Source organism: Sparus aurata, chromosome 7 (assembly GCF_900880675.1).
Source record: "Sparus aurata chromosome 7, fSpaAur1.1, whole genome shotgun sequence".
In the NCBI taxonomy this organism is placed as follows: domain Eukaryota; kingdom Metazoa; phylum Chordata; class Actinopteri; order Spariformes; family Sparidae; genus Sparus; species Sparus aurata.
Window position 1 is genome coordinate 2,808,297 of NC_044193.1, and position 60,948 is coordinate 2,869,244.

At 44.4% G+C, this 60,948-nt stretch overlaps 1 protein-coding gene across 1 annotated transcript; it reads left to right on the top strand.

Moving 5' to 3' along the window:
* Positions 1-34,117: 34,117 nt before the first annotated feature.
* Positions 34,118-58,386, top strand: LOC115585731 (nucleolar protein 4-like). Its single transcript, XM_030424345.1, has 8 exons — positions 34,118-34,123; positions 34,266-34,335; positions 46,192-46,673; positions 49,370-49,561; positions 50,538-50,726; positions 54,708-54,821; positions 55,852-56,083; positions 57,890-58,386. The coding sequence occupies exons 1-8, from the start codon at positions 34,118-34,120 to the stop codon at positions 58,144-58,146; spliced, it is 1,542 nt and encodes a 513-aa protein (XP_030280205.1). The 3' UTR covers positions 58,147-58,386.
* Positions 58,387-60,948: the final 2,562 nt, after the last annotated feature.

Sequence of the window (60,948 nt, forward strand, 5' to 3'; positions counted from 1 at the left end):
AGGGTCTGAACTGCAGGATGGATGGTAGAGATGGAGGTCAGACATTCAGCTGAATTAGAAAGAGAGGAGGGAGCGCTGGATTAAATCATCCTCGCTCTGTGTGGAGACGTGATGGGTGTGACTGCAGGCTGAATGAATGTTGTTGTTGTGTTTGAACCGTAACCACAGTGTTTACGCTGCCCGACACTACATTTGTATTTCACTTAGTTTGTCTCAAACACAGTCGTTCCGTTGTCTCGACTCAACTGCAGTTACCACGAATAAAGATTGTAAAAGTTTAACAATAAAAGGTGTTTATACATCTGTAGAGGAGAATCCAGCACAGCGACTTAATGCTGAGTTAGATGACAAGAACAGCAGTGACGAGTGACGACACTGTGTGAGATGAGACTGTTATTGATCTCTGGACTCACCTGACTGACAAATACAAGCTGCTTTGGTTAAATGAATTAATTTCACACCTCGTCTGCACATTAATTAATCTCTCAGTGGAATCTGATTGTTCTCGTCACTCGCAGCGTTTCGCGCTTGTTAAGCGACGACTCGTCTCACGATCAAATCCGTTACGATCGGGTCTCATGTGAGTTTTTCCTAAAATCACGTCGAGCAGAAAGTGACTCTCTGCTGCAGCAGCGCTCCGGATAAAAGCATCTGCACGGCAATTTCCTTTAAATTACAGCAGTGTGTCTTATGAATATTTCTCTTGTAAATGCCGTCAGCGTTGTTTCTCTGTCACACACACACACACACACACACACACACACACACACACACACACACACACACTGCTGGAGGACCGGCGACCAACTTAATGGAAATAGCATTAAAAATGCACACAGAGACATTAACATGTGACATTTCTTTGTGATTTTTGGCTTTTTTTCTGTGTGTACATGCTGTGTGTGTGTGTGTGTGTGTGTGTGTGTGTGTGTGTGTGTGATGCCGCTCGTTGTGTGTGTGTTGATATTTATTATGCACATTCATTATATTCTGTATGTTTGCCTGTGTGGAATTACAGTGTGTTTTTGCATCAGGCTGCATCTCATCTAGCTGCATATAATATAATGTCCATTGTGTGTTTATACTGTGTGTGTGTGTGTGTGTGTGTGTGTGTGTGTGTGTGTGTGTCAGGGATGCTCTCCACTAAGCGGGGTACAGTAGCCGCTCAATTATTAACAGCCCCCCTCCAACTCAAATAAGAAGCTATGCAATTAGTAATACAAAACATCTATACTGCTCCTCAGCAGCCACACACACAGCCACACACAGCCACACACACACGCACACACACACACACACACACACACACACACAGGGATGCTGGTAACTAGCCTAACAATTTGTTTTGCTTACAGGAGTGAGCACCAGCTGTGATCGTGCACAACCTGTTGACATATTTATATTGTTTGTAGCACAGTGTGTGTGTGTGTGTGTGTGTGTGTGTGTGTGTGGCTGTGTGTGTGTGTCTGTGTGTGTGTGTGTACGTGTAAACACCTCTGCTGTTGTGTCCTGGTATGTTTGTGTGGCGGTGCTTGTTTGTTCTCCTGTGTGCTTGTTTATCTGCAGCATCATGTGCAGTATAGTTGTGTATCTTTCACACTGTAAGTGTGTGTGTGTGTGTGTGTGTGTGTGTGTGTGTGTGTGTGTGTGTGTGTGTGCGTTCCCCTGGTAAGTGCAATTAGCCGGTTGACTCAGAGCGCGGTGCAGTAGCCTCCTGCCTGGCTGTAATGAGGTCTGGAGCTGTGAGAGACTGAAATCTTCGACAACCTTTACACACAAAGTGTCTGACTGAACTTAATAATAAGTCCTTAAATCAGCACGGACTCCACGTACTAGTAAAAGAAATAGTACACCAGAATAAATCAGCAATTGGCCGCGTCACCGCGTCCATTTTGTAGTGTGATGTACAGAATCGTGTGGAGATTACCTGATGCTGCTTTAGAGCTTTCTGTCTCTCAGTTATTATCAGATTCACTCTGCAGATTCTGGGAAAAGAAGAGATTTTAATATCAAAGAATACAGAGATGGTTGATGGTACATGAGTTAGATATCAGTCAGATAATTGATTCCGTTGATACATCACTGTGACGAGTCGGTGGTGCTTATTTTAAAGCTAGCATTGAGTCTGAAGGTGGATGAGATCGTTCAGTCGGCCTCTCTTGTGTGCCGACATGAATCTCCAGAATTTCTGACGTTTGTTGTTTTAAGTGAAACGTCTCAACAACAATTTAGTTAATTGAAGCGACTTTCACGTCCCGACTTCAGCTCCGAAGTTTAATTCGACCAATACGATGGTTTTAGTTTTCACTACTCGATTATCGGGGCAAACGAATTCCCCGATAATCATATTATCACGATATTGATCGAACATTTTTCAAGCAATTTGTGTTTTCCTCTCTCTTTTTCCACCAGAACTGTTAATAAGGCATCAAAAGAACATTTACAATTAATATTAACAGGCCAGCAAGATGAACTTAAGAATGAAAATTGATAAGCCTACTCAAACAATAGTATCATATATCAATATTTCTTTATTTTTATATCGCGGTTATCGTCGATATCGTGATATTGCGACTGCCCTCCTGTGGTTCGTGTCCAACTCTGTCATTCAGACTCAGCTGTACGTTGTGTTTGCTGTTATTTATTTAAAAACACACTAAATGCACATATTGACGATTATATCTCTGACATCAGCGTGTTCACATCGTCACCTTGAGCACGCTGACGTTAACATTCAACATTCATTAAAGCAGAACTTTAACCCTCTGAATCCCAAGCGGGCTCGAAATACCACTTAAATTTAAATGACTGGCATTTACAAACCATTTGTCCATCCAAAAACCGAAAGAACTGGCGTAATCGTCAGATTCTCAGTTTCCGAGGGTACCTGAATGTATCACAAGCGACAAGCGCAACATGTCTAAACAGGCCGGAGATAACGGGAGAATTTCATGAAATGTCATCAACCTCGCTTTGATTGCCGTGTCTTCTTTGAAAATGTGCAGAAAATAACCCGTTTAGTCTATCTAAATTCTGTAAAAAACAAATAATTCTACGCTTCTTACTGCTTTTGGAAGACCCTGAATGACGGACATACGCCGAGTATGAGCGCTTCAAGAATTCTTTGAAATTTACCTCCCATGGCATTGTCTCGCAGGCGAAACATTTCTGCTCAGAGCCGCTCAGCACCAACGAGCAGGCTCTATATGCTTCTATATGCCTTGTTTCAGCTCAAATTTAACAACTTATTTTTCCTATGTTCCTTCGGCCTGGGGGTACCTGAAAATGTGGTGTATACACTAATTCCTTATTTTTTCAATTTTTAAGAAAGATAAAATCACAGAAATTCAATTTCCGTTTTTCTTTTTTCTAATGATTTATAGCTTTTACATGTTGGTACACTGCATGAAGACATGATTGGGTTACATCAGCCTATAGCCACTGTTGTCCTGAATCTATAGAGGTGCAGCACTTCACTTTGCAGGGAAAAATGAGACCACAGTGAGTAAAAATGTGACAGAAGCAAAAAAACGGCCAGAAACTGCCTAGGATTCTGAGGGTGGTTCTGGTGGTTCTGCTGGTCCCTGTGGATAAAAATGTTGTGGAGAGTACTGGGTTTGAGTGATCTCATGGCTGCCTGAATAAAAGAACAGGTGATGGCATCAACGTAGAAATAAGGGTCAGTTTTTTTATTTCAGAGCTGAGCTGAAAGATGCGGCCGACTTCTCATTCCTTGTTTTTCCCTTCAGACTGTCACACATCTTTCACTCCCCACCCTCGTCCTCCCAACCACCCCCACCAGCTCAGCAAACCCTGGAAGGTTCAAGGTGCCTCTGTGTGTGTGTGTGTGTGTGTGTGTGTGTGTGTGTGTGTGTGTGTGGTGGGGGGTGTTTTTTAAGACCTTGGGAGTGTCACTGTTCTCTTATGGTTTTATGGCGCGGAGGGTTCGACGATGGCCAAAGGTTGGCTCCATAAAATGTGTCCCAATCTGAAATTTGTACCCGTCGTTATCAGCTGGCCCCCTTCTCCAGAACATAAAGCACCACACAGACACACACACACACACACACACACACAGCACATGTGCCTTTTTAGTCGGTGCAATAAAACAAAGAGACAGACACACACACACCTGAGGGACCACCACGCTGTCTAACCAGCTGATAACATGAGGAACAGAGAGGGATCAATGTTTCTGCTGTCAGGGGGAGAAAACTAACTTAATAAGAGAGGAAGTCAGGAACTCAAACATGTGTACAGAACAACACACACACACACACACACACACACACACACGTTGTTGACTAAAGAAATAACCAGAATAAACTCAGACTCGTTCAGCTGTCACGCGCTCACGTCAGTGAACAACTCAAGACTGTTTCATGATACATAATTGTTTTGTAGTGCCGTGACAGTGGATCGACAGTGAAACACAAAATCCATTCAAGCTGGATTTAATTGCATTAATTGACTTGTTTTCTCGACACTTCAGATGTTGACATGAACGTTATTTATTCAGCAACTCGTACCGACGATAACTCCAACGTGACACGAATGTGTTCCCGAGACGTTTTCGTTTGTTGTCGTCTGAAGTTCATTGAAGAGAATCTTGTCCCACACGTCCTGAGATGTACGACTGTATTCGTGCAAAGAGTGGTGTGCAGTCGACATTACCCATAATGCATCTGAGCCACCGAGTGACGACACTGGAGACGATTTACACGCAGCTTCCGCTTTAGTCACAAAAGGCTTTATACCACTTTTTTACTGTAAACTCACTTTAATGTGTAAAATTTGTGGAAAGTTGTTAGTTGATAAAAGAAGTCGACTCGTGTTTCACTCACGATCACCGTCGCTCGTACAGCAGATCACTCAGATTCAAACCACCCAGATGTTCAAGCTTCAACTTGCTGTGGCCATCCATCCCTCCATCCCTCCATCCCTCCTTCTGTCTTCCTCCTCCTCCATCCATCGCTCCATCCTTTCCTCCATACGAGGCGGAAGTGTTAAACACACGTATAAACACAAACCGTAAACCCCTCCAGCTCTGAAAATCATCATCGTCACCCTCCCCCCCTTCACACATACACACACACTCTCACACACACACACACACACACGCACACACACACACACACACACACACACACACACACACACACACACTCGTGCAGATCTAGGAATAGATTTGCGCTTCATCCTCAACACATATTGACCTACAACACAAACACAACTTTTACACACACGCACAGATTTGTGAAGGATTATCATCTGCACACACACACACACACACACACACACACACACACACACACACACACACTCCTCCTCATCTGTTGTTTTCCGCAGCGTGAGCAGATAAATCCCGTCCTGACAATATTAGCCGTGTAGATCCAGACTCAAACACGAGTAACGCTGAAGTTCTCGTCCTCCTGAACGTTAACTTCATCATCATCATCATTTTCTTTCTTTCCCTCTCGTCACCTCTGGTCAGTTTTGACCTTTTTGCGGCTCATCATCCACAGGAAAGCTTCGGCCTCGGGGGGTCAGGACTCACTTTCCACAGGACGCTGAGAATGTCAGCTGTCAATCACGGTGGAAATAATCAGCCGAGCTCAGACGAAGACGAGCAGCTCGATGTGATGCTGCAGTGATCCCGAGCTGAGGCGCCGTCACGTCTGTAACAAAGACACAAACTCTTTAAATCTTCAGATCTTTTTACTCTCTAATGAGATTCGTCCTCTGATTTGAAAGCAGTTCGTTGTTGCCCTTAAAATGTTTACATTAATAAACAGATGATTATTTTTTAATGAGTCTCCAGTTGTGGCTCTTCACCCTGATTAAATCAGAGCTGTGGGGAATTTCACTTTCTCCTATTAGTGTGTTTTTATTCCCTCCCTGCTCACAGCTTCCTCTCCCTTCCTTCCTCCCTTCCTTCCTTCCTTTCCTTTCTCCAGCTCGGCCTCATTTTTCTCTCCTCCCTTTTTTTTCTGATTTATTGTCACTGATGACTGAGACGAAGCTGCTGGATGTTTGCAGGCCCTCTCTAACAGAAGCACACAGTCTCATCTCTCTCTTCCTCCCTCTATCACATCACATATCTCTTTGTCCCGCTCGTCCTTTTTCTCCCTCTTCCTATTCAGCTCTCCGTCTGAAAGAGGAGAGAATAGAGGCGAGCGGTGTCAAGGACAGGCCGCCGTCCTGCACAGAGCTGCAGTGTCGGTTTCTGAGCACACAAGACAGAAAACGTACGCTCGTCTCACCGGCAGCGACTCGACTATCTTTATTTCTATGTCCAGCGAGCTCCCTTAGCTTTTGTTGTCTAATGATCGAGCAAACGTAACCTGATCTTTAGCTTAAATACCTTATTACCTCATCAAATCATCAAAACCTAAAAGAAACGAGGCCAGTTTGTATCTTCTGCACCTTTGAGCGGATGCTTCGGAGTCAAAAGTCGATATTATCCAGAAAACATTTAATTCTTGTGTTTGAGAAGATGCACAAATGTTTGGCCTTGTTGTGTTTTCTAGAGAACAAGATGTTGTCTCTGGGTTTATGACCAAAACAAGTCTGATATTCTGTCAGCGTGTTTCCTTTTTACCCCCTCGGATTCCCTTGTAATTTGTTTTTAGTCACAATTACAACAACTCGTGTAACTGAAAGTGTTTCAGGTTTAACATATATTTTCTAAAGCAGTTAGAAATGTTTGTACGCTCCTGATTCGTTACTGAACGCTCGATCCACTTTTCATTAAATCATTTCTTACTTTGAATAAGCACCAGAAAGAGTCCCATGAAAGTCTGAAAACAAAGCAGCAACATTGTTAGTTGCTGTTTAACCTTGACCTAGTCACACACACACACACACATGCACACACACACACACACACACACACACACACACACACACACACACACACACACAGAAAGAGGGTGGGCACTGCCTTTATATACGACGGGCCTTGGCCTTGTCTGTCGAAGACTGATAGGAAGGAGGTACCAGCACCCCTTAACCTTGGCCCTGTGTGTGTGTGTGTGTGTGTGTGTGTGTGTGTGTGTGCGTGTGTGTGTGTGTGTGTGTGTGTCAGCAACACACATGAGCAGTAACGATCAGACACAATGAAGTTTAAAGTTGTAAACGACGCGCAGTAAAAGATAAACGGCAGCGTGTCGACCTGCAGAAGCTAAACTCGTATTTTTTATTTTACGTGCGAGCTGCCGACGCTGAATTAGTCTCTGCTGTTTTTAAAATAATATACATATTTAAATCCCAGCACCTCAGCAGGTAGAAATCACCTCATCAGACGGCTGCATTCGTTAACACAAACGGCTGTTATCATGTCAAGAGGGTTTGTCAGTCCGCTTAGTTCAGAGCGCGTCGTGAATATCATGAATGCTTGATTTTACGTATATTTAGAGAATCTTGTGGAGAGAAAAATGGCTTTTAAATCCATCAATGTTTGGGGGTTATTAATATTTCATGTGATCGTGTCACGTCTTTAAAAAAAAAAAAGGGGGGGAAGCAGACGAGGAGACGTGAAGGACTTTAACTAGTTTGTGAAGACCTGAGGTGAGCTGTGATAGTCGGCCGGGTTTTTACAGCGAGGTCGTAAAGTTTCACCAAATATGGTTCTAGACGGCAGATGGAGAAGTGTGTGTGTGTCTGTTAGTGTGTGTGTGTGTGTGTGTGTGTGTGTGTGTGTGTGGGTGGATGTAAATGGAGTGTCTCCACATCCTGCCCATTGAGCTCTCAGACCGCTGATCTAACACAGTCTGCCGATTTTAAAACACATCGGAGGAAGCTGAAAGAAACACTTCCACGTCGCTGTCGAAACACTTTGCGACTCACTGACGATGATGGTGATGAATAATGTGTTAACCGACGAGCAGAGACACAAAATACCGGCGTGAGAATATGTATTTAATTAAAATACAGGTACTTTGTAATGTAAAAAAAGTCTGATATCACATTTAAGACGTTATTCGCCTCAGTGTTGGTGGAGTTTTGTTCCCAGTTGTTGAATATTCACAGACAGAAGCTCTGTGATATAAAACAAAGTCAATATTTTGTGTCATTTCAGTTAAAAATCAGTCATTTTATATTTATTTTATCTGTTCTTTTAGCTCCTAATGTAGACGACTGACACAGATCACGTCTGTGGTTAAAACTGTTTCCTAAAGCAAAAAATGTTCATATATCATTAATGATTTCATCGATGATCGGTTGAATATCGATTAAAGAAATTGCTGCACATTTAATCGTGACTCTCGATGAGTTCCTGCACATAAATAAAATAAAGTATTCAACTCCAGGCGTTTCTGATCATCACCGGAGCCGTCGACCGTCACCGCTCCTGTCTCTTTAAGCATTTCTGTTTCTTTTTTTTTTCCTGAAGCCAAAAATATACAGTATATAATGTCTTATATTATTCTGTACGATGGACTCTGTAACCTCTGCATGGTTGTCAAGGAAACCTCTCCTTCACTCTCCACTGAGTGACTCCATTAGGTGAGAACGGTGTGATCGTCTGCAGGTATTCAGATTCACATAATGTGTCTGTTTGCTGAAGCCGACATTAACATGTTGCGTTCTTCTGATTTCACGCGCTCGACAGTTTTTTTATTTTTAATTTTTTTATTTAGCTTCTTGAAGCAGCATTTAAAAATCGTCACGTTATAACAATGACAATGAAACATTTATAGATTCTTTGCAGGAAATCCGATAAAAGCTTGAGGGGCTTCACGCTGCGTCGGGTATCGATCTGGTAAATATGTAATCAACCTGCACCGTAATCATTATAATGGAGGCGGACAACAGCCACTGAAACCTATTGGATTTGTATTAAAAGTAAATCATCTGACTCGTATAAGTCTGATAGAATACCAACACATCACATGCAGTGACAGACTCAGTGTGATTTAATGTTTTGAAATTTGTAAAAAAAAACAGAGATTGTGTCTTTTTATTCAGTCTGTCACGTGCAGAGAACACAACACAACCTGTGTGTCTTCATCATCATGGACCTGCAACTGACCCTTATTAATATTATTGATTAATCAGACAACAAAATGGGTATATATGTAAGAGATGATGCCCGACGAGGTGTCCATAAACAGGAATTAATGGACAACACGGAGGCCTAAGAACCGTCCGACTGCAATATAATATTCAGATTTGATACGTCAGCTAGCGCATTAATTTACAGCGGTGAACAGTCAATTTGACTGGAACTACTTAGTAGGTGTCCATATATCAGGGGTTAATGGACACCCTGCAGCCAATCAGAATCGAGTATTCCCCCAGACCATGATATAAATCTTTTTTTTTGTCTAAAACGTGAAAAATTTAAATGTCTGTTTCCCACCGCTGCTCTGACATCGATCTCCAACTGAAACTATCTCCCGTTACCTCCGACCACATGTCTGCTTCTTTGCTTCATTCAGCCTCATGTGCGTAAAACAACGTTGTTCGACTAGCCGAGGAAGCTACGCTAACAGAACCGTGTGTGAAAACATTCACGACGGTGGGAGAAGAAACGCTGCTGAAACTACTGAACAGGACGTGAAGTCATGATGTTGTTGCACACAGCAGCAACACACTGCTCTTCTTTTCCTCACATATCAGGAACAACAACAACAACTCTCGCCCTACGGCAACTCAGAGGGGACACACAGCACTAGATTGTGCTCTCTGGTGGGAAACCTTTTAAATCACGATGGTCATGGATTAGTAGTCGATGGTCAATAATCAATCCAATCAGTTTCTGGGCTGTTTTTGCTCTCTGAAAGTCCTCAGAGCGATCCATGTAACAGTGCGATGAATCATAAAAACAAAACGAGGCAAGCTGAATTTCTTTGATTAATTATTATTTAAAAACTGACGTAAATGGATTTGATACCAACACGGAAAACAAAGGGACCAGTTTGGTGTCCGCATGATGCTTGTAGAACTATTTACAGGTTAGTCGTTAAGTTTCCCTGAGTTTTATCAACGAGGCGTTTCTTTCAGCAGAACAGCACTGGGATGAGACGCGGCCCGTTGGTTTGGGTCGAGAGCTGATGCGACTCCACGGTAACGGAGAGCTGATCACTGAGATAATAACAAGCCGACAACACGCAGGCTGATAAAAGCACAACGCTCACCTGCAGCAACAGCGTCCAGACAGTCTGCTCTCACAAACACTCGTTTCTGTCTCTGATATGAACGTTTTCTGTCTGATAAAGTTCAGGATGGACGGACGCGGTCAGAACAAGCAGCGACCCGACTGATCTAACGTATGAATGGTTGGTTGACGCCACCAGCGCCTTTCTGAGAAGTTCAGAGACGTTGACGTTGACAAAAAAGACGTTGGCTTCCCAGATGCTCCAAGAAGAACAGGATTTAGGATCCTGTTCGTGTAATTGGTTAATTTTCTGCACATTTTTAAATGAGACATGTAGAATAAACAGAGTTTGATGAAATATCACTTTTTTATTAGCTCAGATTCGTTTGTTTTCTTCTGATCGTCATCTCTTTCTTGTTTTTACAGTTTCTGGTTATATTGAACAATGTGGTTTTTGGCTTTAGGGTGCAGATTGATTGACGTTTCGGTAAAATACAGCACTGATAGTGAAAATATAAAGTTTGATTGATTATAAGGAGAATTTCTCTGGATGTGGAGATGCTGGAGGGTGTTGGGGTCAGAGCTGTGTGGGGTCGTCGGGGACAGATATTAAACTGTGGTGAAGTTCGTGGATGAGTTAATGTGTTCCTGGGGGAGAGCGGGGCTAATCTGGAGCTGTGGAGGCCAGGTGGAGGTAGATATCAGGCTCTGGGCGGCCGTCAGGGGCAGATACAGAACAACAAGGAAACATTAGAGCTGATTTATAGCTGCTCAGGAGATACGGAGGGAGAATCAGGAGATACAGGACTCCTGGAGGAGGGAGGAACCTGGGGAGGTGCAAGTGATGCACAGACAGTTATTGCATCAATAAGTTGGAGTGTGTGTGTGTGTGTGTGTGTGTGTGTGTGTGTGTGTGTGTGTGTGTGTGTTTATGTTGCAGATATTGTGGGAATGTGTGTGTGTGTGGGAGTGGTGCAGAGAGCGAGGTCGAGGAAGAGAGCAGCTCTATAGTCTGGGTCTTTGTTTTCCTGATGGTGTGTGTGTGTGTGTGTGTGTGTGTGTGTGTGTGTGTGTGTGTGTGTGTGTGTGTGTGTGTGTGTGTGTGTGTGTGTGTGTGCGTGTGTGTGTGTGTGTGGGAGGCAGGGAGCGGCTCCCAGCATTGTCTTTCACCTCTCAAGGCCACAGACACAGCCGCAAGCTGCAGAACACACTCTCACACACACACACACACACACACACACACACACTGCAGCAAGTGACTGAAATGGATGGGCTGGAGATAAGTGAGCGATGTAGAGGAAAGATTGAGTGGATGTGAAGAGGGAGGAGATGGAGGAGAAGAAGAAGGTGTGAGATGAAGTGACGGACGGAGGAAACATGAGTGATCTGATTTTAGAGGAGAAGACTCAAACAAGTATGTCGAGTCATGAGAGGGAAGAAAAGAAGTGAATTTTGTCAAGGAAAAAATACACGATGGGGGGGTTTTAGAAATTAACATGCTGGACGAGCTGAAACTGAGCGAAAGGGAAATAAAATACACAGCAAATTAGTTGCCACGTATTTAGATAATCGATTAATTGGTTTGAGTCGTTGTTTTTCTGGTTTCTTTCCTCTGTGACAGCAAACTGAATGTATTTGAGTCGTAGACGGAACCAGTGGCGTGCACAGACTTTTTCAGGGGCAGGGGCGAAAGGAAGGGCACTTTAGCGCATTTTGGCTCCCAAGAGGGCACTTTGTGATGCTTTTTTGGCTCCGAAGAGGGCACTTTAGCATGTGTTTTGGCTCCCAAGAGGGCACTTTAGCGCGTTTTGGCTCCCAAGAGGGCACTTTAGCGCGTTTTCGCTCCCAAGAGGGCACTTTAGCGCGTGTTTTGGCTCCCAAGAGGGCAGTTTATCATGTTTTGACCAGCCAAGGAGGCAGTTCAGTGTGTTTTGCCAACCAAGAGGGCACTTTGTGATGCTTTTTTGGCTCCGAAGAGGGCACTTTAGTGCACGTTTTTGCTCCCAGGACGGCACTTTAGCGAGTTTTGGCTCCCAAGAGGGCACTTTAGCGCGTTTTGGCTCCCAAGAGGGCACTTTAGCGCGTTTTGGCCCCCAAGAGGACAGTTTATCATGTTTTAACCAGCCAAGGAGGCAGTTCAGTGTGTTTTGCCAACCAAGAGGGCACTTTGTGATGCTTTTTTGGCTCAGAAGAGGGCACTTTAGCGCACGTTTTGGTCCGAAGAGGGCACTTTAGCGCGCGTTTTTCAACAATTGCCCCCCCTTGTGCACATCACTGGACAGAACACAACTTTTTCTTCTTCGGCTTTTGGAAACACTGATCAACATTTTCCACCAGACAAGTGATAAATGAATCGGTGTTTCGGGTTATTATTGGCTCTGCAGAACATTTTCATACGATGGATCCTTGTAGTTTCAAAAAGACTCATCCAGTCGTCACAATCTGCTGTCGTCTGTCGGGAAGGTTGTTGTTTGTTCATCTGAATCTAAGCTCATAAATACATGCAAACATCATCGTTTGTTGAATCTTTTATGCAGTTTTTATTTACTTGAATACAAACAAACAGACGTTATTATTGTAAGACAGCAGAACATCCAAAGTCTCATGATAAGTACACACACTTCCATCCATTTTCTGAAATCTGGAGCGGTTATACTTTTACTGCAAAGTCATATTTTAATTTAGTCCGCTGATCTCTTTGGTCCCCGTTTGGCGTAATCTCTGTGATTCAGGTGCCGTCATTAAACAAGTTTAAATTCCCAGATTGCATCTTAAACAGGACGTCACTTCGATCGTCTCTTCTGCAGCTCTGACACCACAAAGAAAACTAACCTGTGACATAAACGAAAACGTGCTGAGGCTGAAACACCTTCAGTTAGATGTTCCAGGACGTGGATACACACAAGAAACTGTGTGGCTCTCACAAGAAACTAACAATGACGGCCTCTACTTCAATATTTATTTATGTCCTGTGAGTCAGTGCCGGGTCGATGATCGTCACAGAGCGATGACGAAGAACGTGGTGGAAGCCCGACGCTGAGGGCAGCAGCAGACTCTGTGGTTCAGATTTGACGCTGAAGAGAAATAAAGACAGAACATTGTTTTATAAATACGATGTCCTCGTTCTCCACCGAGGAAACTACCAGAGAAGATTCAATAAAGGAGCTGGATTCAGACGTGATGAAACACTAACGGACCCGTCTTAGTCATCTGTCAGCTGTGCTTTATCGTGAATCGGAATCGTACCTCGGCTCACGTCGTCTCGTGCAACATGGAGGAAAGAACAGGGTATGAAATAGATCCTCCCTTCGTCAGGAAGATGAGAGGAAGAAAGTGTGATTGTGGGAGGGAGAACGCAGCAGAGGCGGAGAATAGAAACACAAACAGAATGATGATGAGAGACGACGAGCGAGGTGGAGAAGAGGCAGAGATGTCAAAGGGAATCCAGCGACCGCTGACTGATAAACCTTTTGATTTACATGCTGATGCAGGATCAGAAGCAGCAGCAGTGTTTTATGATGCGATGTGTAGCGTGGTGTGTGTTCTGTTAGAGGATAATACAGAGGAAGCCTGTACTGTACACCGAAGACCGAGCGTGTGCCGTCAGACGTCAGCCTGAGTCCTGGACGTCTGCTGCATCACACTGTATGAAGCTGCGTGTTGTTTCTTTACATTCACTCGTTAAATTCAGCATTTTTGTTTCCTAACAAAGATTTGATTTGAAGCATTGGAACAAACTTGCAGGCTGCAAGAACGAAAGGTTTAAGTTGGAGATGTGTTGTGCTGAAACAGTTACAACGACTCATTTTATAAGTCAGAACACACAAAATAAACTGAGAGTGCGTAAATCAGCAGTTCGCTGGTTTCTTCTCCTTAAACGTAACAATTTGATGCATTTCCACTGACAAAAAGGATTCAAAGACATTCTGTTTAATTTACTTTTAACGCAGCGTCCCAACACATGTGGTCTTTGGATTACTTCCCACATTAGGCCATCATTTCAGGGATGTACGTGCACAATTTCTTGTAAAAGAGAGGAAAGAGGAAATGACCCACTCGCACAAGGTTTAAAGTATGAGGAGGGTAGGTACTGATATGATATTAGTTTGCACTGTAAATCCAAAGAAAGCGTCTGTCGGAGATGAAGAAGCTGCAGACGACCACAGTAAAGATGGAGGCTGCCGCAGGAGAACAGAGGGGCTTCTTGTTTTGGTCGGACTCATGCAGTCGTGCTTAATTATATATAAATGACCCACTCACCCATACGTGTGTGCGCGACTTTATGCACCGTACAGTGGGGTTGTGTGTGTTCATGCGTGTCCGTCTGTATCGACTGTGCGTCTCGGCGCTCTCACATGTTGGAACACGTGTGTGAACTCGGGCTGAGATGATGATGATGATGATGATGATGGCGGTGATGATGGATGCGGACCTTCAGAGGGACGTTAACCCGCTCTCTCTCTCTCTCTCTCTCTCTCAGCAGGTTAATTAAATTAGATAAAGTTCAGTAAAACAATCATCGGGACGGTTGAACCCATCGCTGTGTTTACGTCTCCGGGGTCAGAGCTTAAGAAAGCAGCGAAGGTTTCAAACCACAGCAGCCGCCATCGTCAACAGATCAGCCGGGGATTAGTATTTACCTGGAATGTGCCTTTTTTTTTTTTTTTTACGTGAATACTCAGAAAAGTCAGAAATGTCAAGGAATGTTGTGGGTTTACGAGCCCACATGAAAAAGAGAAAGAGCTTTAAGACATTTTTCTTTTATTATATACGTATCTTACAGAACATTCTTCAATAGGAAGGAATCTGCAGCGTCTTTACAGTCGCTCCGACTCTGGACATGAAGCATCAGGGAACGTATCGACATTCTTCCTCAGGGCCGCTGAGCGTCAGGGCGCCAACTCTGCAGCCTTGAAAAGTACATTTCTGTGATCAGTATTCAACAGATGTGCTGGCAGGTATTTGATTATCAGCGCTCGGCTTTCAGGTCTTATGGTGTCTTGGATTCATCAGCATGTTGCAGATTGTCTTGATGTAACGACAGATGATTTAACATCACTAGTTGCTTTTGACCTCCGTGCGAGCCATTTAATGCCACTTTGTAAAGAAAATCTAATGTGAAAAACATTGAAATCGTATGAGTTACAACTCAAAGAGAGACAAGGATGTTGTGATTGCAGCAGTGATGATAAAGACTGTATCCGCTCGTTTGTACTGCTGCACAGTTTCCCACCAATTCAGTAAAGTTATCTCGACTTAATCTGAGAAAAGGAGCAGTGATGTTCCCTTTTTGCTCAAAAGGTAGAAAACCTGCAAGAGTATGGCGCCTCGCTGGGAACAAACATCATCGCACAACAGCTGGAAAGATGCTAAAATATGTTTGTTTTTTTATTTTGGGCGATAAACAGACGATAATGATCGGCACTGCTGTGTTTTACAGTTTGATCAGAGGTTTTTCTTCCTCCAGAAATCGAGGATTTTTCTCGTTTACAGCCAAATAGTAAAGTAAACAAACCTTTAAGGCCCCCACACGCCGCCCAGACTCAAACCAACAGCCAGCTGCCTTTAGCTGACCACTCCGTTGCTTCTCATCTGACCCGCTCGGCAGAAAAGTTGCATTGAAACACAACGCTTCGACGTGCTGCAGATTACATAGTATTAGATTCTGTGTTTGCACGAGATGCAATAAGCCTCCTTAACATGGGGTGGCGCTAGTCTCGTTCCAGTCATCCAAAACAGGAAAACAGGAAATGACAGAACAGAGTGCATAGAAAAACACAGTATCCTGCCCATCCCACATATCGCGCTGTTCGCTAGCACACAACCAATCAGAGTATCCAAAAAATAAACTGTTTATTTTTTCCATCGTTACAACACCGTTACCGTTACCAACAATTAAATGTGGCGCGTTATAAACTGAAGCTGCTCATTGAAGCTGTTGTCATCCGACTTGGCTCTCAGCCACCGGAGGGGGGAGGGAAAGTTTAACGTTTTCAAAGTGGAAGTACAGACAACGCTTTAATCTCCTTGAGGTAAAAGACAAGAACGTACATGTGAAGTGTTCATTATGTCCCAGAGTGAAGTGTTTGTCCACGTCCACTGTAAGCAACTCTGATCTAATGAAGCGTCTCTGAACGCAACACGCTTCTACAACACTAGTGGCCAAAAACACTGTTGTTGACGCTGTTGATGATGATAGCAGACCGCTAACAAAGAAGGACATGGAGACGCAATAGTTACTTTCTCTGGTAACTTGTTGCTTTTATAGTGGAGTAATTCAGTTACTAACTCAGTTACTTTTTGGGAGAAGTAACTAGTAACTATAACTATTTACTTTTTAAAAGTGACGTGCCCATCTCTGGTCATTTGCGACACATTTTGCGTCATGGGTCAGGTTTGACGTTGTTCAGCAGCGTATACTGCAAAGTAAAAAATGTAAATCAGCAAAGATCCTCCCACAGCTGGTAATTATCTTACATTACAGAATTTTCATTAAGCATTTATATGAACTTTACACGGCCTTGTGTGCAGGTAATCGAGGGGAACGAGCAGATGAATGCAGCGAGGGCAAAAGAGAAAGTAAAAACATAACGTGAAGCCACGAGGAGGCTGTGAAAGATCCTCTGTTCCTCTACACGGTGAATTATTGAGCTACTGTACGAGGAGGCCAGTGATAGTGAATCTAAAACCAAGAGACAGTTTGAGTCTCAAACCGAACCACGTTACGGTCTTACATCCCTGCCAGGATCCCTGCTGTCCCCCAGCAGAGCGCAGCACGGTGCATTAAAGTGCATTAAAGCTGCAGCTCCGTCTCGCTGGCCTATATAGAGTTCACCTCCACATCAATCTTTCATGGCTAACCCCAAAAATATAGAGCAGACCTAATTTACCGTGAGTCAAAACAACGCGCCCTCCCCGGGTGCAGGAGTGGAGACGGAGAGAGTCCACGTTTCTACAAAACAGAAGCTCACGAGCTAAATGTGGAGGCACAGGAGGAGTTTCTGAGCCTCCACCGCTAAATATTATCTCGCTTTGACGATGGCGAAGCGAGTCTGTGGTGTAAGAAGGATCACGAGCTGAGACGCTGAGGGTCAGATCTCAATCACGTTATCGTTTGTTGGTGTTACAGTTTACTCTGTACTACAAAGTTTCTGCTGTTGTGTTTCATTGTTTAGTTTAGTTTAGTAAGAGAAAAGGTTTAAAAAAATTGTTGATTACAACACAAATGGAGCGTTACCAAACGTATTGTTATCCAGTTTGTTCACAGGATTTTTCTTCTACTTCCTGTTTCTATCCGTGCCGGTCCTTCGTCTGATATTTCTGTTGAGGAAACACCAAAAAGCTGCAGCTATAGATCAGATTGATACTCCACTGTACCAACAATACATCGAGTCATTGTGTAGTAAAGAGAAAATAAGCAAACAAACCAAACAACAATTAGTTTTACTTTGGAGACTCGTTAGTCGTTTCATCAGTCCCATGTCTCCTTTTCCCTCCTCGCTTTTTTCTCTCTCCCTCCAATTCAGAAGCCGTCAAATCGCGTCATCTTTACGTCATGTTTCCGCAGCAGATGCTTGTTTTGCTTCAGTAATTACATATAACTGTCTTCAGTACGCTGTGGTTCAAATGGACGGTTGAGTTTAGGCCGACACATGTTCAAAGAGAGCGTAGCGTCAACGCAGTCCATCACGACAACTGTGTCACTAACTTAAAAGTGAGACTTCAAGACTTTGGCCAAGTCCAACCTGAGAAAAATTGTCATTATCTACATTTCAAATGTGGATGTGAACCTTGTAATTCAATGCAGGTGTTTCACAATAAAACCCGTGTTAAGGAATGTAGGGTTTAGTCCACTGAGAGGCTTTTAATTTGAAACTAAAACAAAGTGTGAATCTTGCAGTGTGTCGACAACACCGCCCGCACCACCTCGTTACAGAGGAGAGTTTTGTGCGAGCGGCTCTCCTCTGAACACGACAAAACAAAGGGAGGCGTCACGCTGTGGCGCCGAGCTAATCGGCTGTCCGGGGGCTTCTGCTAAGTAGCCGCATGCTGCTCGCTCTCTGCACCTCCACCTGGTTCAGTCAGTTTGCATAAAATCAAACTGCGATAAGCTCGTAGAGAAGACGAGAGCGGCAAAACAAAACAAGACAACGCGGTCTTAGTTACATGGAGCTCAGCCGTAGAACGAAGCAGATTCAACATGGAGGTGTTTTACAATCTCACACCTGTTTAGAGAGCGATGGTGGTCAGATTTGACTCCTGCGCTGATTGTTTCATCGATCAGTTAATTTGAACGATGATGAAAATGATAACGCAGCTCTGGAGCCGGTCGAGCTGCATCCTGAGGCAGATTTACTGGATGTTCCCGCGTAGGAATATTGCCAGAAGAAGAAGACAATCCTCCATATTGTGTGTTGTGTATCACGGTGATAATGTGCTTTTCAGACAAGGCTGTATGTATATGTGTGTGTGTGGGTGTTTGTACCGCCTGCACACACGCAGATAAACAGAATACGGATGTCGTTCTTTTATTAAACCTTCAATATTTAATGTAATAAAATGTTGCGGCTGGATTTTCTATATCTACATCTACTGGTAGCTGTTGACCTCGAGGCAAAAGGAAAACTGGAATAAATATTTACAACCAGATATTTTTTTTCACATTCAAGTGATTTGTAGTCGACATGTTTTATGTTTATATTTGTATGAGGATTCAGGAAAAAGTACATCTTTAAAGTCACTTTTTGTTTTGTTTTGTTTGCGCTGATTGTCTCCTTTTAAAGTCGACACTTGTGTTTTCCTGATTGCCGACTTCCTGTGGTCGAGCGGATAACGACCGTCCTCCGTCTGAGCGGCAGTTTTGCACAGATTGTGTCGGATAATTGGTTCGATAAACGGCAGGTTTCTGTCCCGTCTCCTTCCGTCTGTGTCAGTTTTCTACAAACTTTTTTCGGACTTCAACCAAATAGTTTTGTGTAGCGTCGTCGTCCGTTTCCTCCTGTTTCCTTCTTCTCTTTACACACAACATCTTTTGAATGTTGGCGAATATTATTCAGAGACTGAGGACGACAGGATTCAGAGAAGGAAAGTTTGTTCTCGCTCTCGGTCTCATATATGATTCACACCAGCCGTACATTCTCGATCTAAAGCTTTTCGCTGACTCTTCTCCCTCATCTCATCTCTCGCCTCGTCTGTGTTTGTTTCTGACTTGAATCACGATGCTTAAAGCAAAACTCTCGCCAAAATGCAACCGAGGCTTTTTTTGTGAATGTGTATGAGTCAAACCTTCGTGTAAAAGCATAATTATGATGAAAGAGGCACTTTAAAGATTTACTGTATTTTCATTTTTGTGTCAAACTCATTTTCAATGGGAGTGCTACGGGCACTTTTACGATAGCATCAAAATCTCTCTGTTTAAAACAGTAAGAAGTCTCGACACAACATGAAACTTTGCTGGTAGTATCACCAGGGTCTCTACACATGAACACGAGCATTGAGAACATTGTTTGTGTACACAGAGTTTACTAAAAAGAAGGTTTTTGAACAACTCACGTTAGCAGTAGCTTGTTCCGCTCGCCGCCGTCCTGCCAGTGGAGAAGTGTCGATCTCAGAATGTGACGTGACCTGGAGGACAGTTAAGGTGGAACGCTCCTAAAGCTTAGTTCCATATAAATGCAGGATAATTTGTTGTTTTGTCGTTAGCGAAAAACAATATTGACCTTGAAGTTGAAAAAGGAGCCTCATATAAGAAACAATACTAAAATCAAAAGCCGGAAAAGTCACGTGAGATCTCACGTGGATATTTGTTGTCAGTAGTTCCACCTTAAACACACGGACAGATTTGATTGGTTGAGAAGCGACTTCATGTCATTGGTCTGAGAGTTTCCTGTGCCGCTCGTTCTATAAAGGCTAGAAAAGCTGCGCCACTCAAAAAACTAAAAACGCTCCTTCAAAATGTAATAATTCTGAATTTATTATTAGTCCTGGTCGGGATGGGATGGCGTCTGGGTCCAATCCATTAACGATGCGATCGAAGTATTACACATTTTTTATTATTTTTGCTATACTAAACACATCACACATTCACGTCGGTTACATTTTCGAAACAGTCTGATGAGAAGTTGGTTTAAAATTATTGACTTTGCTGCGTCGAGATTCAAACTTTCAAGAGAGAATCGAGATGCTTCTGAGAATCCAGTTTTTCCCTCTGAACAGTAGTTTTAAAGAGGAACTGTGTAGCTTTTCAAACTCGTAATTTTAATATTCACAATATTAACAAGGTAATAATGCAAACTCAGGGATATTTATCTGTTCTCAGACGCAAAATAAGGTCCCAGAACACTAGAAAAAAGATATAAACAAAGTAAAACTGTGTTTTCCTTTAAGGTCAGTTTGTTTCTGAGAACAGAGAGAGTTTGTGTGAGAGAAGCTCTTTTTCTTCTTATTGAAATTTCTTCCCCAAAACTACAGAATGCTCCTTTAAATAACCTTCATCATCTTTATCGAGCAGAGAAGTCGATCCTCTGCTGCCTTCACGTCAACATCTTGTTTCTACACTTGCAGCAAAACATCTGTGAGACCGGAGTGTGAATCCCAGTTTACAAGTCACCTGGTAGAGTTTCTTTCCAGGTGTAACAAAGCCTGACAGGTGTGTGTGTGTGTGTGTGTGTGTGTGTGTGTGTGCGCGTGTGTGTGTGACATGACAGAAGTCGGAAAACAAGTATTTTTATGACATGACACATGTTGAGAGCTGCAGTCAGCGTTATCAGTCCTGTACGAGTCAGTGAGACGTGCACAGCAGATGGTACTTTATCTGAATCTCTCTCTCTCTAACACACACACGCACACACACGCACACACACACACACACACGCACACACACACACACACACACGCACACACACACCATGTTTCCTGGTATGTGGGGTGCTGCACTTTTACGTAAAGTAGGTCATGAGGGCAGTGTTGACCATTACAACCTCTGACTGTGACAAGCAGCTTACCTCACTCACTATTAATAGACACACACACACACACACACACACACACACACACACACACACACACACCAAGCTGGCAGGAGATCATAGAGGACTGAATGCATAACTTAACATAATTGCTGACATGCCTCTGCTGTATGTGTGCGCTCGTATCTTTTCTCCTGTTGATGAGTTCACACACAAGTTTTACATCAGTGTCACAGCTCCACGCTCAGATCTTCATATTTTTTTTTGCACCGACAACCTCGTTGTTTGACACCGACAAAGAGAGGAAGAGGAGGACGGAAAAGGGAGCGCGCGTCATTGGTTCCTTTATCGTGAAAGAGCATTTCAACACAAAAGGCGAATACATTCAGCCGCACACCTCCCTTCCTCTCCCGCCGTCTACAATCCATTTTCTTCAAGGTTGCACAGGAGCAGAAGAGGAGGAAGAGAGGGCAGAGCGAGAGGAGAGAGAGAGAAACGAGAAGGGAGGAGAGGGAGGAGAGGGCAGAGCGAGAGAGAGGATGCTGGGAGAGAAAAGAGCAGAGCTGAAGGGAAGCCAAAAAAAAAAAAAATTACCAGAGAGACGGAGCGGGAGGAGGAGAGGTGGGAAATGAGAATGAAACAGATGGAGGGCAGAGCCGAGGTGGAAAATGAGGAGAGGAGGAGAGAGAGAGAGAGAGACTGGAAGAACGAAGGGCGAGGCAGAGCGAAGAAGAGGGAGAGTGGGTGAAAGAGAGGAGGAGGAGGAAGAAATGAAGAGCAGAGCCAGAAGGCAGAAGACGACGAGGGGCAGAGAGAAACAGGAGAAGCATCAAAATGTAGACGTCTGAGGGAGGAAGGGGTGTTAACACCGGCATCATGTGCTCCTCCTACCCTAAATATGTCAGGAAAACCCCCAGAACTGCTCACATACAGTCACATTCACTCAGCATAATGCGCTTTTCTTTCTTTTTTTTCTTCCACCCGGTACAAAACTGCACATTAGTGCAGCGGGATGAACTCTTCTTAGTGGGTTAGTACATCTGCAGGCTGGATTGTGGGTGTGAGACGCTTTAATTCTCGTTGCTTTTCTTTCTCTTCCTTCTCTTCTTATCCAGGCCCATGTTCTGCACAGTGAAGTCAAATCAAACCGGTTAAGACCCGAAGAAAACAAAAGCTGCTGTAATTCCTGTGCTTTGAATTTCTTGGCTTAAAACATATTTAATTATAAGACAAAACATCATCGTTACGTCTTCTTGCGACCTGTTTTTTCCCGTTTTTTTTTGGTTCTGGTTGAACAAACATCGGCGCTGTGAGGATGATTCAGTCGGTCAGCGTGCACGTGAGTGTTTTTTTGCCAAACACACACAAAAAAACCACCTTAATCTCCTTAATTCATTTATTTTCTGTGAGAAAACGGTGGCGATACCTTTAAAACGACATGTTTTTTCCTTTTAAAGGCCGTTGAGAGAAAGGTTTCTTTTGCAATGATGCCTTTTCTACGATGCGTATGATATTAAATGTATTTTAAAAAATGACAATAAATATAAATGATGCATCAACAAGTTACAAAACAAACCAACATTCAACGCGCTGCGATCAATCAGAGGAGATTTAAAGGAATCAGCTGCTCTCATTTAAAGGTTTCCGCAAAAAACAACTATTTGACTGATGAACTGAATCCTTCTTTATTTATATCTTTATGTCTGAGCCATCACGTCTCTGTTATCAGCCACATGGAGTAATAATAGTTCGGCCCTGACATGATGAAGATATCACAGAGATAGATTAATGCTCTGATGTGTGCATCAGTCGGAGAACCTCGTCCATGACGCACAATTTGTTAGATTGCACTTCATCCATTTATGTGTAAATGAGGCTCGTGCACGTGCAGTGCAGCTCCACAATTACTGAGATTCATAAAAACAGCTTTATAAACCTGATGAGAATAACTCTGATGCACATTTCTGACTGTGTCACTGCAGGAAAAGTGGGTCGACACACAGTTTTAGTTTTTCAGTCGTACATCAACAGGATTTGATGCATCAGGTTTCAGGACTTCAGCGCAGCAACAGAAAGATCTCAAATTCACGATTGTAATGTTTAGTTTCTGGAACAAAAGCTGTGAAACATTGTTGAAGCGATCGCAGAGTCGTGGAGGCTGCAGGACACACACACACACACACACTGCTGCAGACGGTTTGTGTGTGTCGGCTCTGTTATCTGTGGACTCGATCCAGCAGGAGGAAGATTGTCTCAAATATTGACACGAGTCTGCATGAGAGGACAGTGTTTTAATGAAATGTGATGAACCTCAGTGTGACTGACACACAGTGTGAGTGTAGCTGCATGTAAAGTGTGTGTGTGTGTGTGTGTGTGTGTTATTGTGTGAGTGCCAGTAAAGAAAAGCCGGTGTGTGTTTCCTCGTGCAAAACAGCCAGTCAAGGCTTTCAGCTGGGAAATGGGAAAATATACCTACACACACACACACACACACACACACACACACAGAACACACACACATACACACACACACACACAGAACACACACACACACACACACACACACACTTAGCCCCGCCCCCTCTGCATCACTTCATACTTCGCTCCATCCCCCCTCTCTTACATTTTGTCTGGTCCTCCTTTGTCCACCCTCTCTCTCTCTTCTCACCCACACACTCACATTCATGCTCTCTCGCTCTTTTGCTCCCTCTCCCCCTTCTCTCTCTCTCTCCCCCTCCTTCCCTCCCCCCTCTCTCTCTCTCTCTCCCTCCCTGCCTATTTTCCTCCCTCTCTCTCCCTCTCTCTCTTCCTCATCTCTCACACTTCTTGTTTCTCTTCTGTCATCCAATCTTCACTCCTGCTCGGTCAGCTTTTCCTCCCCTCAATGAGGGAGTCTCCTCTCCTCCTCTTCCTCCTCCTCCTCCTCTTCCTCCTCCTCCTCTTCCTCCTCCTCTTCCTCTCTGATGCAGACCAGAAGGAGTGGCCCATTGTTCTTCCCCTCTGTCCCATTCCAGTTACGTCTCTCTCCTCCTCACATCCCAGAACTCTGCTTCATGTCACTGTATATGTGTGTGTGTGTGTGTGTGTGTGTGTGTGTGTGTGTGTGTGTGTGTGTGTGTGTGTGTGTGTGATGCAGCCCATCACAGTTGGACTGTATTGTGGTACCGGTCCTGTTTGTGCTGAACAAAAATCAAACTGTCTTCACTCTGAGAGACTTGAGGACGTTAATGTCTGCGGTGGAATTCAGATTAAACAGCAAAGAACAAATCCACAGCAAATAGTTGTCGACTATTAAATGAATCATTAACTATTTTTCATAATCAATTATTAATAAAAAATAATTAAATAAACATCACAATTCTCTGATTCCAGCTTGTTAAATGTGAATATTTTCTGGTTTCTTGACGGTAAACTGAATATCTTTGTGTTGCCGAAAGAGAAACACACTTTGACATTTTACAGAAAAATCATCGATATTCGACAGTGAAGACGATCGTTGGTTGCAGCTCGAATGTGTACCGAGTTAGAAAATGTCAGAATGTGATGAGGAGCCTGAGATAATCAGGTTGTAATGAATTAGTATCAGACTCTGTGAGCTCTGGAGGATGAACTGTGTAAATATGTTCAGCGTCATGTTTCTCGTGCTGGTGATGAACCTGCAGACGTTGTTGTTTATTTCGCTCACCTGTTCCATCCAGTCCTCATCTCAGCTGTAACGTTTGTGTGACAGCTGCAGGAAGCAGAGCTGGGGATCATATCCAGTGTGTATATATATATATTACTTTTATTATATATATATATTTATACAGTATATTGAGCGAAGTGATGAGAGCCTTCAGGTGAACAGCCAGCAGCTGTATCGGTGTGTTGACTGAGATTATTTCCCCCTCTGTCTTCTCCCCGCTGCTGCCCACATGATGCAATATTAATTGACTCCGATCAGAGGAGGGAAAGTGTGTGTGTGTGTGTGTGTGTGTGTGTGTGTGTGTGTGTGTTGTGTGAGTGCTCATATCCAATCCATCTTCTATTCTTTCTCTTCCTTCCCTCCTCTTCTTCCTCCTCCTCTCCTGAGAGACGAAGCCTCGGTGCAGCAGCTGTGTGGAGCTTCACACCATATACAATAATATATATATATAGATAGATATATACACTCACAATGAGGATCTTGTTTTATTTGTTTTCTTTATCTTTTATACTTCAAATTAAATCAGTTATACGCAGAGTTATAAAACGAGTGCAGTCGTACATCTTCCAGCTTCTTCAAAAATCATTTTCTGGTCATTCCAGCGCCGCTATCAAGAAATTCTGAACGTTAAAATCCTTTAAAAGTTAGAAATTGATTAACGGTTCCTCTATTTTCTGATGACTGATTTCTCCAGGATGTTGCGACTGAACAACACCAGGAGGCTTCACAGTGTCGTGTCGAACTTCAAACGTTTGAGTTTCACCGTAAAAGTTTTGGAAAGATCAGAAGGTGACGCCTGAGAATCTGAAACAAATCAGTTTTCCTGCTCGTGGTGTTTGAACCTGTGTGTGTGTGTGTGTGTGTGTGTGTGTGTGTAGTCTCAGTTTCTATGAGTGACAGGAGGGAATCGGCCGAGAGGATTACATCTCATTAAACAGCGAGATTGATCTGTTGGGCTTGAGATTGCCATCAGCAGGATTAACTCTGCTGCTGATAATGAGCGAGTGACATAATGAATCTGTGCCTGCGGCTGTTTTTCATAGAAAGATGCAATTGTGGATTTTTTTTTTCTACTTCTTCTTCTTCTTCTTCCTCTCGGTGTGAGCAGATATTTTGATTTAATTTTCTGATCGGCACAAACGTCTTTAACGCGTATTGCAGAGAGATTTTCTTCCGTGTGTGTTCCCTGATTTGTGTTATCGCAGCTGGACTGAGCAGATGTGAACGATGGGAAACTTTTAAAATAAGATAACGGCTCAGTTCTATCTGCTGTATGTCAGAAGTTGCCCTGAACGCACCGTCATGAAAGCTCTGACCCGTCACCACTAGAGGGCTCCGCTCAGATGGACCTCCACCTTCCTTCACCCTCGTCCGGTCTCCTCCCGGTTCGTCTCTGTGCCTCATACAGATGTTTAAACCTCTCCAGCTCGTATCACCTCTTCATAAAATCCTCCGTCGTATTTTAAACCTCCTCCTCTCGTGCTGTGTTCGTGCATCGCCGCCGTCCTCCACGACCACGACATCGAGCCTTTACAGAATCCTGTGGACTCGAACAAATCTTCTGTTAACTTTCATTTTTTACTCCGTCTTGTTTTCTCTTTGAATTATTTCTTCTTCTTTTTATAAGCGATAGATGAGGCTGCGTGTCCTTGAGGTGTAATGAACATGAAAAACATGCTGAGTGCATTTTTACTTCTTCGTAAAACATTTGCAAAGCTGTTTTTTTTCTTTTTTTCTGTGTGTGTGAATTTTGAAAACCTGCATTGTTTACATCCATCATTCTTCTTCTTCTTCTTTCCTTCACCGGCACATTCGAAGCGTTTCTCTGGTTGTGTTTGAGTCGCTTGTGGTTCAGCAGAAGAAACTCCTTCATGTGGGGAACTGATTCAAAATGTCTTAATCGACAATAAGAGACGGGCACAAATACATCACAGAGTATCTTATCTTTCTCAAGGAGAGATTACAGATACTTGTTTTTCAAATATATCCAAGTAAAAACACTTTTATTGATTTGATTTTGTCTCCAGTTGTTGAACAGTGACAGACGGGAGCGCCGCCATTAAAATGAAGTCGTGATTTTGTGTCATTTTGTTTAAAATTCAGTGAATTCTTGTTCACTTTCTCTGATCTCTGATTTGCCATCAAACAAAGATCGTGTCCGACGTTAAAACATATCTCACATGTCGACTGTTGAGGCAGCCGACTATCGATTAAGGAAATTGTCTTAAAATTTGAATCCTAAATTGCAGGATGATTTTCCAGATGTGTCAGAACCGAACCGATGTCCAGCTGTCGTCTGTCATCTGTCCGCTTTCCTTCCGTCTGAACATCTGATGGGCGCTCCGTGTTTCCTCCCTGCTGCCGTGTGATTCTGACTCCACTGCAGTGGGGAAAAGAAAAAAGGAAACAGGACGGCGTTCAGAACCGCAGGACTGCATTTAAATAACAAATGGAGCTGTGAGTGTGTGTGCTAATCATTAGCATAATTGCTGAAAATTGATGCTGTTAATGTAGATAATTACAGTCTTTGCACTTTCCACATTTACATATGTGTTTTGTTGACGAGGCTGAAATCAGTGAAGTGATTTTTTTAGAGAGTAAACAAGCCGCCTGGTTGATTCTCTCTCTCTCTCTCTCTCTGTCAAACTAATACTCTCTCTACCTCTCTATCGCTCACTCCCCCTCTCCTTCTCTTCCTCCTGCTGCTCCACAGCGTTTTGATTTTTCATCCGCTCCTCTTGTTTACTGTTCCTCCTCCTCTCTGTGCGACTGTATATCTGTCTGTTGCTCTTCTCATCAGAACAGTAAACACTGAAGGCTGTTTTGTCTCCGACTGTTCAACCTGACAATAACGTCTATTCAGGAAGAGTAAAGCTCTTTTTCTCCCCTCCCTCCCTCCCTCCCTCCCTCCTGTCTGCGTCTCTATAATATTCAAGAATTAGGACATTTGAAAAGCTCTCTGTCTGTCTGTCTGTCTGTCTGTGTAATGATGAACAGTCTGCAGGAGTCGTCAGAGCTTTAAACGTCAGATTTGGCTGCCTGGTTCACGCAGGGTCCAACGTCTAAATCTATTTACTTTACAAAGACTAAAGCTGATTTTAATTTCTAATATTATCTGCCTTGCTCTCAGCAGTTGCAGCAAAGCGTAAGATGGAGACTCGCCCACATCCACATCCACATCCACATCCACAGTATTCAGGATTATTGAAATGTTCACTTGCACTTCAGCTCATCAGAACAAAGCCTCTTTATTTATACGGCCCCAAAACCACATTCATGTCGCCTCAGTGGGCTCAGGGAAGAACATCCTCAACATCCTCTGTCCTTAGATTCTTAATTTGTGTGAGTAGAAAGTTGCTGGATTGAAAAAAACCCTTTTAGAGGCGAAAAATAAGATGGAAGACACTTCAGGAGAGAGGGATCCCTCTCTCAGGACGGACAGACAAACACTCGATGTTGCGTGTACAGAACAACAATATCACGGTTTACAATTTATAATATTATCCAAAGCAAACGATGTTATATCATATGTGAGGAGTGTGGATCCAGGAGGAAGGCTGAACAGGCCTGGAAGACCACACGAGATAATCAGCAACGTATTTTTCCTCGAGTGCTGCGATATGAACCAGAACCGGAGCAGTCAGAGTTTCTGCTCCTCACTCACGAGGTCGTTGCTGCTTGCTCCAAAAAAAAACAGAAATAAGAAATCTGCTTAAACTGAATCAATGTTGATTTTACACTTGGATGCATTCTGCTTCAGACTGACGGTGTGAGCGGGACAGGCAGGAGGTTTGTTGCCGACGCTCCAGAGTTTGCATGCTGCATGTGCAACTCTACTTTCCCAATGAAGCTCTTTTTACTTTCACCCCCCCCCCGAGTCGTCCTCAGGATTCAGCCCTGGGCCTGTAAACTACGGTGGCCCTGAAGTGCAAAACACAACGGCAAATCAGAAACCACGAACGCAAATCAGAAAACACGAACGCAAATCAGAAAACACGAACGCAAATCAAAAAACACGAACGCACATCAAAGAACACGAACGCAAATCAGAAAACACGAACGCAAATCAGAAAACACGAACGCAAATTAAAAAACACGAACGCAAATTAAAAAACACGAACGCAAATCAGAAAACATGAACGCAAATCAGAAAACACGAACGCAAATTAAAAAACACGAACGCAAATCAGAAAACATGAACGCAAATCAGAAAACACGAACGCAAATCAAAAAACACGAACGCAAATTAAAAACCACGAACGCAAATCAGAAACCACGAACGCAAATCAGAAAACACGAACGCAAATTAAAAACCACGAACGCAAATCAGAAACCACGAACGCAAATCAGAAAACATGAACGCAAATTAAAAACCACGAACGCAAATCAGAAAACACGAACGCAAATCAGAAAACACGAACGTAAATTAAAAAACACGAACGTAAATCAAAAACGCAAATGTTAATGTTGTTGTGTTTTCTGATTTGCGTTTGTGTTTTGCACTTCAGGGCCACCGTAGTAAACAGATCTCCTATCAGACGTAAGAAAAGATGTGTGACAAATGACAAGAATAGAAGAAGATAAGGTTTCCGTCAGAGCTCTGTGAAGGCGACTAACAACGGTTTTATTTGTGTCTGAGTCGATAATATCAGCGCTGTGAAGCACGACATCAACACACGACCGTCGATCTGACTCTCGTCTCGTGTCGTGAATATGCTCCTCGGTTTATTCTGCGGCACTTCCTGCCGTGTGCTGATTGGTCGGTCATCACTTTCTCGCCTGGATTTTGAATCAGGCCGCCGGTGACCTTGTTTCACGGTGCGTTTGAGCTCCTCTGATTGCTTCTTGCTTTCAGTGGATCACAGGTTAGCTCTCCTGAAACGAGGCCGAGACGTTAATAAGCGAGCGTGTCATCGGCGGTAATCGGTGCCGCCGGAGTTCAAACGCCGGTTGTTGTCGCTCTGACCTCGGCTGCTTCTGACACACGACGATCATCAGCGTGTGGCTGCGTTGCTCGTCCTGCTCTTCCAAACCCAAATCAGTCATCATTCCCATGTGTTGTCCACCTGCTGTTTATATTCTCTTTTTCCTTGTTGTACCTGTCAGAGTCTTTGCCTGACATCAGCATTCTGGCGGTGGAGATAATGTCAGCTGCCCATTAGAGTGAGAAATAAAACCACCCAAGATATTTTAGATTACAGGAAAAAACCCCAGTGAACAGTGTCGCCTCTGTCCTGTGAGAGTCGGTCATCTGACCCACGAGCTGCTGCATCCATCAGCCTCCGGAGCCGCATCAGCCTGCTCGCTCCAGGGCCGCCGGGGATGATGGACAGCGGTGAATTAGAGGGAGGGAAGTGGGTGAAAGGGCAGCGAGGGATGGAGGGAGGGAGGGAGGGATGACAGAGGAGTAAACAAGCAGTGTACAGTGTGTGTGTGTGTGTGTGTGTGTGTGTGTGTCCCGCGGGCATGTGCGCTGCGTTGTGTCATGTTGGCATCGCGGCTGGCCGGCTGGCGTCCTGCTCGTCCTGCTCGTCCCGTCCTATTAGCTCGTTGACTGACTGCCCGGATCCGCCGCTGCAGAGCGCTGACTCTGGATTACAACATGACAGCTATTATCTCACCTCATTATCCTCCGCAGTGTGTGATGATGAATTTCATCATCGCTTGAAAAAATAAATAAATACCGTGGGCTTCCCCCGGTGTGTGTGTGTGTGTGTGTGTGTGTGTGTGTGTGTGTGAGAGAGAGTTTGCATCCTTTTTAATGTCACTTTGGATTTCTGCCATCAGAGACTCGTTTTGTTATGAGACCTCGTGTTGCTGATGTAATCGCTTTGTCCCCCCGACTGCAGCTGCAAAAAGTGGGTGATGTTTCCAATATCATGTACATGTACTCACTGTGGATTTACTGCAGTGCAGTGTCGAGGTATTTCTACTTTACTTGAGTCTTTCCATGTTTCTGCTGCTTTATATTTCCACCCCACGGCATCGCGTCATTTAGAGATGATTGCATAACTTCTGAACCAAACACATCGTAGCTCCTTACTTTTTTCTTTGCTCCCTGAAGCTGACAGCAGTTTTATCATCCAGCCGGTAACTCTGGTTTCTTTTGAGGGTCTTTGCACAGTGAATCCATAATCTATAATCATAAATCAGTGTCATCAATCCATTTTTTTGGCAGTGAGATCTAGGAGGCTAACAGCTCGACGAGCAGTGATGTGCACAAGGGGGGGGGCAAGGGGGGCAGTCGCCCCTCCTCGTAGCTCAATTGTTGAAAAACGCGCACTAAAGTGCCCTTTTGGGAGCCAAAAAAGCGTGCTAAAGTGCCCTTTTGGGAGCCAAAAAAGCGTGCTAAAGTGCCCTTTTGGGAGCCAAAACGCACGCTAAAGTGCCCTTCTTTTCGCCCCTGCCCTTCAAAAAGTCTGTGCACGCCACTGTCGACGAGCCTTCATAGCTGTTACAGAAGTTATCTATCCTCAGACTCGTGTGTCCACTACATCTATTTGACTACTTAGTAACTAGTTACTTTGCAGATTTCAAGCAAGTAGAGCATTTTTTTATTGGACCGGTCAACCCAGAATATTTGGCAACATACACATTAATGCAGCAGTTATATAAATTGAAAAACAACAATAGAATTCTGACTGGGAGGACTCACCAAAATGCAGCCGAGGCTTTTTTTGTGAATGTATATGAGTCAAACCTTCATGTAAAAGCATAGTTAGGATGAAAGAGGCACTTTTAAGATTTACCGTATCTTCGTTTTCAGGTCAAACTCATTTTCAATGGGAGTGCTACGGGCACTTTTACGATAGCATCAAAATCTCTATTTTTAAAACAGTAAGAAGTCTCGACACAACATGAAACTTTGCTGGTAGTATCACCAGGGTCTCTACACATGAACACGAGCATTGAGAACATTGTTTGTGTACACAGAGTTTACTAAAAAGAAGGTTTTTGAACTACTCACGTTAGCAGTAGCTTGTTCCGCTCGCCGGAAATTGAGTCTGACCCGAAAACGAAAATACAGTAAATCTTAAAAGTGCCTCTTTCATCGTTATTATGCTTTTACATGAAGGTTCAGTTTGCTGATAATACTCACATACTTTTACTTCAGTCAGGGTTTGAATGCAGGATCTATACTGTAGTGGAGTATCATCACAGTGTGTCAGAGTATCTGAGTACTTCCTCGACACGACGCCTGAACATTCATCCTGATACACTTCAACAGAAAGACGATAATGAAATGATTGTCTTCTGTTCATTTGTGTCTGTGTGTTTTTTTTTTTTTAATAAGCTTCTCTTTTAAATGCATTAATGTACTCTGGAGTTTTCCCTGCCGCTGAGTAAGGGTCATCACACCTTTACAGAAGAGATGAAGAGATGAAGTGTCTCGTTACGCTGGAAAAGCTTCAGAAGCTCTTCAAAGCCGAAACAATGTGATTCAGAGAGACGGACGATGTACTTCACACCGACGGCTGTATCAGCTACTTCAGCTCAGAATACGTCCTGTAAAGTTATCATTCATTCAGTGTGTGTGTGTGTGTGTGTGTGTGTGTGTGTGTGTGTGTGTGTGTGTGTGTGTGTGTGTCGGGGGTGTGTAAGCAGTGCCAGGCTGTGACAGCAGTGTCTTTGTCACTCCTCTGCTGACTGTACCATCCTCCTATTCTGCTCTGTTGACCTTCTGCACTCCTTTTATACTGAGGAAGCCTGTCTCCCCCCTACACACACACACACACACACACACACACACACACACACACACACACACACACACACACACACACACAAAGGCATCATTTAATTCACCCAAATTGTGTAACGTCACACAGATATTCGCTTCTTGCCAGTCGTTTTTTTTTTGGCCTTTCGTCTGCTGAAATGTGATATTTGTTTCACCTTCAGACTCTGGTAACTTAATCTGTCACATAATCGTTCAATTAAGTCACTTAATCAGGATTATCAGAATCTTCACTTCCTGTTTGTGCTACAGATATGTTTGGACCTCCTGATGGCGACACACGGGTCGACCTTCATCACGGGGAGATATTCTCACCATCTCTCTGTTGTTGAGCAGAAAGGTTTGATTATTTTTTGGTTCTCTGGCTCGAGGGTTCAAAACTAACGTTTCAGAGCACCTGGACAGGAAATACGTTTGTGACAAAGCTCCGCCTCCAACAGTCGTGCATGTGAGTCACGTTCTTTATCTCCGCCGTCATCACGCGTGATCGGCTGGAACGAGGTCACGTGAGATCCATATTTTGTTTTCGTGTCAGGATATCGATTAAAACAGGAACGAACACAAAACTTTCTGACTTTATTGGCTTTAGAAAACGAGGGCAGAGTTCTCCAACAAATATCATGATTGTTGTGCATCGTGCATCACGGATCTGACGTCTCTCAAGCCGCCACGAAGATGTTTTTATTAAATGTTCGGCTTCGACTGGATGATCTGTGATCGGGGAGAGGCAGAGCGACAGGTTGTACACGTCAGAGAAGAAATCCAAGGACTGTGAGTACAAGAGTGTTTGCAGCAGTCGAGTCACAGAAACTGAATCTTTGGTTTGTGTCGGTTGTAAAACTGTAAGTCTGCAGCAGATAACAAGCAGGTAGTCCCGTCCGCCCTCCTGCTGCTTCTGCACCTGATGACTGACAGGTGTGAAGCTCCCACCCTCCTCTTCCTCCTCCGACGAGCCGATGTCAGCGCCGACCGACAGACAGCAGCAGCCTCCGCCCTGACGGTGTAATGAATGGTCGTCCGTGCTGCTCGCCTCCTTCCTGCCTCCTCTATTTTTCATGCTCGTCCTCCGTCTCTGCTCCTCGTCTCACATCGCTCATCCTGTCCAACCTTTTCAACTCTTCGTCCTCATCTTCTGCTGCCTCCTCCTCCTCCTCCTCCTCTCCTCTACACCTGATGATTTTCCAGTGTTTCTCTGTTGTGCTCGCGGAGACGGTGGAGATCGGTCAGAGGTCTGAGCATGAAAACAAAAGGAGAAAACAGGAGCAGAGAGGCAGAGGGAGTGGAGAGAGGACGAAGAGCTGCACGGATGAAATGAGGGCGTATTAAAGCTGGTGAAGAGACGTAAATGATCAAACAGAGGATAGAAAGAGGAGAGGAGATCAGAACCGGCCTCTCTCTTTATCTACTCTCTCTCTGTCTCTCTCTCACATTGATCAGGCTTTTAGCCGTCGCTTCCTCCATCTGCAGCCCGTCTGTGTTTCTAACGCTGGAGCTTTCAGACTTCTGTGTCATGATGCTGAGTGATTATCTGTCAGATTCACTGACGCCTCAAAGTGTGCGGTAGAGCCAGCGTCTCGTTATCTAAAGGCCGCTGGTTCGATTCCCCTCGATTCTGCAATGGCGACATGTCGGTGGGCGAAGATACTGAACCCCAGATCTGCTCCTGATGTTCTGGTCGGGCATCGTGCGCTGCAGCCGCCGCCATCAGTGTGTTAATTACTGTAATTCGCTTTGGTTAAAATGCAGTAAATGTAAATGTGTGCGTGTGTCCAGATGGCGTCCATGCAGGTGGACGATCCGGGCGTCACCGCGCAGACTTTATTGGAGATGGCACCTCAAAGACGTTAGAGGACAAACACTCTCTCTGCAGGAGGCGCTGCTTTACTCTCCCTCTGTTTGTCTTCTTCCTCCCCCGCTTCTTTATCCTGCGTAGATGTTTAGGGGATTTATATATGCAGCTCCTGTGTGTGTGTGTGTGTGTGTGTGTGTGTGTGTGTACTGTATATTGTGCCAGGTCCAGGTGGAATATGCATGCAGACAAAAACTTAACACACATTTTATCCTCATCGTCTTCCTCCCGCTCTAGTTTTTCATGTCCCTTAAATGATGGATCGTAGCTGCGTTCCGGTACCGAAGGCGGTTTATCATCTTTAAATATCCCCACACGGCGTATTTCCTGTTTTATCTCAGAAGCTTTTGAAAGCAGCAGCGGCGCCAGGAACCAAATATTTACATCATCCACTCATCTGCCAATAATTTAATCACCTGGGGCCTCATTACGGCAAAAAAATGTCCCTTTTCAATGACAGAAAAAAATCCTACAGTCCTCAAATCTTTACTTTAAAATCCTGTAAACTCGATTCTTCAATCGGCACTCGTCCTGTTATGCCTGTATCCATGACAACAGCAATTATCCCGTCAGTGGAAGAGAGAAGTTGTTTATCCATTAACACATGAGCCAGGATGTTTAAAGCTAACAGGCTAACGTCAGAGTTAGCTTCTCAAACAGGCTAATTTGAACCATAAATCTGAACTTTATAACAACTTCTGGTCTTTTAAGATGTTACAACATGTTTTACAGTATCTATCACACTTGTTTTATCAACAATCAATCGTCACATCTGAGAAACTGCACTCAGATAATTAAATCAGAGTACAAATCCCCGAAACAAATCTCGGAACAATAAAGAAAAAAAAGAAAAATGAAGAATGTGAACGTGAATTTTTGTGGAGACAATGAACCAGATTGTGTGTGTGTGTGTGTGTGTGTGTGTGTGTGTGTGTGCCTGTGTGTGTGTGTGTGTGTGTGTGTGTGTGCCAGCTGGTCCTGTCAGTGAGGGGGTCGCTGTCACCACCAAGACGAAGAAGAGGAGGAGCAGGAGGAGGAGGAGGGCTCAGGTCGCCTCTTTCAGTGGGACGAGGGTGTGTGTGTGTGTGTGTTTGTGTGTGTGTGTGTTTGAATAGGAGGGTCGTTGCTATGGCGATGCCAGGCAGGGCAGGGCCTCGCGGTGCGGCGTGCAGCCACGGAGAGCTAGCAAGCAGCTCGTGCCGCGTCTTAGCGGGATAATCCATTGTAATCCCACGCAGGGGAGTCGGCAGCTCCGGCTCTCCCCACCTCCTCCTCCTCCTCCTCCTCCTCCTCCTCCTCCCCTCATTCTTTCTCCCCCACAGTCTCCCCACGGCTCCCTCATCCCTTGGGATAGGAGGCAAAGGAGGAGGAGGAGGAGGAGGAGGAGGGGGAGTGAAGGAATTAGCATCTGTTACCACTCTGGCTCAGGTTAGCTCCTCTGAGCGGAGGGAGGGAGAGAAGCCTCGAGCTGTCACTGCGTAGTGAAGCCGCAAATGAAAAACGACAGGGGACGACCCATTAGAGCTTCCACCCTCCCTCTTCTCCCTCTCCATCCCTCCATCCCTCCATCCTTCCCACTTTAAACTCCTCTCTGCTCTTTGTACTTCCCTCTAACCCTCTAATCAGCACTCGTCTGCTCCTCTGCCTCGCATCATCCCTCTCTCATCTCTCTCCTCTGTTGTTTGTCTTTTTGTCATCTCGCTCCCTTCTTCTTTTTTTGTTTTTCTTTTCCCTCCACCTCTCCTCATCCTCCTCTTCATCCTCCTCCTCCTCTGCAGTTCACTCAACAACGCCCAGCCTGCTAATGACACCCAAATCGATTCAGCGCTCTTAATAGCTGACGGAGAATTGTAGAAATGTAAAAAGCACCAACGTTTGTTTTTTTGTTTGTTTTTTTTTGGTTTGGTTTCAGACTCACGTGTGTCCTCGAGTTTCCATCCGGCTCGAATCCTGAATTAAAACGACGAATGAAAAGACTTCCAGTAGATGATGAATGTAGTCCAGAGGTGCTTCTGTTTCTGTCAGTTTGTACATTTACCGACAGATCCTGCAGACAGAATAATAGAAACACCCGACAGTTTCACTTGGTACGATTCCCGAAGGTTTAAACAAAAAACTGTGCTGTGTTTTTAAAGATGGAGTAGATAAGTAAAGTAGTTTACAGATGCAGGACTGCGGCTCTGATGTCTTTTTCTCTGTCTGCAGAGATGAGATGAGATTTTATTGATCCGTCAGCGGAGAAACTCACTCGTTACAGCTGCTCAGGAGTTGTAAACTCGGGAAGAAAAACCAGAGTTTCAGTGACGGATAGAAAAGAAAAGAAGATGAAGTTAGAAGTAGAGAAATCTGAATGATACGTTCACACTTTCGTGATTTAATAATATGAATATAAATGATTTGATTTCACTCGCTTGTCAACACTGAACAGTCTGAACTTAAGTTATGGAAGTGGAAGTGTGAAGCAGCAGAAAATGGAAATACTCAAGTAAAGTATCTCAACATTGTACCAAGAAGCAGCTCTGTATGACCCAAATCTACATTTTTATTGTTCGGTGGCGACCTCTCGTGATGATGATGATGACGGAGCAAAGGAGGAAGTCAGGTGAAGTCTGCAGGTGGATGTTCCGCTGTGGGTCAAGATTCAACACGGACTTACGTACTTAACTTTAGCTAATATACGTATATTCATCCAAACCGTGACTATTTCCCGTTGCTAAACACGCGGTGACGAAGATCGTATTGTCCAACGTTCGTACGTTTCGTTTCAGGAGTCGTGTCAGTCGTAGCTTTCTTTCGGTTTGAGGATGTGTTGAAGAAAACTGCTGAAGTTGAGATGTAAGTTTGGGTCGTCTGAGACCCTGCGTGACCTTGTCGGCGTGTAAAGACCATAAAAAAAGCTGAAATTGCTTCTTTTCAATGGCGGTTATGTTCTCAGAGAAAACTTTGGTTTAGAGACACATTCCACTCTCAGAGACACATAATCCAGCGTGAAGACGGGAGCTTCATCCAGGACACAAGTTCAATACATCGCCGCCGCCGCCGCCTGATGAAGGTCAGCGCTCTCTGTTCTCTCCGGGGTCATCGCCGCGCCCCTCGCCATGTCACCATGTGACAAGTGTGACGCACAGATCGCGTACATACACCCACGTGAACTCACATACATGCAGAGATCATATAATGCAGCCAGTGACGGACAAAGACAAGCCTTTCTATTCACACACACACACACACAAGGTCACATTGTGTGTTCTTTCTGAAACCAAAGTAAACAGGCAGCAACTTGACGTTCGCAGCTACAAATCATAACGCAGCTCAACAGAAAGCTGATGTATGAAATGTTTGCTACCGGCGACCTGCTCGTGTTCTGCGAGCGGAGCGTTGTCGTGCCCTTGAGTTAATGTTTAAGATGAACGCGTCTCGTGCTGCCGTGAAAACATCTTTTTTTTTACCAGCATGTGATGTCTGTTCTCGTCTGGCTTCGGGGAGCAGATGAAGACAACATGGAGGAACACGAGGAAGACGAGTTTGAGCGCCAAAGGAATTAAGGATGGAGGAAGAGTAAGAGGCAGGGTTTGTGTTCGCCTCCGCCTCCACAAGCTGCCGCTCACACCGGCCTTTATTTTCTTTCTTTCGCCTGCATCAAAGAAACAATCTGCTTAATTAATGTCGGGGTTTTTAATCCGCCCGCCCGGTTTAAATCAATGCACAAGTGCCCCCATCGCTACAATAGAGACATTGATTTGTTGCGTTCTCCCTCGTGTGCGGCTGCGATGTGAAATATCTCGCGACGATTATTAAATCATATTGATTGAGACGTGCTCGTCTGCTCCCGCTCAGAGCTGCACTCAGGTGATGTATGTTTAGTTTTTATAAATTAAAGGGCCGTTGCTCTCAACTTCAGATATTTATATATATAAATATATAAATATATATCCTCTGTGTAATTAGAAGTGACAGTAAGTTGACTTTACATGTGGCGTTTGGTGCGAGCTGGTCTCTGACGGTGTCGGTGTCCACGGCAACAAACTGAAAGCTATTTTTTCTCAGATGATCTCAGAGTTATCTCTGCTGTAATTGTCACTGTGTGCTGAAACTGTTGTTTCATTCATCAGAAATATCTGGCAGAAAGCTTTGAATAACTCACCACACGTTTGACGGTTCGGAGCCCGTATTTTAACGGTTAAATGTTTCCCGACTCGAAAAAGGAAGTGAACGTTTTTCTACCGTTCTCCACAATATAAATGGCGGTAAATGTTTTTGTAACTTCTGCCTGCGCTTCAAGCACCTCGATGTTGTGTTAAGTAGGAGGTTTCTTCTATCTGAGGATGTTTTATGTGGTTTGGGAGTTAAGAGGCTGACCCTGAACCAGAACCGAGGACCTTTGATTCATTTTATTCCTCCAATCAGCTCCTCTACTGTCAAATATGAGATAAAGGTAAAAATAACTGTCCCAAAAAATATTTTGCAATGATGTTTTATGAACTATTGAACAGTTTGAGCCCTGAATGACAAAGTAATTTGTAAGGAATGTTAATGTTGGTAGCTGAGAGTGTTTAGTTTCCTTTGACAGTCGAGATGTTTCGTTCTGTGGGATGCAGACGATCAGCAGCAGCCGTCCGAACGTAGACGAACAAACTCTTCTTTAAAAACGGAGATGTTGTTATTTCTGTCGGGAGTTAACGTGGAGGAGATCATGTGTTTGGTCGTGAGCGTGCTCGAGGACGTTCATCGTTTGAACCAGAGAATCTGCAGATGAATTCGATACCGGACGTGTTTATAATCCAGTGAAGTTCGACCGGATACGAGACGGATTAATCCACGTTCTTGTTATCTTTACCGGCTGTAATCCTGACGGAGATCTGGAGCAGCGGTCTCCCGTTTGTAGATGCAAACTCCTCTAAGAAAAGAAAGAATACACGAGAATTGAGCTTTTTTTTTTCCCCCAGATAAACTCAGCGGGCTTCTCTTTGTGTCGTCTCCACGTGATGTCTTAACTCGTTTGGCTTCACGCTGTCAGAAGCTAATATTTGAAGACAAACAACACACACTGTTCATTACACAGCGATGAGCTGGTGAAGCCGAGGGCGAGATGATCCCCGTCAGATTGTTTTCCTGTCATCAAACCGGTCCATGCTTTTGTTCTGGACAGAACCAAGTTTGTCTGAGTTTTTCTGTCTTGTTGTCTGTACGGCTTCAGATATCTGGACTCTCTGGAGAAACTGTCCGCTGGTCCTTCAACAAATTTAAACGTGACTTTGAATTAATTCTCCTCTATAACAGTGTTTAGTTTTGCAAGAAGACATCAAATCTTGCCGTGTGATTGAGTCTCATTACCTGTAAAGTGAGAAGCTGCCGGATGAGAACAAATTAAAATCTGGTCAAATCTGATCACCTGAATCAGAGCGAGCGAGCGAGCTCGGCGTCACTTCATCCTCGTGTTCACATTCTTATCTAAATGTCAGAAGATGTAAATGTCAGCAGGCTCATGAGTTTTTCTTTGTACCTTTCAACCTTGGTGTGTGTGTTTTTTTTTCACCTGGCAGGTGAGTGACAAGGCGAGAGTGGAGTGAATTGAAAAGACGGAGACGAGCGTGATTTACGGCGCGTTGAAAGGCCTCGCGCGCGCCGCTAACAGCTAACAGCTTGACGGTTTATACGGCCGGTTTCCGAGCTGTAAATGCAGAAACATGGCGTGTTCTCAGACACACACTCCTACTTGTGTTCGACTACTCACACACACACACACACACACACACACACACACACACGTTGATGGAGATGTGTGTTGCTTGGTCAGCTGATGCAGCATCTTCCTCCTCCTCCTCCTCCCAGTGGACTGTGGGATGAACAATGATTGACTGTCAGAGTCTCGCTCCACATGTCCCGCTGCTCTGTGGGGACACACAGGCTTTTAGCTGTGTGTGTGAGTGTGTGTGTGTGTGTGATTGTTTATGTGTGTGTGTGTGTGTGTGTGTCCTTGACGTGAGAAGACATTTGCCCTCTTAAACACACCGGGTGCCCACCGTGCCCCCTCACACTGCAGGGAAACACTAAACACTGCCATGCATCACAGTCACTGCTCTTCTACCCAGAGACTGGAGGAGGAGGAGGAGGAGGAGGAGGAGGAGGAGGAGGAGGAGGAGGAGAGGGAGGAGGAGGAGGAGGAGAGGGAGGAGGAGGAGGAGGAGGAGAGGAGGAGGAGGAGGAGGAGGAGGAGGAGGAGGAGGAGGAGGAGGAGAGGGAGGAGGAGAAGGGTGCAGGAGAAGGACAAGTGTCAGCGGGTGGAGGGGGAGAGGTGGTCGTGGAGGTAGAGAGTCGCACTTTAGCCCCACTTTAGTGTGTCCTTGATGAATGAACCCCGCTGCGTCTGTCGTCAAGTGTTGAGTCATGAAAAACCTGAAGGTAAAAGCTTCACACTCGGAGGAGCCGCGACCGCTGCAGGCAGCCGGGGGCTCAGCGGTGTAGAAACGTGGCAAAATGTCCACAAAAACATTTTCTCAGATCAGCAGAATCCACGTCTGTTTGTTCAGCATGTTTCACTCACTGATGGAGCATCATCATCATCATCATCAAATGATAAAATGATAAGATGTGTTACTCCTGGAGGAGCTCTGGAGCTGTGAAGAGACGATGGAAGCTTCATATTTAGCTGCGATGTCGAGAAAGTAAAAGTATTCAACCCGTTTTAAACCTTTATTTAACCAGGAAAAAAGACTCATTGAGATTAAAAATCTCTTTTACAAGAGTGTCCTGGCCAAACTCTGCTCAGTAACCAACACGCAACGTCCGCTTACATTTTCAAAATAAAGGCACCAAAACTTTGTGCTTAGATAAGTCAAACTATCAGACTTGCACACTGAACTCTGGTTTAAAGGGACAGTGTGTGCTATATCAAGTATTTAGCGCCATCTAGCTGTGAGGTTCTACGCTGCAACACTCCTTTGCTCACCCCTCCCGTTCTGAAGACGTTGGAGACGTTCCGGAAGCTACGGTGGCCCTGACGGACAAGAAACTCATTTTCAAAATATGGACTCTTTCCCAACAGCGTCGAGTATTTCTACTGATTCAAGTAATGAGGTAAAGATGTAGTTAGTTATTAAGGCTATAAAACTAGAGGTTCCTTCTCAGTTCTGCAGTCAAGCTAGCTCTGAGCGAAAACGCGTTTAGCCTTACTACGTAGCACCACGTGGTGCTTTGTGTCCCTCTCGGCAGTCCGTAGTTTTTTAAAACCGGAAAGACATGGCGGCCTCCATAGAGCTTTCCCGTGCTGTGTATATTCAGATAGGTAATTCTTCTCTCAGGACGATAAGTCAGATTGTTGGCAGAGGTAATTGTACACCAATGAGGACTTACTTATGAACGAAGACGTTGATTTGAGTTAATAAATTACTTAAATCGTCACACACTGTCCCTTTAAATCAATATGAAAATGTGCTTCTTTGGCTCTGACGCAGCATGAAAGTAAATAAAAGTACAACATTTGCCTCTAGTAAGTAGCAGAAAATGGAAATCCTCAGATAACACTTGAATAAATGTGCTCTACATTGTTAATTCATGCATCAGTTGTTGTTTCCATGATAACTTGAATCTGAGGTCTTTGTTTTGTTGGCGAGAAACACAAACAAACATTGATGATCATAAATAGTAAATGAAGGAGCGGCTGTGTTGGAGTTCCAGCTGATGTATTTCTCTCCGCCGATGACTCTCACTGTGCACGCAAACGCATGAATCACAGTTTTTATATCAGAGCGTCATGAAACGTGTAACTCAGCACGAAGTCGACTTTGTGCGGCTGAATGAATCCGTTTTATTTGCGTCGTAACTCTTGAACTTCGTGTCGAGACTCTCTCAGCCGACGACGATGTTTCACTGCCGGATTGTTTTGTTTTTTTCCAGGTGGTTAATCCTGACCGAGCAGAAGTTACAAACGTTTACAGTCGTTCTCTGCTGCATTTAGAAAAAAGGTCGCGTACGAACACAAAGCTGACTGTAAGAAGCAGGGAGGACAGAAGACGAGACGACTGTCCATCAAATATTCTGTCACTCCAGAAGCAAAACTAAAAGTGAAACAGGACGTCTCTTTATAAATATTAAACCTTATAAGTCATCAAATAAACACAACGCAAACATTTTATCTCATTTAATTTATCCATCTTTTCATTTCTTTTCGTCAGACGAGTGAAGCTCTTCCACATCTCTCTCTCTTTACTGCCGTTTTATTTTATACTTGCGCTAAACTAACCGAGTCTAATAACCATATTTATGTACAGCAACACAGATACTACTTACCTTTATTCCTATAGATTATTAAAGATGATAAATTGAATTAAATTTGGCTGAAATATTTGTGAATTGAAGTGTTTGATCAGATTTGATTGACGGTGACGTTTCAAGAAAAGAAAAAGAAAAACTGAAACTTTCATCACATTTTGACTCGCAGTCTGAATCTCGATTGGTTCGGTGTTGAAACTTCAGCAGGAAACATTGAGGTGATGTTCGACTCCGAGCGTCTGAGACCGAAACAAAAATGACACAAACCTACGTGGACGTACGAGCGCAGGATGTTTAACCTTTCGTCCTCGACCTTCTTCGCGTCTGTCAAACTGTTTGGCTGTTTTTCCCGCTGATGTCACTTCGCCCGAGAGACCAATGAGAGGCGTGATGTGGCTCTTCTTGTTTCTCTCTGAGTCAGAGGGCGATGTCGGCGAGAGGGAGGGAGAGAGGGAGAGAGGGAGGGAGGAGGGAGGAGGAGGGAGGCAGCTCCCTGAGAACAACACAAAAGAATAGATGGATGTTGAGGAGGAGAGCGGAGGGATGGAGGGATGCAGCGACGGTGGTCTCGCTGCTGAGGGCTTTCCCTCTCATTTCCCTTTTTTTTAAATTCATCATACACTCTTACATCCTCCTCTTTTCTCTCCGTCTCTAATTCAGATTCACGCTTTTAAAATCAGGCGGTAACGATGCAGGATGTACACATTGTATATGTCCTGGGATCTGTCGGAGCAGACGGAGAAGAGAAAGAAAAAGAGATCCAGTAAAAAATCTCCCCCACGTGTCCGTCCCTTTGCCTCAATCTCTCTCCACCCTCCCCCATCTCAATCCTCCCTCTTCCTCATCCTCCCCTCCGACTGCTGCCCCCACCCCCGAGCCATGACCCCCCTCCCCTCTCCATCCTCCTCCTCCTCCTCCCACCACCCCCTCCTGACCTCTTTCCTTCTGCCTGGCTGTACCTCCCTCCCCATCGTGTATCACCCTCTCCCTCTTCATCTCGGTGCCTCTCGACCCGTCTCTCCATGCAGTGGTTTGGGCTCCACCCCTCCCTTCCTCCCTCCTCCCTCCCTCCCTCCCTCCCTCCATCCCTCGCCCACCAAACGAATGACACAGTCGATACCATCCCCTCTCTCTCTCTCTCTCTTTCTCTTTCCATACATCCCTTTCTCCTCCCCACATCACAGCCAGTTGACTCATGTAGATCAGCTCCTCTTCCTCTCTCAGTTTTTTAAAATCACTCATCTCGTCTCATCCGTCACATTCAAGCGTTTTCTCTGCGTTCACTTTTGTGCTGCAGGGGGGAAAAACTGCGTTTTAATTGAAGCTCTCTTTAAACGATGAATTGGAGGAAACGCTGGAAGTTGCACGAACGATCTCTCATCACCTCTCCGTGTTTGTACGAGCAGGAAAGCTTGGTTGTGGACCGGTCGTCTCCTCCCGAAACAATAAAACTTAACAGTCAGGCGGACGGGCATCCATCCATCCATCCATCCATCCATCCATCCATCCATCCATCCTGCCTGCCAGTCCACTTGGCACACACCATTTATTCCATGATCACTTATTTAGCAGCCTGTCTGCCTGAGAAGAGATACAGACAGAGACGGAGGAGACAAAAAATAAAGATGTTGGATCTGCTTCGGTGATAAATACTGAGAGGTTTAACACCAGACACGCTGTGATTTAGAGCTTCTTCCTTTTAAAATCATTTCCCGAGATTAAACCTGAAGTTTTCTGGCTCCTTTTGCCTCGTGACTCCTCACGACAAAAGGTTCAGATGAGCATTTTAACTAAAGGCTTCGTTACATCACAGTGAAAGGCCTGAATTGATGTTCGGCCTCGTGCTGCGTTTGTTTTCGTCTTTTCTCTCGTCACTGAGCCGACGGTCAGTTTTCTTTTGTTACAGGAGGAGGGAGCGTTCCTCCTGCAGTCGTGCTGTGACGGTCATGTGTTTAAAGAAAAATGGGAGAAAACACACAACAAATAAAGTTAAAGAGAGATTTGATTCTGTAGATTTTGTGATATTATCTTCACCAACGCAGCTCGACTGGTACGAACTGATTTGTGACCTGAAGCTTCTTTATTTTTCTCTCTCCTGTGGTTTTTATTTAATAGGCTGAATTATATTTTACATGCTTTCCTCGTCTGTGAGCATTAATTTAAGCGGGCCCACTTATTGTTTTAATCTGGTGAAGCGTACGTGTGTCTGTAAGCGTGAGTTGTTGTGTAGTTTTGTTTTATTTTGAAAGCGAAAGAGAAATTTCGGTCGACAACAAATGTTTCTAGTCGTCTTAAAGAAGTTTAGTGGATCAGTCGAGGGCCAGCTTTCTTCTGAGGGCTTTGATTTTTCATATCTTAAGTACATTTTGTTGGTAATGTGCTTTTAGGATTGACAATTTTGAAAGTTTGGATTTTTTAATACTTTAATGGCGCTTAAGTGAGTTGGGGAACTAAATACTTTCACAGTGCCTTCAGAGGAATTATTGGTCTAGAAAAACAAACACATGAAGTGAAAGACGGGGAACACGCTGGCGGGGAAGAAGAGGATGCTGCAGTGATTCAGCTGAAGTAGGAGGAAGTTTGGTGATGAAGATGATGATGAGGAGGAGGCGGAGGAAGGGGGAGGGGCCTCTGTCATAATGCAGGGTGCCGGCTGTGTTGTTGTCTGGGCCCGGCTGCACACTGGACGGGTTTAATCAAATAAGCTAGACACTGATCTCTCCACAGCAGCCAGAACCACATCCAGGGTTCTTCAGAGACACGACGAGTGAGAAACTGGTGATGTTGTTTTATTCATCTTTACTTTATTGTCAGTTCCCAGGGAGGCGTCAGCAGCCGGCGCAGCCCTGTGGCGCTACTGGACTTTAAGAGTATGAGGAGAAATTGAGGAAGTCAGTCAGAAGAGATTATTTCCTCGGGTCAGAGTCCTGCTGGCTGCAAGAAGACGGGAACCATCCCCCCAATTTCTCTCCAGCTGTGCGACCGCTGTGTCTGCACTGATGAGATCTCCTGTTCTGTGTGCACGAACTATAATGCTGAAAACAGAGTGTTTTGCAGCAGGCGACTTCCTCGCAGAGCTGGTGTTTAGTGCACATGTTGAGAAGCAGGTCAGAGGGAAGATTTTTTTTGAGTCAGTTTATTTGCTGGATTCTTGTGGAGGACATTCAGTTTGTGACATAAACCTGAAGGATACAGAATCAAGTGTTAAATCTCATGAAGAGCCAGGAGGGGAAAGACTGGAGACATCTTTACTTCTTATTAACAAGCTGAGGTTGATTTATTTTTGCCCAGTGAAAATAATTTCCCCAATTTGTGGAGAGAATATTTGACTGCGTGTCACTCACAGGGTCGTTGGGTCGTCTCTGTGAATTCATTCTGAGCTCAATAAACACAGATATTATTTGAGGTATTTCTCTCGTTCCTGCAGGATATTAAAATCCTCCCAGACGCGCTGACGTAAACAAACCCTGAGTAATTATGAGCTGCAGGTTGAGCCGCGTCCCGTCAGTGTTCTTCTGACAGAAAATGTGTTTTTCAGTCTGTGATGTTTGACTTCTCTGTGTCTGTGTCTCCTTCCAGAGGATTCATCGTCAGAGAGCGGCAGTGGGAACGGCCTGCCCGCCCTGACTCCTCCCTCCTCCGCTGTGACGGACGGCGCCATCGTCCGGGAGGCCGAGGTCATCAATGGCAACGGTGGCCCCGCCCCGCTGGACTTCAGCACGCCCACCTCGTCCTCGTCATCGTCCGAGGACCAGCAGCCGATGAACCTGAGCGACCCGCCCCCTCAGCGGCTGCCCCTGTCCACCTCTCACCTGCCCGTCACCGTGTCGGCGGCGGCGGCCGCGCTGCTCGGCGCTCTGCACCCCAACGCGCCCGAGGAGCTCCGCAGGAAGTACCCGCTGGCCGCCAAACCTCCTCTGGCTCCACACCCGGCCCTGCCGCTGCCGCACACACACACCCTTCACACACATAATGCACACACTCCCAACACACACTCCCAGTCCCACACACACACCGCGGAGCTGCGACTGGACCGAGACGGCAGGGACTACGGGGGCAAGGTGAGACACACACACACACACACACACACACACATAGTGGTTTCACACTGGCACGGTTCTGGTTCTGGAGTCTCAGAACCTTGGTTCTGTCTGGCGAACCATCCCACTTTCACACCAGTTTAAGTGGAACCAAAGTGGGAGGACGTCATTCCGCGTCACACAGGCGGAAGTAAACACCGCAACGGCAAACTGGCAGGTCGTGTGGATTATTTACGAGCGTTTGTTTTGTTCCTGCAGCTATTTGCTCAGTTTTTTAAGTTTATTAATTATTTGTTCTGGCGTGCGGGTGAACCCAGCCTTGGCCATCTCTTCCGAAAGTTCGTTGTATAATTTGCTCTTTCTTGTGGCGGTCTCTAATTTCTCCTGGAATTCAGGTGATGCCCAAATCGCCACCAAACACTTAGTTTCTTCTGCAAACCACTGAACATTTTTCTTCTCCATCTCCTTCTTGCTTTCCTGCTCGACACGCCCACTGATGATGATGTCGACTTTTCAGGTTCCGAACCAGTCTGAACGCGCCGGCCGGTTCAAAGTTGCGTTCGGGAACCAGAACCGTGCCGGAGCCCTGCCAGTGTGAAACCCCTAACACACACACACACACACACACACACACACACACACACATAGAAGAAATAAAAACTATCAGCAGTGTTTCCGTTTGCAGCCGCTGTTAAACTTTAAAGTCTCTGCAGAGAATCTCAGCTGAAAGTCTTTTATAAAAGTTTTCAAAAATAATTAATGCTCTGTGGCATTTATTGATTTATTGTGAGAAAAGGTGAAGGTTGTGATTAAAGCGAAGAAGACATTTCTTATTTCATCCTCTGCCGTCCGTCCTTCCTTCAGTTGTCTGCGCTCCCTCCGCCGAGAAAACAAACTTGTTTTTCTCTCTCAGACGTCGCCATTTATTTATTTACAGCAAACACGAATTCTTGTCTTGATTAAATTCACCGACACCTCCGCGACATTTCATTTAAAGGGTCGTCTTTTGTTGGAATATGAAAGCCGTCTGTGAAGAGGAGTCGCAAAGTGGAATTAGAAAAATAAAAAGATGGAGGTAGAAGTGAGGAGAGATGGAGGGAGGAGGTGCGGGGTGACCGGATGAGATCCGTCTCCATCCTTTTCTCCTCTCGCCGTCTTTTGTGCCGAGCTGAATAGCGAGAACCTGGCAAACAATACACGCCGGCCTTGGAAGGGAACACATTACTGCCAGACTGTCTACCTGAAGACGCAAACACACAGTTATACAATCCTCACACACACACACACACACAGTGAGCTGGAGGCAGAAGGGACTTTGTTTCTCTTTGCGTTTCCTGTTTGTTCGCCCGTCACCGAGTCAAGGTTCCTCCAACTGTTCGTCTCCGTCTCTGTAAGAAGAGCTGCCTCTCAAACTGGATCCCAAATCGTCTGAGTGTGAAAACTATATTTACCTCAAAGTAATTAACTGGAAGAAAGGAATAGTGTCGTTTAACTTCACCATCTGACGGAGCTGTAGCCTGTTGAAGGAAAGACTCGCTTCACTTCTGCTCATCACAGTCGTTCACTCGACTTTTACTCCCGTCAACGTGCAGGAAAATACAGCGAGTAACATGACAAGTTTAACCAATCTTTAGCAAGAATGGGACCAAAATCTCAAGAACAGGATCCTGGAACACAAGTTTATATTCAGAACAATGACGAGCAGAAATAAACCAACTTAAAATTTAAGCGAACAAAGCGTCGGTGTCTCCGAGGACAAAATAACAAACGAAAATGAGCAAACAGACAAACTGCTTCCTAAAAACTATCAATCATTCACTCCAACAGTGAAAAATCTCCGTCCTTGTTCCCTCGAGTCTACGCTGACGTCTTCTTGTGTCTTCTTCTTCTGACCAACACTCACAAAACCCAAAAGATATTCAGTCGACAACAACATGATGCAGAGGAAAGCAGAAATCTTCACATCTGTAGCAGCTGGAAACAAACATTTGGCATTTTTACAACAAAAAAAAATGAAAGTTGTTTAAAAATAATTCTGATTTATATTCTGTCAAACAACCAATCGACTCTCGATCGTCACAGCCGTGATTAGTATCGCACCTTTACAAACACAAATCAATAATAAAAAGGACAAAATAACATTAACAGACTGAGAATTATCACATGCTGAACACTGGATGATCCAGAGGAGCCTACAGGATATAATTAGTGAACACAGATCACACTGACACCTGGATACAGGTGAGCTGCTGGAAACAAACACGAAAGACAGGATGAAGATGAAGCATCTGTTGCCATGGCAGCAAACGCCCCGGCGACTGTCTCCAGGCTGCAGACCGACCTGCGACCCTCCGTCAGAAAACTTTTCCTCCGCTGACTCTCACTCAGCGATCCGACCGACAGACTCGACCCGCAGCGACGCAGCTTTATTCTGTTTCTGTGAAAAACTGCAGAGAAATATTGAAGTAATTGTTCTTTATTGAGATTGTAAGACGAGCTTTCTGTTTTTTGTGGTCCGCTGATTGTCTCCATTGGAAACCTAAATCTTTGTATTTAAGGAGCTTTTCATTAGCGAGCTGTCAGATCCTAATGAGACTCTTCGTTAGTGTTTTATTAAGGACACAATGGACCACTTATAAGCCCCCAAATGGTGTCAACAGACAGACGGTGCGTGAGAGTTTTAATGAGACTGTGTGTGTGTGTGTGTGTGTGTTCAGTCTCCTCAGTACAGTTCGGGCGGCAGCTACGACAGCGTGAAGATGGACATCAGTGCCGAGGATCTCACCATGGGGCGTCACGGCAGCCAGGTCGCCCCCGACGACGATGACGACGACCACGACGACCACGACGACAACGACAAGATCAACGACACGGAGGGAGTGGACCCCGAGAGACTAAAGGCCTTCAACGTGAGTCGGCAGACCTTCAGCTCCGTCTCACATCATCACGTCCCCGCCGGGATCAATAAGCTGTCTCCTTATATTCATAAAGAGGAAGTACGGAGGAGCTGACTGTGATTTAAAACCTGTCGGCGTCATTGATCGCACGCTCGCACGACGGCAGAGAGCCGCGAAATACACGAGAAAGTGAAGAGAGATAATGAAGAGTCAGATCATTCACTCAAAGGCCTGAAAATGTCTTAAATACAAGGTCGTAAACATTGATTGCATTGTTAAGTTTGCTGTTATCAAGTTGCATAAATGTCCGTCTTTCTTAAATGTATTGATCACGTCGTAACAAACGGAACCAATAAGGGATTTAAACTGTGATATTTTGATGTTTGTTTGCTGATCGTGACGTCACAGCCAGCAGCAGGTGGAGACGAGGTGTTTTCTCGCTCTCCCTCCGATCAGCTGAGACTTTATTTAAGTTTTTATAGTGAGAAGACGTTGTTTTATTGATTACTTTTAAACTTCATGAATTCACAGATAGAAACAGAACAGTTACGACACTCCGAAGAAAAATCAAGCTGACTCGCGCTCGTTAGAAACTTAGAATAATCTCCTCTTATCAAAAAGGTAACTGCTCTCAGAGGTGACTGATCATTCATTTAATTTGCTTTTACTTTAATTTGCGTAAGTGCAAGTTATAGTTAACTCTGGTTATGAAGGAATTAGAGTTAGGAGTCAGTAGAACTTGTAGAAAGAGAATAAATCCTGGATTCAGTGTCTGCTGAAGCGTAAAGAAGCTTTTATTTGCCAACAAGTTCGACACAGAAACTTTAAGAGACAATCAGAGAGGCTGTTTACTGGAGTTCATCTCTCCTAAAGTGTCCAAATAAACCTTTACTGCAGCTTTGACACGCAGACAGACAGTAAACACACGAGATAACTGCAGCTACGAGACGATTCAAACTCACAGCGGCGCTGTTTTCTTTCCCTGCAGATGTTCGTGCGTCTGTTCGTGGACGAGAACCTGGACCGGATGGTTCCCATCTCCAAGCAGCCCAAGGAGAAGATCCAGGCCATCATCGAGTCCTGCAGCAGACAGTTCCCGGAGTTCCAGGAACGCGCCCGCAAGCGCATCCGCACCTACCTCAAATCCTGCCGACGCATGAAGAAGAACGGCATGGAGGTACTGGTGGCTCTGACAGTAACTCAGTAATCTAAAGCAGGGGAGCGATGAAGGAGCAGAAAAGGGAAATATTCAAATAAAATACCTCAAAATTGTCCTGTTATTGATTCAGTGCTGCGGCTGAGGGAGAGTTTCGTTATTAAATATTCCTAATTATTTTCTAAATTAATCACTTTTCCATGAAATGTCAGAAAATGCACATCGTAAATTCCACTCTGCACTTTTTTTTAGCTCCGATCAATCAAGTTTAAATCGTCTTTTTAAGTCTTTCGTGTATTTTTTTTATCAAACAACAGTGTGTAAAACACAAATATATTCAGTCTAGAATCATATGAAACATCCAGAAACCTGGAGCGATGAGTCAATTAAAAAATATAATATAATAATAAGTTAATTTTCTGTCAGCTGGCTAACCAACTGATCATCTCAGCTCCTGACGTGTTTGTCACAGTCACATATTTGAACATTTCTGAGTCGTGATTCTGTTTTTTGTGCTTTGAGCTGAGCGCTGCAGCCGGCAGTTTGGAGAAATTGGTTTTAATTGAGGCTGAGCTGTGCAGACGTGCCGTGTCGGAGCGTCGCAGGTCTGAAACCTGCTCTCAGAAGGCTTTTAGGCTGACAGACACATAATTCCCCCTTTTCACTGTGCAGACGTTTCAGCGGTGACGTGAACTGTGAGCCTGAATCAGTCAAAGCACAGAATCCTGTTCGTATTTACAGGGTTGGAACAAACGATGGGCCCAATGATGTGGTTTGTTCTTTATTCTATACTGTTGTTTACACTGTTTAACCCGGGGAGTCCGATTGATCAGCAACAGAGCCAATAGTTCCCATAATGCACTGCTGGTCTTGCTTCTTTTGTCAGTCAGTCGACTCCTGTGGGAAGCAGAGAGCTCGAGCACGTCGCTTCTGTTTTCCCGGTGGTTTTTATTCTCTGACGGTGAAGTAAAATGTGTTAACTGGATAAAAGTGGGAAAAGGAAAAGACCCTCAGATGATTTGAAACCAGGTTCACACACAATCGCACTGTTCTGTTTCTGGATTTTGTCAGATAAGATAATAAAATAATCTATTTTTAAATCGTGCCACAAGTCACAATGTGCATCTTATAAACACCAAAGAATATGAATTAATGTATCAAATGAATGTGAAGGAGAGGAACGAGAAAGTCAAAATTGTACTTTGACAGTAAGATTTTCATTTTTAATTAATATCAGTTAGTTGAAGAAGCCAGCGGTCGACCTGTAGTGGACAGTGTGTTAATGCAATAACATGAACCAGCTGTTTTTATACTTATATTTTGTATTATGGACTTATTTTTCCATTCTAAGAGATTTCTGTCACCCTGAAGAAGTGGCCGCCATGTTTCTTGGCTGTCAGACTCGTTACGTGCTGTCATGATACTGACGTTTGTAACTTTGATACGACACCTTGAAAATGTTTGCGGATGAATATAAGATGACGACAAGACGCACTTTATCAGAAATCAGCAGAATGACAGGATCGAAGTTTAAAGGTCGCACTTTTTTAGATGTATAAGTTTTCTCTCTTCAGATTAGGATTTTTAGAAAATAATCTGCGTATTAACAGCAGGGTTCGTACACATTTTTCAAGGTCAAATTCAAGCACTTTTCAAGCACTTTTAAGGGTCATTTTCAAACTTTTCCAGCACCTTATCGCTGGGGTAAAATACATATCTACAGGAATATACTCATGATTATATTTTTTTCAGTTTTTATCACAATTATGTACACTGTATTATAATGTAAACATCTAAAATTATGTTTCATAACAGCAAAAACTTTAGAAATTAAAGGAGAACACAAAGTTTTATCCAAAAAAAAAAAAAAGGGAAGCCACTTGCCGTTCTTCAGGCACACTTGGCACCGAGACAAAGAGACCTGAGATCACCCTGTAATTTTCTTTTTTGACATAAAAAATAAAAAATTGCATCAAATTCACCTCCAGCCATCCTTCTCTATTGCTACCAGGCTGCATGTGTGGTGACACACACACACACACACACACACACACACACACACACACACAAACACACACGCACACACACACACACACACACAGATTTTATTTCTCCTTGTACGAAGCAAACTATCCAGTCTGATCCCATTTTTTGCCAAGACACAGAGTTATAATGTCATGCACTTTCAAGCACTTAAACTAAAATCCAAGCACTTTTCAGACCTTGAAAATGCAACATTGGAATTCAAGCACTTTCACTGATTTCAAGCACCCGTACGAACCCTGTAACAGGATGTCAGGGAGAACGTGCAGCTGGTTCTGGTGGATCAATACTGCAGAAAAGAAAAGTATTGAAACTGTTTTCAGTTTCAATAAATCAACTCTCAGTTCTGATTTTCTCAACGATTTAAATATTGACCAAAATACATCTCGTGTTTTCTTTCACTAACGCCACTAAAGAATAAAAATATGATGCTTTCCAAAACGTTCACATTCACAGAGAAGAATAAGAAAACTATTTGTGCCACGTTAACGTAGTTGAAGCCTCGTCGTCGTCTCGACATGTTTTATTTGCAGACATTTTCATTTTCTGCCTCGTACATGCTGATAAATATCATGCTGCTCCAAACGTGCATGTTATTAAAATTACTCGTGTCGCCCTGCTGCTCCCTCCAGGGCAACAGTTCATTCTCAAAAACGTATCTGAATAATGTGATGTGTTTATACGTTAATGTAATTTTTCCTCCTCTACATTATTTATTATCAAACAGCAGGCAGCAGCTTTTTCACTCCAGCACGCGGCGACCAGCAACAAATAATTATCGTCTGTTGAAAAGAGGATAAAAAATGTGTCTGTAAATGGGTTGTAACTATAGAAACAACATGTTCCTGTCAATTTATTTCAGCTCACATATGTGCCGAGCTGCGGAATATCTAATGAAGAATCCCCCGCTGCATTTTTTATTTGCTTTATAAGGCCGTTACGGGTCAGAAGCGTATGGAATCGGATTTCCCCCCCGAGAGGATTAATAAAGTAGTTCTTATTCTCCACAAACTGACAGATGTGTTTTGTTCATGTGCGTCACTGTCGATAACACGTGATACACTTTACTAGTAATTAAATAATAATAAAATGCTTAAATAAAGAGCTTTAACTCTGTCAGCGTGGTGACTGCTCCCTCTGACATCCTCAGTATATAAATATAATTATAAATGTTTCTTCTGGCAGAAATAAACTTGTGTAAATGTTCCGAACAGACGCTGGAGGAGCGAGTTTTTACTGCAACTGTGACTAAAGTCTCTGGACTAAATAACTCGTCATGCATATTTAATAAATTAACTCTTTATGTTTTATTGTGTAGATTAAACTGTAGCACCGACACAGAGCAGAGGCATGCAGGAGAGGTGCATGATGGGAATATTAGATGTGTTGACCTCTGCAGGAAATAATGTGAGGAGTCATTGAAATGTCTCTGCTGCCCCCCGGTGGTGACGGCTGACGCTACACTGCGTTGTTAATGATCCCCTCTTATCATTTTTACAGCTTTTGCACATTTGAAATCAAACCACGTGCAGATTTATTCACTTGAAGATACTCGTCGATCTAAAAGGAAGTTAATAATTCAAATTATTTACACCGTTTTTGAGTCTTACCTCCAGATTTTTCACAGAATCAGTAAATCGTAAGAGGACTCTTTATTTTAAGGAGACAGAGCTGAAACTAAACATTTTACTGGCAGCAATTAAAGCTGATGACTCTGTTTCAGCTGCAGCGATGATGATGAAACAAATCAGGCGTATTTTGGTGGTTTTTAACTATAAGTGAGTAAAATTTGAGGCCGATCCTGAATTATATGATTCATTTATGGGTGGATAAATATATGGAGTGATGCAGGGTTTTCTAGTTTGACACTGGATTGGATGTGATGTCGTGTCGTTCTTCATCTCTTCATGTATCTTTCTTTGCAAACATACTTCACGTCATCGTTCTGTCGTCTTGCAGACACGCCCGACTCCGCCTCACCTCACCTCAGCCATGGCCGAGAACATCCTCGCCGCCGCCTGCGAGAACGAATCACGCAACGCCGCGAAGAGGATGCGCCTGGAAGCCTATCACGTGAGTCTGCAGACACTGTGTCGGCGTGTCCCGTTCGTATGAAGTCCAGTGGTTCTGTGTCGAATAGTTCCGATTCTTCCAGTTATGAAAGCTGGTTTAGGAGGGCGGGTGTCCACAAAAATAGAAATATTAATGAACTCTCCTCTCAGGAATAAATCGGAGGCACTTTATAGTGAAGAGAAGGTTTATTTTTATTTCTTTATATTAAAAAGAATACATTGCTTTACATTTAAATGTCTGAAACCACTGATGACGTAATATTTCCACTGAAGAGTTCAGTAATAAACTGTAAAATCATATTTTAGCTGCTTCTTGTGAGTTGATTGTACCTGATTGTGATAAATGGACGGATGATGTCATCTCAGATTGATCGCAGGCTCCTGTATGGAGTCAAAATCACATCGTGAGATTTTGTGATATCTGCAAATATCGTATCGCTGTCCAAAGATATAAAAGGAAGTTAATAATTACAATTATTTACACCGTTTTTGATTTTTACCTCCAGACTTTGCACAGAATCAGTAAATCGTAAGAGGACTCTTTATTTTAAGGAGACAGAGCTGAAACTAAACATTTTACTGGCAACAATTAAAGCTGATGACTCTGTTTCAGCTGCAGCGATGATGATGAAACAAATCAGGCGTATTTGGGTGGTTTTTAACAATAAGTGAGTAAAATTTGAGGCCGATCCTGAATTATATGAATATTTTAATCAATACAACAAAATATCGTGTTGTAACTTGAGATGAAAGTGGGCTCAGGGAATTATTGTTTTGTGTTTACCAGATTCTGTTGATGAAAGTTGGTGTAAAACTTTAATATTTTAATCGTTTTGTTGCCTTCTTGACTTGATCCCTCTTGAAAAAGGATCCAAATCTCAGATTAGACGTTTAAATTGTAAAATAAAGGTGATGAAAAAGAAAACAACAGACAAATCAGAAATCCTGGCTCTCAGAAATGAGCCAACACTGCACATCCCAGCTTGTTCTGTAGTATTTTGAAAATCTAACCCCTCACTTCCTGTTTGCAGGATGATCAGATCTCCATGGACAAGCCGTCCAGCGGCGGCGGCGGTCTGAGGGAGCCGGCGTCCCTCGCTCACTCCGCCTACTCCCTGGCCGCGTCAGCCTTCTCCTCCCAGGACAACCAGCTCTACATCAACGGAGCCGGACTCAGCTACGCCTACCGCGGATACCCGGGCCTCGGCGCTGCCATGCAACACCCCGTTTCCCTGACGACCGGCGCTGCTGCACAGAGCAACGGTGAGGAAGTGAAGAGGGGGTCTTTATGGAGACGGACAAGACGGAATAATGAGAGGGAAGAGCGAATAAAAAAGAGGAAGTGGTTAGGATGAAAAGAAAAGGGCACGAGTGGGTAATTTGTTCTGAATGAGGAGGAGATGCAGAAGAAAAGAGATCAGTGGGAAGAGAAAGAGCAGCAGATGGAGCTTAAATATGGAGTCGCACATCCAGAGCGAGTTCACTGGAATAAACACAGGCTGTGATTGTAAGAGGCTGTTCAAGTTTCACTGATGAACATTCGTCTCCGTGTCCGTCAGCTTCTCTAACTGTTTCAAGGCTTCAAGGTTCGATAAAGGTGTTTGATCACCTGATTAAATCAATAGTATTCTCTATCGTTGTTTGGTTGTTCTGGTTCGTTCCTGCCGCTTTAAGAGACGTGAAATAAATCTCAGTTTGACGAGTGACCCAGTCGTCCTGTCTCACCTCCGATCACACCCGTGACCACCGACAGGTGTGATCACAAATGTGCTTTGGTTGGTGTTGCAGTCGCACCCAGCGGTGCAGGAGAACACCGAGCAGAGCTTCAGGTGTCATGTTGCGTTTTAAAAGAGAGATTACAGCTTCAAGGTTACCGAACAGCTCTGAGGAGAGTTTGATTAACAGCAATCTGCACGTAGATCAGCAGGTTTTTATAAATACATTATAACTCCAGACGTGATCAGACTGAGTTGTGCATTTATTAAATTGACAGTTTTTAAATCAAGTAGTATCTGTTAATTTATGAACTGTGACAGAGGAGATGAGAGTGTCCTCAGATGTCTGTTGAGGCTCATTTATACTTACGTCCAAAAATAGATACGTCTGTTTTAAACAATATAACCGCCACGACTTATAAACTTCCAGCTTCCTGCACGTTGGAATGGATGTTGAGCAGTACAACCACTAGAGGGCGCCGCTCCGGGTCAAATTGGACTCCCACGAGCTGTATCACAATTCAGGGTCTGTATCCCTCGAAGGACGCGTCAGCCGTTGTTAAATGTGACGGTTTAGTCTTTGGAGCATTTCCTGTTTGTGTCACCAGATGTTTGTTTTACCCTTACGTCACGATCTCTGCCGCTCAGGCCGGCAAAAGTGACGATCTACGCCACGCGATGTCGCCATTTTCTCTCTTTCTTTCTTCTTTTTCGGGCGCGCAAAGAATCTTGGGATATAGGAGGCCATGAAGGATCGTAGCGGTGCATCCTCCAAAAGAAGAAGCATCATTGGCCTTCAAATGCTCCTCTGAAGGATGCAGACCCTGAACTGAGCCACAGTCATGGACCTCTTTTGCCATCGTCTGACTCGTAAACTCGCGTAACCTCTTCTCAAAAAGTTCCACCATTTTTAAACTTCTTCCTCTGGTATTGCTCCATTGGTCCGCATCCGTAAACTTTTAGAAAACATAAATGAGCCTTTAATAAGCTCCAAACATGGTCCACACATACACCTGAATGCTCCTGGCCAACAGTCTCGATGAGGTAATAAAACCTCGCTCCTCAAGGAGGTGATGTAGAGCGTATCAGAGGACAAGAGTCATAAATATTCTCATGAGATAAATTCAGCTGGAGCTCCGTCAAATCAGCAGAGGTTGTTTTGAGTGGAATTAAACCAAATTAAAGGGTTTGTTCTCTCCTGAAGGAGGAGATATTTCATGGTCTGTCCTCTGTCATTTTGAACTGACTGATCTTTTTCTCTCTCTGCTCTCCTTCTCGTCCTTTCACTCCTCCACATGACTCTTCTCTCCATCCTGTGCCATCGATCCTTCATCTCCCTCCTCCTCATCTTCAGGTCCAACAGACCTCAGCATGAAGTCCCTCACCTCTGCCAACATCAGTAACTCCTCCGCCTCCACCAACAACAGCCTGGGCGGACGGGGCAGCAGCGGCGGCGGCGGCGGCAGCGCGGGAGGGGGCGGGGCGTCGACCCAGCTCAGCCAACCGGAGATCACGGCCGTGCGTCAGCTGATCGCCGGCTACCGGGAGTCGGCCGCCTTCCTGCTCCGCTCGGCAGACGAGCTGGAGAACCTCATCCTGCAGCAGAACTGATGTGGGGAAACGTGGGAGAACACACACACACACACACACACACACACACACATTTCCCATAATGCTTGTTTTGTGTCCCCGCCGCCCCCCGACGTCTCTCCTGAACCTCCTCTCGTTTTTGCTCCCCTCTCTCCTTAAACCTGGATCATCTGCCTTCTCTTCGGAAACTGTGGCCACTTTTTTTTTAATACTTGGAGAAAAAAGTGGGACGGAGGGATGGAGGGAGGGAGGGAGGGAGTGGGGGAGGGAGGGAGACGGATCACATCCCGCCATCCATCCCTCCCCCCTCAAAACCCCCAATCCAACGACTCTCCCAGAGGAGGAGAACGAACAAAAAAAAAGAGCGTTTGGACTCTGGAGGAAACTCTTCCTCTCCTCCTCTGGAAGCTCCTCACAATCAGCACCACGCCTCCGAGCGAAGGAGTGTGGAGGAGGAGGAAGGAGGAAGAGGAGGAGGAGGAGGAGGAGGAGGAGGAGGAGGAGGAGGAGGAGGAAGCGAAGAAGCTGCTGTGGTGTCAGAAAAAAAAAAAAAGACATTGCCTCTTCGTGGAGTTCTGATCGGCCAGCGTCGTCTTGACGATCCTAACAATTTAAAAAAGATAATAAATAACAACGACTCCCTGAATTAGTACTACTGAAGCTGTTTGATTGAAAGATTTAATTTGTCCTTTTGTGTCGGGAGTCCAGTGAGCGTTTTTAATTTTATTTTTTTGTTCTCTGTGTGTTTTGGTTTTTTTTTTACTCTTCCCAAGTGACTGAAGTGAAAGAAAAGCGGTTTGACTTCTCTCAAAGGAAAGCACTAAGAGACTCTGAGTCCGGAGGGGCTGACGGGACGAGAGCCTGGAACAGAAAAGACATGAAAAAAAAAAAAGAAGGAGGAGAGAAACTTTTTTTGTGCTCGCTTGTATATAAGCTCTCTGTGTCCTATAGCACTTTCCCCTCACCTGAACACCTCCCCCGTCCTCCTCACCCGCCTTTTTTTACCCAGGGAGCAATTTACGCTACTTATGCATCCAAGACGCCATGTTGACCACCAGGAAATACCTCAGATCAGACCTGCCAACTACACCTTCAGTTCCTCACACACACTTACACACACACACACACACACTCTGCAAGTGAATGGTAACATTCCCACCTGAAGCCAGTTTACTTCTTCTTCTTCTTCTTCTTTACCACCTGATGTCTTCAAGGTTTATATATATTTTCGGGGGGGGGGGGGGAGTCGAGGGAGGGAATCAAACTTTTATTGCGCAAAAAGACGAGAGACGATGAAGCATTTCAAGAACTGACGTTGTGAACTTTTCAAAAAAACACTTTAAAACTTTTTTCTGTCATCCGTGCGGGTTCATTCGTGTGCTGCTGTATATAATCAGTCCATCATGAAAAAAGAAACTTGAGGGGGGAATCAAGAGTTTGACCGGAGGGTGTTTTTCTCTCTCTCTCCGGGAGGCGACTGTTCTCCTTGAAACGAGGAGGGAGGTGTGTGTGTGCATGTGTGTGTGAGTGTGTGTGTGTGTGTAGGTGTGAGAGTGTGTGTGTGTGTGTGTGTACTGTCGTTAAAGAAAAAGGAGGTTAAATGATGATTACTGGTGGCAAATTTTACCTCCTGCTTCTACTTTTTACAAAATGTAGATGTAACGCCAACGAAACCTCAGCATCGTTCTGTTCTACACCCCCCCCCCCCCCCCTCTTCTTCTTCTTCTTCTTCTTCTTCTTCTTCTTCTGACTCTTCTTCTTCTTCTCTCCATTGGACCTACTCTTCACCTCTTCTCCGTGGACCTAAACATCCTCCTCTTCCTCCTCCCCTCCCTGGTCCGGTCCAGGTTTCAGAGGAAGAGGAGGGACTGCTCTGTCTTACTGTGTTTGTCTGTTAAACTCTGAGATGGCCATTACTATTGTTATTATTATTATTATTATTATTATTATTACTATGATTCTAATGATGAACTGTCATGTTGCTGCTGCTATATAAAAACCGGACCTTCTGCCATAGACCTGAAACCTCAACAAAGCCGGGCGTTAGCTAGCCGCAGTGCCCCGTGAGAAACCCGACCGACCGACCGACCGACCGACTGCGACCGCAACGAAGCAAAAACAACACAAAGACTCACAAGAAAGACGACTCAGTGACGTCATCCGCTCACGTGTCTCTTCTCTCTCTCTCTCTCTGGTTGGTTGGTTTCTTTGTTTTTGCTTCATAGGGCTTGATTCATGTCGTGTTTCGTGACTCTCTAACTGTGAATTCTCTCAACCCCGTTTTCTTTTCGTTTCCTCCGGAGGGTCGACTCAGAGAAGTGTTGCACCTCCACCGTCGTACTCCACATCAGGCCAACACGTACACACTGAAAGCGCTCCAGTTGTTTAATAACGTTCTTTTATAATCTGATCATTTTTGTTGTTGGTTTAATCCAGAAGAGGTGGCACAAAGTCACGTTTTCTTTAACGGACTCCTGGTTGCTCCGGTCGTCCTTTCGTCCACAGCCTTTTTTTATTAAAGAAGAAGTTTGACATTTTGAGAAATTTGTCGTTTTCTCGCCGAGAGTAAGTACGTTAGCTTAGCTTTCAAAAGCTAGCACGGTTCCGTTCGCAGGTAGAATCCAGCAGGAAGTCGCTGCTCGGCTGTCAAACCACGACTTTTAATTTAATCTAGTTTTTAAAAGGCAGTTTTTTTTTCAGCCTTGAAAGAAGTCAGACGAGCTGTTTTGAGTCTTTATGCTGAGCTAAGCTAACCGGCTGCTAGCTCCATACACGTACACCTTTATAGACAGCTGAGAGAAGGGCAGCCATCTTTTTTTGTTG

Bases quoted from the DNA above. Each gene is read 5' to 3' on its own strand.
- LOC115585731 (XM_030424345.1), top strand. The intron at 49,562-50,537 runs GTGAGTCGGCAG...CTTTCCCTGCAG, and splicing joins AGAGACTAAAGGCCTTCAAC to ATGTTCGTGCGTCTGTTCGT. The intron at 56,084-57,889 runs GTGAGGAAGTGA...CCTCATCTTCAG, and splicing joins CGCTGCTGCACAGAGCAACG to GTCCAACAGACCTCAGCATG.